This window comes from Zea mays, chromosome 2, assembly GCF_902167145.1.
Source record: "Zea mays cultivar B73 chromosome 2, Zm-B73-REFERENCE-NAM-5.0, whole genome shotgun sequence".
Taxonomy (NCBI): Eukaryota; Viridiplantae; Streptophyta; class Magnoliopsida; order Poales; family Poaceae; genus Zea; species Zea mays.
Window position 1 is genome coordinate 10,572,273 of NC_050097.1, and position 71,679 is coordinate 10,643,951.

The following is a 71,679-nucleotide window of genomic DNA, read 5'->3' on the forward strand; positions in this document are numbered from 1 at the left end:
GGGCCTTCGGGATTGCCTCTCGTAAAATTTTCCTCACTTGAAAATGCGCCGACCTTGGCGAAGCTAGCCTTTAGCTTCTTAACACATTCTATAGATTTGTTATAACATCTCTTTTTGGACGACCGAAGCTCTTCAACAGTTCCTTCTAGGTGATCTGCCCATTGGTCGCTGAGTTCTCGCTTTGTCTCTTCAAGTATGCGTTCTTCCTTTGCTCTGGCCAGTTGTTTCCGAAGATCTTCAATTTCGCGTTTCTGAGCTTCAGCTTGACCTTTAAAAGCAGCTTCGTCTGCCTTTATTTTATTTATCAATGAGTGTAATATTTTATCTTTCTCGAGACCTTCGTTCCTCAGTTCAATAACCTCGGAACGAAGGTTGCTCAGGGCTATAGAACACCCTTCGTCTTCAGCATCTTTCTGTGCCCTGAGGGCATTGCTAAGTATCAGGCCCTGCAAAGAGAAATATGTGTGTGTCAATAGGTTTAAACAAACAAAAGATTTTGGACTCAACAAAAATACAAGGATTTCATTTGTCGCACCTTTAAGCTATTGTAAGCCAGGCTGTCGGCCAGATCGTTCTTCGACAGCACCGAGAGCCCGTCTTCTAAAGTTGGGAATCCGAAGCTCTTGCTCATCTCCCGACAGACAGAAATCTCCTTGCTGTCGGGGAGACAATACAAGAAGTCTTCTTCTCCACTGCCATTGAATATTAACGCCCCTTTTGGATATTTCAGTTTTTGGGCGTAGTGCTGGGCCTCTTGCTCTTCTTTTTCTGATAGTTTTTTCCCCGAAGCATGACGAACAATATAATCACGAACTTTGAGGGATGCTCCGGGGGCAATAACACCGGTTTCTTCAACCAAAGTTGGCTTTGTAATTTTTTCTGCCTCACTTTCCGAGGATTTTATCTTTGCGGGCTCTAAGGGCCCAGCTTCGGCTTCAGTCTCTTGCTCTGGAGCTTTAGAACCAGAAATTTCAGTTGTTGTTTCAGGAATGACAGCAGCCTTCTTCGGGGGTGTGCTTGAAGATTTGATCGTTTCCAGTACATCTAGCACATTAGCCATTCTCTTTCTTTTTGGAGTCACTGCTGGCACTTTTTGATTTTTTACTGTCTCAATGTTTGCTGCAGGACTCAAAACTTCTGATGTTTTGGATCCCTCAGTTGCTTCTTTTACCTCTTCCATTTTTTCTGAGGACGGCGCTTCGGCCTTCTCTTTCGTTTCTGATAACAAAATCTTTGATTGTTCCAATTCTATCTTTGTTGGCACTTCGGCCGTTTCTGTGGCTTCTGGCAGCAAGGATGGCTCGATTGGTTTTTTAGCTTCGGTGGCCGAAGAAGTTTCTCCGGTAAACTCAGGCACCGAAGCTGGTTCAATATAGCGCGGCCGATGTGTGAGGACCTTTATCTTTTTTCTTTTCGGTTCTGGCTCGCTAGGAGCCATTGCAGCTTCTTCTTTTGCAAAGGTTGTGTTTTTTCTCTTCTGCCTTCGAATGGGATAGCAATAGTCAGGGTAGACAAACCCGATTGCATCAAATACCCGATTCAGCCTCTTCTTTTTTCGGCCTCCGAAGGCTGCTGACATTGCAGTGTCTTCGGCTTTCGAGTAAGCCCCAAGCAGTTCATCACTTAAATTTTCAATGCTTTTTAGCCAGTCATCATCTGGCTCAACGAATTTATCTCCAAATTTAAAAGTGTACTTCAACCTGATAAGTCCACCTTCGTCGGCCTCTTTTACGGTTTCTTGTGGCATTTCCCATTTCTCCGCGAGCGGCCATACCCTGAAGGCAATATGCTCTTGTACTAAGTCTCTCGTTCCAATAAAAGAGCAGACTGCGCCGAAGGCTCTCTGGCATTCTTCGGCAGCTTCATTCATTTCAACCTTCGGCCTCCGAAGGCCGAAGCTTTGCCAGATAGGGCGCATAATTGTACCTTTGATATCTTCTCGTATTGTCAGATCATTCTTCACATAAAACCATTCTGTCATCCAATCGCCGGGCCATCTCTTTCGAAAGGTTGGTACGGGGCAGCTTGACCCAGATCGAGAAACAAAACTGTAGCAACCAAAATTATTGTGATACTGTTCCTTACCCCAAGGTTTTGTCTCATATGATAATTCGTGTATATTACAGAAACTTTTTGCATCAGGCTTCAGACCTTGGCTTCTCACGGCCCACACGAAGATATTCAGCTTTATAATTGCCTCGGGGGTAAGTTGATGGAGATAGATTTCGAATATTTTCAGCACCTCCACAACGAAGCTGCTCAAGGGAAATCGCAGTCCAGCTTTCAAAAAGCTTCGGTACACTACAACTTCATTCTCTTCGGGATGTGGGCAAGTTTTTTCCCCTTCGTCCGCCCTCACAATGGACAAATCCCGGAAATACCTTCCTCTCATATTAACAAGATGATTTTCTTTGATAGTTGATTTACCATAAACTGAATGGCTTGGTCGCCAGGGACGATCTTCGGAGTCTTCCCCACCACTGTCCACATCATAGCTGTCACTGTCACCAGTATCCTCAGACAAACCTTCCAGAATCTCCTTGGTGATCTTTTCTGTGTTGGTCTTTGACATCGCTATAAGAAACCCCAAATTTTTCTCTTCGTCGAGGCTCAGTTTCGTCTCAGCAGCAGTCTTCTTATCTTCGGACATCTTCGGAGACACTAAAAAACTATTTTCAAAGCCGAAGCTTCAAAACTAAAAGCTTAGCAAATCGTAGTGCACAAGAGCTAAAATTTGAGTGAGCGGAAGCAGTTGGCCAGAGAGCGTGTCAAATGCGTTTGCGGTATGGCCGTATTTATACGCCAAGTGCGTTGAAAATTGAAAGACCCCGCTTGTCAGTGAATGTTGCTATTCTAGCAAAGGGAAGGTGTTTTTTCGGACCTTCGGCGTAAAGCCTTCGTCCAGATCGCAATCTAAATTTATTATTTTGAACAAATTAATATTGCGAGGGGCTACTGTTGGGGACCTTCGGCATCCGAAGGTCCTCAAAAACAGGATTTAATAGTGTTTCTGGAGTATAATGTGTGAACAGGTATCTTCGGACTCAAGTCAGGCATCACAGTGGACCAGAATAATACGAAGGTTGGTGAAGCGCCGAAGGTGTAAGCAGGAAAGCTTCGGCGAGACAGCAGCAGTTGAAACCGACTTAAAGATGAAAAGGCTATTTAGACCTCGACAGATTACTATAGGATTATTATCAAGTGTAAAGGGCATTAATGTAATTTCGTACGGGCTGCGTCCCGTGCCTATAAATAGGTGAACAGTACTCCCGTACTGTTCATGCTGACTTGGCATTCGCTTTTTGCGTCACACTTGTACTTTCATCTCATTTCGATTAAAGGTACACTTGTAATTCAACGATATTTCTGTTTATACCTAATAATAATATGTAATTGTCCATGTTGTCTTTTATATTCTTTTTATTTCATTCTTCGTCATTGACTGATGAATCTAAGAAGGTACGTCCTTCATAACCTTCGTCTGTAAACCATTATATCCTAAGCGAAATAATGCTTCGGAGAACGAAGGACCTTAACGATTAACATTTTCTATGTTGCCTTGTTCTTAACTCATAGCACTTGAGAACAAGTCCCCAACATGGGGGTAAGGAGGAGCTCGTTGTAACTGGTTACACCGATGCTAGCTTCCAAACTGACCCAGACGAGTTAAAATCGCAATCAGGTTTTGTGTTCGCAATAAATGGTGGTGCTGTTAGTTGGAAGAGTTCCAAACAGGAGACTGTGACTGATTCTACAACAGAAGCCGAGTACATTGCAGCTTCTGAATCTGCGAAGGAAGGTGTTTGGATAAGGAAGTTCCTCATCGAGCTTGGTGTGTTTCCTAATGCATCTAGCCCATTGAACCTCTACTGTGACAACAATGGGGCTATTGCGCAAGCTAAGGAGCCAAGGAACCACCAGAAAAACAAACACGTACTGCGGAAGTTTCACCTCATACGGGAATTCATTAGGCGGGGTGAGATAAAGATATGCAAAATACATACGGATTTGAATGTTGCTGATCCTTTGACAAAACCTCTTCCACAACCTAAGCATGAGGCACACGTGAGATCTATGGGTATTAGATATCTTCTAGATTAACTCTAGTGCAAGTGGGAGACTGTTAGAAATATGCCCTAGAGATAATCATAGAGATGAGCATATTTCTTTGTATCCATGATATATATATTGCTTAATTGAATATCCATGGAAGGCACCTTGTATTGATTAGCAATTATGTGAATTGTTTGTGAGATTCTTTACTTATATGGTTATTCTAAATGATGTCCCTAGTCAGAGTCGATGACTAGCACATGTATTAGTTGATGACTACATTTCACAAGTCATGAACATGGAGATGTTAAACTAATAATGTGGGCGCATGTATGACATGAGGCTGGACCGACCCAACGTGAGATATTGTAATATAGTTCTCTTCTTGCAACATGAATACTGTATCCTTAGACCTGAGATTGTCGCATGTTCTCAAGATGTGAATTGACTTACTTAGGGACTATCAAACGCTATCCCGTAACTGGGTAGTTATAAAGGTAGTTTTGGGTTTGTCAGGAAGCATGCTGTGAGGCATGGTCAGTCAAGATGGAATTTGTCCCTCTCTTTGTGAGAGAGATATCTCTGGGCCCCTCGAGTGATTGGATCAAGAAATGCATGGCCATGCTAGGGTTAAGAGTTAACCATTGAAAGGATTCCAATTCACAGTATCGAGAAAGAGAGGTCAGCTTAGAGCCAGACCAAATATCGTGAGACAAAGGGAACAGCATGTACGTAATGTCGCAATGGTTCGTCTGATATGATCTTTACGTACACATAGGAGTTGACATGTCTTGCTAGAGGCCGCTGTCAATTATTGGGCCAAGTAAGAGTACTCGGGCTATGTCTATTTGTACGTGAACCTATAGGGTCACACACTTAAGGGGAAGGAAGCCTAATTCGGATTAGATCCGAAATTAGACTGGGCTTTAGGGTTAATGATGGGCCTCGGCGTCAGAAGCCCACCATAACGCCTATATAATGAGGGGCGGGGGCGCGGTTAAGAGATAACCTAATTCGCCACCTGCGAACTAACAGCCGCCGCCCACCTCTCGCCCTCGCCAAGCCGCCGTCGCGAACCTAGCAGTTCGGTACGCGGCGCTTCCTCCCTGTACGTGTGGATACCTCGGAGGTGCTGCATCTGGAGCACTTGGACGAACCGTGCGAGGACGTGAAGGACGCCGGCGACTGCACGGCACTGCTCGACGCGTTCGTCTACATCGAGACGTCTTCCGCTGCTCTGCGCGTCTAGTGGTAATTCCATGACCTATAACCGCAGTAGTTCTTGGTATTATGGGGTTGAAAATTTTGTTTTGCGCTAGTGTAGCCTCCCCGTAATCCTACAGTGAGCTCTCGTTGCGATTTGTGTGCGTGGTGTTGCTGTGATTTCTTGTCTTGAGTGCGTTGCTAATCCCTCCCTTGCTCTGTGCTTCTTTGTGAACTTCCAGTGTAAGGGCGAGAGGCTCCAAGTTGTGGAGATTCCTTGCAAACGGGATTGAGAAAAATCAAGCAAAACACCGTGGTATTCAAGTGGGTCTTTGGACCGCTTGAGAGGGGTTGATTGCAACCCTCGTCCGTTGGGACGCCACAACGTGGAGTAGGCAAGCGTTGGTCTTGGCCGAACCACGGGATAACCACCGTGCCATCTCTGTGATTGATTTCTTGTGGTTATTGTGTTTTGACTCCTCTCTAGCCACTTGGCAATTATTGTGCTAACACTTAACCAAGTTTTTGTGGCTTAAGTTTTAGGTTTTACAGGATCACCTATTCACCCCCCCTCTAGGTGCTCTCACCAATAGGGCGAACCGGCCGGCTGACAACCCGATGGATGATGGCTCGGGAGGCTCTTCAGCGACACGCACACATCGCTCAAGAAAAAGCCACTCAGTAAAGCCTCGTCACTCGATAGAGCGAGAGGCTTATAGGACTTTAATCATGCCACATGGAGATCGGTGAGTGTAATATATTAACTTATCTCATATAACTATTATGTGTATTGTTAATGTTTTTGTGTAATGCAGAAATTAAGAGGACATGTCCTTTGACGGCAAGGGACACCACACTCAGGTTAACCTTACGTTGGGTTCTCTCTCCCGCCTTCACTACCCTGGTATAGTGAAGGTGTCAAACAGTGATACCGAGGATGAGGTGCTCGTCAGTACCTGGGATGAGTATAAGTTTAAAAAGGAACGAAACCACATTGACAGACAGGGACTTGTGCGTAATGACTTTTGGGTATGAATTCTTTATTCTTTTTGTTATGTTTCTTAATATTGTAAATCTATGACTTATACCATTGTATTTGTATTCTTTATGTTGTAGCTTCGATATCGGTTGCCTGACGGAGAGGATTACATGGGGCACGCTGAACGTGTCTTCCAAAACAATGCAAAGAAGCTGGTGAAGGATGCCATATACTATGCGAGAATTCAGGCTACAAACCTGTATTTTCAAAAGCATCCGGAAGAAGCAGGCCCCTTGAATAAAAAGGAAGGTCCTCAAAGATATATTTGACTGAGGATCAATATCGTGAGGTTAGTATTCAATTTGTTTTACCCTTTATATTGATTGTTGTGATTGATATAATATGTAACATTGTGTGTGCAGGTGATGGTTCCATGGATGGCGCCCGTGCCTGATGCGTACTATGCTTGGTGTCGATATTGGGCTTCCGAAGGCTTCCAGAAAGCATCAGCGCATCACAGACAATGTCGTGGAACCAATCCTAACCACAAGTTTGGCGGTGACGACATGATACGAAAAGCTAAAAGAATGGTAAGTTTGATCTATCTATGTTGATTAGCAAATAATATGATTGCTTATGAATGTTTTTTGTTTATACAGGAAGCTACGAGTGGCCAAAAGCCTAGTGACATTGAGGTCTACCAGGAGGGCCACAAAGGACCAGACCCGAACAACCCTGACCAGCTCTACAGCCAGACAGCCACAGATCGGCTGGTGAGTTTTGGCCAAAAAGTACAAACGTTCAAAGTATAGAAATTTCTGCATTTGTAAGGTTGTGAATGATGTATAGGCGGCATATGGGGAGGAGATGGTTCGTCGCCATGGCCCTGACTTCGACTGGCGCCATAAACCGGTGGATCCCTCGGTGGTGTACGCAAGTGGTGGTGGCAAAGCGCATGGACGGTAAGCTCTAACTTATGAAATTATATGGTTGACACTAAATTGATTATGCAATAATCACATTTTTTGAATCACTTATAGATACGCACTATTCGATGGATTCATTGACTCGTCGTCGGTGAGATCTCAGAGGACGGGTTCATCTTCCCGTAGCTCATGCTCTCGTCGACCGAACGAGCAGGAGTTGGAGATTATGAGGATGCGTGAAGAGATGAGACAACAACGCGAATTTATGGAGGCTTGCAATGCACATAACCAAGCGATGTATCAAGTGAGTACACATAATCCGAACTCTAAATTATTATATTTCAATACAACATCTTCAATATTAACACATATGTTTAACAGTTAATGCAGCAACAGGGCATGACAACAAATTTTCTACCGCCACCACAATGGAGCCAGTTTGCAAACACACTAGCTCCGCCACCATAGTTCAACACCCCCTCCGACACATATACCTGCACCTGGAGATAGGGTACGTTTGATAACTGTCGATTAATTTATACACTTGTATACTTTTTGATATTTGCATTTAACGTGTTGATATTTGCTAACTTGCATAGGTTACGCCCGAAGCGGGTGGTAGTGGGTCTGATCCCGCAGCAGGGACTGGATTTGTTGATTCGCTCTTCGCGTTCCCTCCTCCTGGTGGTGGTGGCAGCAGCGGTCAAAGCTCTAACCACCCAAGTGGTGGTTATCTCTAAACACTTGAACTCATGCTCGTTATGTTTTTTTAACTCGTGGACGTTATGTTTGTGTAAACACTTGATCGTAACTCGTATCTGAAATGTTTGTGATGTGTGAATTATATCAATGCGTTTGTGATGTGTGAATCATATCAATGCGTTTGTGATTTGTATGTTCATGTGATATGTTTTGTCATATGTTTGTGATGTGTATGTTATGTGTATGTTATGTGTGCAATTGTGGAGAAATATCTAATTTGGTGTTGCTGTTGCAGAATTATAGGTTAACTCCCGTCGGCCCAGTTAATTCCCGTCGGTTTGACCATAACCGACGGGAATTAACTATTAACTCCCGTCGGCCCAGTTAATTCCTGTCGGCTAACCTGGCCGACGGGAATTAGCCGTAATTCCCGTCGGCTAGTTATTGACCGTCGGGGATTAATTATTCCCGTCAGCGGCCGACGGGAATAACCTTATCTCCAACACCTGACGCCTGTCGGCTGATAACCGACGGGAATAAGCCCTAAACCGACGGGAATTACTTATTCCCGTCGGTTTAATGCTTATTCCTGTCGGTTCCTGGCCGACGGGAATTAAGTGTTTTCCTATAGTGTATCGTAAGTCTGTATCTATTATCATGATATAGTTTGCAAACTTTAACATTAGTCTACGGTTAACTAATCACAACATCAATTTATTTATAGACTCATATTTAAAATAAAACAAGGTGATTTACTTAGAAAAATTGCAAAGCTCCTAAAACCTACAGAAATTAAACAAAGTAAATAAAATGTGAAAAATACAAGGTTTATAAAAAAACTACTCATCGTCATAATCCTTTCTTCTTCCTTTTTTTGTCTTCTATTCTTAATTATTCGGACATTGTTATGGCCAACATGTGAATCTGTTTCATACCCTCATTCACGTGGTCAGTGTTTTGATGTAGCAACTTAGTGAAGTGCTTATATAATTTGGTATAATTGATCGTCTCACTGGTCTTGCAAAGCCGCTACACTAAGGAGCCAAGGATCTCGTTGTTGCTCGTTGCTAGTCCTTGCCCTACCATGACCAATAAGATAGTTTGGTCCTTGCCCTACCATGACCAATAAGGTAGTTTGGTGGTACGCTGGCATTGAGGCTCGGTGATGGAGTTGTACGTGACTGCTATATAACCCTAAATGCCAATCATTTTCGTTCAATGGAGTGTATTAACCACGTGTGTACCTATAAATGTACAAACTCACAAAAATGTTCTCTACTTACAAAAAAGTATGTAATTCGTAAAGATATATGTGTACTCACAAACCTTTCATCTTCTGTCTTAGTCTAGTCCCATCGTCGTTAGAACTACGATGCATCGGAGTACATGGACTGGTTGGAGACCACATCGATGTGACTGCTCGTGCATGAGGAGGCTGTGAAGGAGCAAGACCACTATATATAAGAGGAGCATCATAAGGGGAGGAAACACAGGAGGAGCACTATAAAGAGGTGCATATGAATGAGGAGCACCATACAAACCCACAACGTGTGGATATTAATGTAGATATGGAGGAGAATACTTATAAGCGAAAGGTTGTAGAGAACGAGCATCGGGCGGACGGACGGTGGAGGGTGTTTCGTTAGTGTTAGAAGGAGTGTCATTTGTTGGAGGCTCATTGGCATAAGGAGGAGTATCGACACTTGGTCGTTATCAATATGAAGAGGAGCATACGAATAAGAAAATAGAGTTTGAGGAGTTAGTCCACGGGGACGAGCTCGAACTTTCTCTTGCCTTGATGGTGGACAGGAGAAAGATAATCGAAAAAGACTTGCCCAACATTGGCAGGGTTCTCGGAGCATTGTGAAGATCGCTTATTGAGCAAATGCGTGAACGTTTCACAATTGAGACTCCAGCTTATATCAAATCAGAGATGAAAGTGTGTACATGAAAGTGGTCTTGAGATATGGTGATGAAACTGTGTAAACGAGCGCAATCAGCCTCCTCTATTTATAAGGTGGATCAAGTTTTTCCATATTTTAGAGTTTTTTTTTCAAATTCAAACGGATATAATAACGCTGGTCAATCAGAATGTGACATGTTGGCTACTGACTGTTATTACTGAAAACGCTCAAGCAATAATCGGTAACGACGAGACTTGTCCCAATGTTGCGCTCGTCCTAATTGGTACTGATCGTCGTGAAAAAACCACACCTTCGGCACCGACACTGTCGTTGGCAAACGGTGCGCCTCCATCCACATCGTTCCGGTCCTTGTGCTTTCGGCTCGCTAGCTCGCTGCAGTGCTGCACTGCAGGCATCGAGGAGGCAGTCAGGCAGCGGATGAACAGCCGGCCGGCCTGCTGCATGCATGCAGTACGTGTACGTTGCTGGCATGGCATGATGGGCAAGCAAGGTGGCCTATACCTTGTACTGGTCTCCGTACGTTCTTCCTGGAGCTCATGAGTCATGAGTACTACGAGTACGAGTACCTATCTTGCGGAAGATCAGAATCAGAGGAAAACACGATTACACGAAGGACTTGGAGGAGGCAGGCGACCTGGAGCCGTCGCTGCTTGTTGGCTCACTTTGGTCCGTGGAAGGAAGCGTACGCCAGGTTTTCCAGTCGACATCGCTGGAGATTGGAGAAAGACACGCCGGGTCCGGGTGGCAACTCGATCGGATAAGACGGGAGAAAGAGGCTGCTGCTGCTGGTGGTGGTGGTTTTGGATAAGTTTGTTTACGCTCGCGGTCAGGGAAAATATCTGGTCGTGCAGTGATTCGTCTTCTCACCTGTGCATGGCGAGCGAGATGGACGTCGCCGGCGGCAACGGTACGGTACCTTCTTGTGTGCTCGACGCTGGTGGAGTCCAGCATGCACTAGCAATACTAGGATCTATCAATATCTAGCCTGTTCCGTCATTGATATTACACGTGGATTGAATTGAATTGGATAAGATTAGAATAGATTTTAACTTGTTATTGATTTAAACCGATTTAGTATCATCCAATTCAGACTGACCCTTAACATGTACATGTCTCGTTTTGTTGCATAGTCCTCTTGGCTCACCTGAAATGGTAGCACAGGCGCACAGCACTGCAGGAGGCACCAAAGCCCACAAGGGCCAAACGGAGATGGATGGCGTTGTTTGTTTGTGCCCTCAAGGGAGGTTTGGACGTAGAGAGCTAAATTTTAGCTCCGTCACATCAGATTTGTGAATAATAGGACAAGTCAATTATTTGATCATACGATGGTACAGTACACATTTGCTAATCATGCATTAATTACATCTAGTAAATTTGTCCCGTCGTTTAGACTTTATCTATGTAATAAGTTTTATAATTATACTAGCAATTGACATTCAATCATCCAACAGGACATGGATTAAACTTTAGTAATGGGAGCCAAATACCGCCTTAGACTAGTTCTAATGCTTAGAGACAGACGACACGACCAAGCGGGTGGTCTCGACCGTGCCGGGGTCTAGTGATGCTCACTCACCATTTCGCTCGTCTTCAATCATATTGTATCGTCTCTATTTCAATATGGATCCTAGGTGGAGTCAAACTTTTAAACATTCACCGACTTGATCAACAACCAATCTACGCTGAGGGATGCCTTATTCGATGGTCTTTATCCTATACATTGTTTTCTAGAGCGTGTTTCTACTCGTCCTTGTCTCCTCACTCCACATCCTTTGTTTCCATACACATATCCTCCTTCGTCATATCATCATCGACCTTCCATAGATGCACCTCTCCTTCTAATGATAATCCTACCATCGATGTTTCTCCGCCTCTACCATTCACTTATCCATATCATTCTCCATACTCGTATGGATATCCATATATGGTGTTCCTCCATATGGGTCATATGGTGCTCATCTTCCATTCCCTCCACTTTTTGATGCCTCTGACCCATCTGATGCTCCTCCTTCATGTGGTGCTCGCCCTCCATTTCGTCCTATTGTGACCATAACAGTGCCCCAAGCATTGAAAGTAATATTGTTGGTGTTTGGCATCGATGGCGCACTACGGGGCGTACCACGCAGTGCTTTTGGGAGGACGACGACGTCGATCGTAGCTCAATGGTTGTTTGTGTAGGGCACGATGGAACACAACAATTTATACAGGTTCGGGCCACCACGAGGCGTAGTGCCCTACATCCTGTGGGGTTCTGGAGATTGTATTGCTCTGAGTTCAAGGGTTTACAGGTGATTGCCAGAGGTGGGAGATGAAGGTCCCTTTGTGATCTAGCGTGGTCTAACCGTTTTGTAGGGATACCTCCTCATCCTTATATATCCATCTAAGTAGATATCCCTATACATATCAGAGCACTTGCATGAGTCTATCCACTACCTGCTACAATTGCGCCAAGTCTTTCGACATTAAGTTGACCTCTTCCACAACGCCCGTGCCCATCTGCATGCGTGGACTGAGTCTTGCGGCATTTAGTTGGCCTCCCCGAATCGGCGTGTGAGAGCTTAAGTCAGCTACGGTTACCTTCTGTCGAGGCCCACGATTTAACCCTTGAATGACTTATCGAGAGTCCTTTAGGCAGCCCATGAAGCGAGTCCATGTCTTGATGACCTGGGGGATATCCATCTCCCACAAATACTGCTTTGAACTGATCTCCTCGCATTGGAGCTCCACAATTCCACCAACAAATGGACTGAACGAAGATGGAGGAAGACAAAGGTTAAAAGGGTGATAAGTGCACATATGTGTTTCAAGGCCACACTTTTTTAGGTCACATCAGTTTTAAAATTTATGTTTTTATGTTCACATGTGGGGCACTACACTTGGTAGACACTATTGATGGCAATAGTAAGAAGGGATCAAAGTTTGGGGGGATATCAACACCTACGACTCCATCACATAAGCTCCTCGCCATTACTTTGGGCTCCTTTGGATAGACGGATTTTTATAGGAAAAGTGAAGGATTCCAATTCATATAGGAAAACAATCCCTATTCATGCCTTTGGAATGCAGTAACGAAGCAAGGGAAAAGTGAAGGAAAATTTCCTATCCTGCGGATTTCATAGGAAAAACATTAGCTTGGATCTCCTTTTGGAATTCCCCATCCTGTAGGATCTGAGGCAAATCATTACTTCGTTGCTGCTAAGCTTTCCTACGGTTCATCAAAAACTACTGCTGTTTGTGTGGCCGTTAACCTAATGCAAGAAGAATCATGCATTCCTATTCCTGCAAGTTTCGTACGCTTCATCCAAAGACTTGCTCTCTCAATTTTCATGCGTTCTTCGATCCCCTGTTTTCCGTATACATTCCTACATAATCCCTACGTTTTTTTTGGTATACCTATGTTCTCACAATCCTGCGTTTTAAAGGGAGCTCTTAGACGACGACCCTAGTTCCATCGTCATAGGAAAGTGTGGACACGTACCCTTGTGTTTTTGGAACATTTACATGGGACCTTTGAGCACAGCCTAAAAGAGAGATTGACTAGTGAGGGTATTGTTATTTTTTTCCCCTAGTACGTGTGCTTGACCCTACGACTACGATCGAATTTTTGCATGGGACTAGGGAGCCCGCGTAGGACTAAGAGAGATTGAGATTGAGTCGGGAGGGTATTGTTAATTCGTGTTTAAAGACGCAACGAGCATTTGGCCGGCGGAAGCCCGCCAATGCTGCAACGCAAAGGCGTTCACTGCGACGCCTGCAATGCATTTTGCATTACCATGGGTGTGACCGTGTGAGCCTTTTGAGGCTGCGGCTGCTGAGTGTTCTGCTATCTGGGGGAAATTATTGAAGGCTGCTGATACTGGTATAGTACTTGAGTACTATACCCCCCGTACTACTACGCTGGAACTGATTTCTTCGTGGTTGTGGGGGCGGTCATATCATATGCGGCCACCGGTTGCAGGCAGCCAACAGTGCCCCACTCTGGCCTTGTGGTTGTGGTCGTGGTTGCTCCACGCGACCGGCAGCTGTTTGCTCAGATCTCACTCTGACGGCTGTGTGCGACACACCTGATTCAGCTACTGTTTGGAATTGGATTGCCGATTTATTTATTCTCCAATCCAAAGCTTTGTATGAGATTCTTTGTACAGATGATCTGGGACCCTACACTTTTAAACGGTTCAAGCGAAGGAAAGCTATTGCCATTTCTCTTCTTGAGAGGTCATACTATTTACATGGGGGGGGGGGGGGGGGGGGGGGGGGGGGCTGAGGACGGGAGCATACGCGACAGATGCAATCGTGCAAAGAAGAAAAGCCGAACCGGGACCATGTCCATGCAGACGACAGAGGCAGGGCCGGATGGGCTTTGGCCGCGTGTGCTTTTGCTAGCCCGATAGGGTTTCAGGCGCGGCCCCGGCACCGGCACCGGCACGGCTGGACTCTGCAGTGCGGACTGGGGATGGGGGCGAGACGTCGGGTCGTCGTCGGCCACCGCCAGCGCCCAGCGGTGGCCCGTGGTCGCTTTGCCAGGAGGCCTCAGCTCAGACAGTCACCCACACGGTCACCATTGACCGCACTGACGAGCCCGGCCATCATCGCGTTGGCACTCCACTGCCGCACTGGCACTAGCAAGAGGCAGCAGGGGCACGCCCCGCCCCCGCCCGGCGCCCGCGGTGGTGATTGGCGTCATGTCGGAGAGCATCCTCAACAGTGTGCCACGTCGCCTCCCATTGGCCACCAGCTGACCGGCCTCTGCTCTGACGACACTGGGAGGTAACAAAGCGTTGAGTAGTGCTCAGCAGGACATCGGGACCCGCAGTAGATTTTTTTCCCCATGAACAGTACCCCCGCGGGCCCTTTTCCCCGACGCGCTTCGAGGGCCCTTCTCCGCCGCCGGAGAACGTCCCCGGTAGGTAACACACAATGTCTTTCTACATGCGTTCTTCATTTTGCTATTGAGGCTCTAATTTTTACTAGATCAATTATTTTACGAAGAAGAATGTCAACCAAATTAGAATTGTAGGCTCACTGTTAGAATTTTTTTGTTCCTGTTCTTACTGTTCTTATGAAATCCCTATTAGATTCCTATAAAAATTCCTAGTCTCACCGTTCTCTAGAATTGTAGGCTCGCATTCTGTAACCCTGAGTTTGTAAAGGAGTGGAGTGAAATCTAACAGTTTGCAAATATCGTTTTTTCAAGAGATTTTAATTTTTCTAAGAGAAAATTTCATTGCGAAAATTAGGTTTCCAAACTAGTCCTTTTTCTTTTTGACAACGCACATTATGTATCGCAACGAACGCATCGGTAATCGGGACGGACCGCCGTCAGTCAGTCGCAGATCAGGTAGCAGCTACTAGGGAGCAGGGCCGGTCCTGACATTTCAGGGGCCCCAAGCAAAAATTTATATGGAGGCCCTATACGAAAGTTTGAGTCTGCTATTTTTTTTTAACTTTTAAATAATATCTGAAAAATAAAAGAAGTTAATGATTTACACAATTTTATTCAAAATGATATGACTGACACACTGTTACATTATTTTATGAGTCGTAAAATTATACGAATTATGTAATATAACTCTGCATTTGTTTTGACTTTTGAGAGAGTATTTTTACTTTTAATTTGTCAAACTAGCATAAACCTTAAAATACACAGTAAACCAAATCTAAATAAATCAGAGCAAATTTTCTGAAAACAAAGTTCAACAAACTAAACTAGGATTAAGCAATGTATGTTATTAGGGTCGGCCCTCCGGTAGGCTAGAATTAAGCTAAGCAACAGGCACAGATGTACAATACCTTCCGTCCTTTCCACGTCAATTTTAGTATTTGTCATCAAGCAGACTGTTGCGCGACTTTGAAAGATATGATTACCAGAAAATCAAAGAGACACAACAAAAAAATGAGAATAAAGATTTATTTGTAACGTATATGTATTTGATATAAGATGGATAAACGGGGCCCTAGACCTTGAAAGCTTTGAGCGGTGGCGCTGAAGAATGCGATCCCTCCCATGCCGCCTTTCCCTTTTTCTCTCATTAAAAAAAACAAAATCGCTTTTCTCTCCACCACCAGGCCACCTTTCACTTTTACTGCTACCCTTTTTCGCCTATCCGGGGATCTAGTGGAGTTGAAGTATTTGTTTACGTGTTGTGCTCACTCATCGTCTAGTGGAAAGTTCTTCCTAGAAACACTGGGACTCCGGACTCGGATCATGGGTCTATGGATTGGGTAAGGCGTCTTTAGACTAGACTTAAGGATTTTCTTTTTATGCGTTCTAGGATTTTTTTCCCTGTGAAAATAGTTCTCCTACTGTAAAATTCTTGCAACATTTTTTGAAGGGGCCTAAATTCGTTGCAGGACACTCTTCGGTACTGATATTTGTTGTTAGACGCTGTTCAATGCTGTATTTGCTACGAGACACTTTTTTTTCATTTTTAGACAGTAGAGCATCTCCAACAACAGCTTCCAATTAAGGGCATGTACAGCGGTGTTTAATGTGGGGGTTCTTAAGGTGTTTTAGGGGGTTATTTGCAAAAAAATCTTAGAGTCGTCTCTCCGTGAAGAGACGCCCCTGGCTCGTAAACCAAGTAACAACAGACGGCTCACTTCCCACTGTACGAATTTGTCGTCTGTTCTATCGATCTGATGCTATACAAATACATTTAATTCTGTATTTATTAATAGACTATGTTTATAGACACTCCATTGTACAATAAAGTCTCTTAATTGTCTCCTGTGCTTGGAGAACCGTTTTGGTGTCTCTCCACTGTACATGCCCTAATACTACTAAACTTTACTTTAGAAGAATATCATTAAAAAACCATGTCCGACAAGTATTCCCCATTTTTTTTGGATGCTCCCAAGTCCCAACGGCGTAAATCGTCCCTCGCGCTCGGTCGCTCCTATCGCGGTGATTGGCGCATGCGGCTGGACGAGTGGAACAACAGATGTTGCATGCCGTTGACCGAGTCGACTGCAGATGTTGCATGCAGCATGCAAGGCAGCCGACAAAGTTTGACATTTTGTGGGACATCTTTAAGAAGCTTTTGGATAATGACATTTTTTTAAACCTAAAATATTGTTAGGGAGGTCACAATCTAAAGATATTGGAAGCTAATAAATTAACAGAGAGAAAGAGAGAGAGAGAGAGATTTAAATTAACAAAAAATGCCCCTTTTATCACCAACAAAGTTATAGATCATACTGTGAACGGTCACTTTTTGTATATTCCATGTAAACACTCAAAATCACTCGACAATTTGATTTTTTGAATTTTAAAATCTAAGGATTTAAAGAGAACTTTTGATAATCTAAATGGTCTAAAATAAAAATTTTATCAGCTATAAAGTTGTAGATGCCATTGAATTGTATAGTTTGATATAAAGTTCTCTGAAAACGATACTTTTTCTTAAAAGAACAGGCAGAGTATATAGATCAAATATTTGTGACGTTTTTTTAAGGGAATATGGTGACGTTTCTTGCTTACCAGAATCTCACAAGTGCGCGTCAAAGCACTGAAAACGACTGTATGGGTCTCTGGGAGCGTCCTTCACGTAGGGATGAAAACGGTCGAAAACGATCGAAAAAACACTGATATTGGTTTTGGTTTTGTTTTATAACAACGGTACGAAAACGAAAACGAAAATGTTAAGGTCGGTATACGGTATCGAAATTACCGGTCATTCGAAAACGAAAAATTCGAAACGAAGATATGTCGAAAACGATCGATATATGATAAACTTGAGTCGATAATTAACAAAAACAAATAGCTGCCAGGGATAATCGACATTTGGTTTATCCAAAAGTGAAACATATACCTATCACTCTCCAAGTCTCCAGTGAGCAGCAGTGACCATAAATCCAAAAGACCAGACAAACCTCTCTCTAAGTCTCTAGTGAGCAGTGGCTACAAACCTAAAAGGTGATTAACAGAGTGCACTGCAGCAGTGGTGCTTCGGCTTGCCTGGCTGCCTGCTATACTACTTGGGCACTTGCCTGCTAGCTATAGATGGCCAAAAAGCATGAGGCCCGTGAGCCCGGCACGAAGCCCGCTTTTTGGGCCCGGTCCGAACCCGGCACGGTAGAATAAGCGGGCGGGCTTGGACAGGAAACTAGGCACGGCGGGCTAGCCCGGCACGGCCCGTTTACCTCTAAGCCCGTTAAGCCCGGTTTTTTTACACTAAAACGTGCTTACCGACCCGTTTAGCCTGCTTTTTGGCACGTTTTTTCGTGCTCGGCCCGTTTAGGCCCGCTGCGGGCCGGATTTGGACAGAAAATTAAGCCCGCTGGCACAGCAGGCCCGGCCCGGTTTTTGGTCGGGCTTCACCGGGCCCGGGCCGGGCCGGGCCGGGCGGCCCGTTTGGCCATCTCTACTGCTAGCTGCTTGCAACTTGCAAGCCAGGAGCCAGCCGCTGCCCGCCGAGGCGCCGACCAGGAAGGCCCACCGAACAGACATTCAGTTTTATGTGCGTTCAGGCCTTCCGCCTCCGTATATTGGTAATTGGGCTGTGCCTGATATTGGGCCGCTGGATGCAGGATGCTGCAGGAACTAAAAGGCCTAAAACCGAATAGCCTAAACGGTATGAAAAACGGGATTTTTCCGAACCAAAACGGTAACCGCAAAAACGAACGGTCTACCCGTTTTTGATACCGTTACCGAAGACAATCTATCCATTTTCGTCCCGAAACCGAAAAGTAACCGAAGTATACGAAAACGATCCGAAAAACCGGTAATCGGAACGGGACGGTACGAGATTTTTCCGTACCGTTTTCATCCCTACCTTCACGGGTGGGCTCCGCGAACCGGGCGTGGATGCTTGAGCAGGCCCTGTCGCTTACGGCCCAGACGGGCCAGAGGGGCAACATAAAATTACGAAGAAGTAGGCCCAGGCTTCTCGCATTGTCGGCGCAAGTTGGAGCGCGGCAAGCGGGTCTGTCATTGTCGGCGCCGCCGTCAGCAGCCCGGCGGCGGCGGGCGATACCGCGCTCGCCGAAGGCTTCCGGCTGGGCCACGGCGGCGTGTGAGGTAGAGGCGCTAGCGGCTGGCCTTCTTCCACGCGGTTGCAGCAGGCTCTGTGGCGTTCTGCTGCTGGTTCACGGACTTGACCTGACCGGCGGCCAGCCCGATCGAGGCGTTCCATCGGCACTGCAGTGTCGCGACACGGCGAGCGCATCGCGCACAGAAGCAGGGCAGGGGATGCAGCACCAATCTGGGAGAAATCAATTAGACCCTGTTTTTTTTATGCGCATAGTAGATTTCATTCGAATGCCATTATGGAAATTGCAAGTACTACCACTTCTTTAGATGGACGCTGTAGCGAATCCACCAAGAATCTCGTTTAATTTCAGGCCTGCCTGTAGATTAATTGTCCTCTATCATGCTAACATCTCCATCAGATCTTATCTAAGGACGGCGTCCTATTAGCATGTTAGCGTCCTAATTATTTTTACACTAAATATGTTGCTATGGTTAGATTGATGTTTAGGTTACTTCTGAAACTAGCTCGTCTTTGTAGGTTGATGATGGGGTCAACTGCCTATGCATACAGTGCAGCACCGACCTCTGGGAGTCTGGGTAGGCGTTGCAGTTTGCAAACAACAAATGCCTGCTGCAAAAGTAAAGAATCTGAATCATCAAAAGCACTGGATTGGTGGAATCTGTACAAGGTAGCAAAACTTGCACTCTCTCCATACGAGCATATAGACAGACATATAGTAGCAAATGCTTCATGTTTCGTCGCTGGACTTGTGATCTTTACGGACAAGAAATGTATACGGAAACTTGCTGTAGGCAAAACCAGTCGCATGCAGTTGGCCATTTGCATGAAAGGGTAGGAATGATCAAAAATCAAATTCCTTGGCCCCCCTACCCTTACCCGAAAAGTGAAAATTACGGCAAAAAGAAACACGCCGATGAGCCCTTCTCCCAGGAAGTCGTCGAACCATTACCATCAAGGCCACCAATCCTTTCAAACTTGCCGCTGGCTGAGCCCTTTCAGCACGACCTGAGCGCTAGTACCGCTTCCCAAGAAACACGCCGATTAGGACAGACAGCAGGGCAACTCCCAGGATGAACTTGAAGGCCATGATGCCGGAAGGTTCTTGCACTCCTTGCAGGGTTGGGTTTGGTGAGACAGCCTGAGTTTTGTCTTGCTGCTTGCCTGAACTCGTTGATGAATCCAGGCTGAATTCACGGGATCTCGACTCCACAGTATCCACTGCCTGCAAATAGATCATGTGATTAGTTGCTGTTAACAACAGGTCAGAGGTAACCGAAGATATTCCGTAGCCATGTGCCGTGTCTATGCTTGCCTGTTCGTCAGACTTGGAATAAGCTAGCTGCAGCTTCTGCTCAAGGTCCTGCACCTTCCTCTCCAATTCAACACTCTCGCTTACTTTTTGTTTCAACTCGCTCAACTCTTTGGTGACCTCGGCAAGTTTGTCCCTCTCTTCTGTCACCTGGAGAACTCGGAGAAATTCAACACGAGAAAAAACAGCTGGGAAAACTAGCAAATGCATCATGCGGTTTTAATCAAGTTGGAAATTCCAATAACACAAGGACGGCCTGTATTAGCAAGAACATACTATGACAACTGCAGGATTGCAAAACTCCACCATGTTATTTTTATTATTTGCTGATCATCTATATGATGGTGTGTGTGTTTTTCACTTCTAAAAATATTGCTGCAAGGGTAATGTTTACCTTCTGCTTGTAGTGTGCATCAGCTGATGTTAACTTCTGTGTCAGATCTTCGATTTGTTTCTCCAAGTCCGTGGCATACTGACGCTGAGCGTTAAGCTCATCCAGGGAATGATTTTGATCCGCTTCCCATTGAACCTCCCTTAGAGAAACTTGTTCTTCCTGTCAAAAGAAGAAACATCCACTTTAAAAATTCCATTGATACAAGAAATACTAAAGTGTACAAGTAAAACATCATGTGTAATAGAGTTTAGTATGCCATCTAGTTGCCGCAAGAAAATGTCCGTTTTCCTCAGAACCTATAGGCATATCTAAATGATCTTGGGTACACAACCACAATCTCTATTAGATCCAACAGGAAACAGGTGAATTAGCACAGAGCCCAAAAATGGAAACCTCAGAGAAAAAAACACCTTTTGCTTATAATGGATCTCAGCTTCTTGGAGCTGTTGTTTAAGAGCTGCTACTTGTAGTTCCAGCTCCTCAGCACGCTGCTGCTCAGCTTCCAGACGATCCTCCGAGTACTTCCTAAAAGCGTCCCACTTTATCTCCCTCACAGAAGCCTGTTCTTCCTGAAAAAAAGATAAAAATAATGTCAAGACTGGCTCCAACAAATTTTGAAGAGAGAAATATTAGAACGATTTGATTCCCCTGGTTCCTGAGTCAGACAATGTTAGGACTATGGAGCACAAGACAATACAGAAAGTGCCCCTTCATTTTGATTATTATAACAAATTGAGACAAGTTAACGTATATTGTTGCTCAATAATTGAAATAGAAGGTTATATAAGGAAAACCAAGACACATAAACTTCATCTCTAAACAATAGGAGGTTATATTTACCCCTAATCTAAAAGGAAGGAAACTATATTTGACGATCCTTTATTTGCTCACAAATAACAATAAGGCTTGAAAATAGAGCAATACAATATCGGCAATATATTTAATGATACCAGTTACCTGATTTGCTATGGTGTGGTAGGCACCATCCAGTTCCTTCCTCACTTCCAGCAACTGTTGTTCCAACTCATCTTTCTCATGCTGTAGGTCTGTGTGTTCCTGCATCTTGGCTGTTAGTGCTTCATTCTTTTCAGTTGTCTCCACTTGCATGGTCTTTATCTGAAAATAGTACATATGTTATACAGATATCATTCCCAGGTCAAATCCCAAATAGTTTGGAGAGAGATGAACAGGGGACACTTACCTCCTCCATGTACTTTATCTCAGATAATGTAATCTGTCGCTCCAGTTTTGAGATGTGAGACTCTTTTTCTGACTTGTCTACATTCATTTCCTCCTCCAACTTGGCTATTGCATCCTCGAGCTCTTTCTTTGTGGTTTCATATTTATCACTCAACGTCTGTTTCTCTTCCATTGTATTTTGGTACTTGCTCTTCAGTTCTTCGTGCTCTTGTATAGTAGAAGATACCTGAAAATTGTTCTACTTAGTTAAACAAACAACAGGATTTCTTTCTACTGCTATGTATATGAGAACATATATTGAAGCTACAATTAAGCAGAAAATTTGACAAGCATGTAACTACCTGTATTTCTAATTCTGCTTTGTGCTCGATCATTCCATCGAGCGTTTTATGAAGCGAATGAATCTCTTCAGATGCCTCCTCCTTTTCTGCTACTGCAGCAGCAAGTGCAAGTTGTAAATCGTTCAACTTGTTCTGATGTAATTCCAACTCCTCATTCAAAGTACTATTTGTTTGAGTCAAGCTTTCCTTCTCTATAAGGAAATGCTCCAACTTGCTCTGTGTCTCTGCAAGTTGTTCCTCCAAGATTTTTATCTTCTGTGAAGCTTCATCAAATTTAACCTTATGATTCTCTTCAGCAGCAGCAGCTTCAGTTGCCTGCTCCTCATAATATCCCAACTCAATTTCAAGGGCATCCAGCTTCTTACACAATTCTTTAGCTTCACCTTCTTTCTGTGCTATTGTCTCAAGAGCCTCACGGAGCTGAGCTTCAATTTCTCCGTTCTTTGATTCAGCTACAGAATGGAGCTCCAAGGTTCTTGTGTGTTCCTCTGTCAGGTGTGAGATTGTCCTCTCATGAACAGCTAGCTTCTCTGCAACTTCTTCCTTCTCAGCATGAGTAGAGCTAAACCGTTCCTGAAGCTCATCAAACATGGCCAGCTTAGCATCCACTTCGTCTTTTAATGTCTCGTTCACACCAGTCAACTTTTCATTCTCAGCTTCGAGCAAAGCCAGCTTCTCTGTCAAGCCTGTAACTTCAGCTTCTTTTTGGGCTACCTTTTCAAGAACTTCACGCAGTTGACTCTCAATTTCTTCATTCCTAGATTCAACTACAGATCGGAGCTCCAAACCTCTTGAGTGTTCTTCTGTCAAATGCTCTAACTTTCTCTCATGAATAGACAGCTTCTCAGCAACTTCTTCTTTCTCAGAATTTATAGAACTGCACTTCTCCTGCAGCTCATCAACCATTACCAGCTTAGCATCGATTTCCTGTTTCAAGGCTTGATTTACATCTGTCAAACTTTCAATCTCGGACTCGAGTGCAACCAGCTTTTCATTCAAGTTCCTCAACTCAGCCTCTTTCTGTCCTGCTGCCTCAAGTGCTTCTCGCAATTGAGCTTCAATTTCTGCATTCCTTGATTCAGCTGCAGATTGGAGTTCTATACCTCTACTGTGCACCTCAGTTAAATGCTCTACTGTTCTTTCATGCTCAGCTAGTTTGGCAGCAACTTCTTCCTTCTCCACATGAGTAGAATTAAGCTGTTCCTGAACTTCATGAAGCATTGCTAGCTTAGCGTCAAGTTCCTCTTTCAGAGTCTCATTTGTTCCAGTGAGCATTGCAAGCTCAGCTAATGCCTGCTGCGCCTTTGACTCAGAATCAGAGACTTTGATCTTGAGTTCTTCAATGGTGGCCTCATGAGTAGAAATTTCTGATTCAAAGGCTTCGAGCTCCACTTTCATAGCCTCCACCTCTTCTGTTGCTGCAGTTGCTCTTGATTGATAAGATGCTGCTTCTTCCTCGGCCAACTTCAGCTTTTCAGACAGTTGCTGGCACTCTGTCTCCTTCTGCGTCAAGCTGTCTGCGGACTGTTGAAGCTTCGTCTCTGTATCTTCAAGTAAAGACTGATACAGAGCTTCCAAGTCTAATGTCTTGGAAGTGGCATGTTCCAGCGCTCTGCCTTTGTGCTCCAACTGCTCTTCTGCAGATTTAAGCTTATCAAGCACTGAGCTTTCTCTAATACCCAGAGACTGCAAATCATTTTCCACCTCTTGCATTTTGCCACGGACAGATTCCAATTCATCCTGCAAAATTTGGACCTGTTTCTCTGCTTCCAAATGCCTTATGGTTGTTTTCTTTGACAGTTCTTCAAACTTCTCCTTTTCTTCATTAACTTGAGCCAACTTTTCTGACAACTCAGCCTCCAATTCCTTTGCTTCTGCTAATGAAGTCTCGAGACTAGTTGATTTATGCTTGTATGCTTCAAGCTCCTCAGAAAGTTCATCAATCTTCACATGACAACTACTACACTCTCCTGTAGCAGCTTTGAGCTCTTGCTCAAGGTCTATGCTCGTTTTCTCAGCAGATGTTAATTTAGACTCTAACTCGCTAAGCTGCAGCTTCAGACTCTGTTCTGAAGCAGTTAATTCCTGAATATGAGTTTCAAACTCTGAAATTTTCTGCATTGAGGACTCAGCAGCTGTTTTGGATGCAGTGTGCAGATCATTAAGGGATCTCAGATTTAGCTCAAGTTCTTCTTTGTGTGATTGTGTTTCAAAGAGAAGTGCTCTTGTTTTGCTATGATCATCATTGATCTCCTTTAGCTGGGTCTCCAGTTGACTGTGCATGTCATTATTAGTGGAGAGCTGAAGGTTCAGATCAGCAATGTTGTTTTGATGGTGTTCGTTTTCTTCTCTTAATTTCACCAGCTCTTGTTGCAGACTCTCTTCAAGAGATTGCTTTTCCTTCAAGTTCTCTTCAAGAGATTGCTTTTCCTTCAAGCTCTCTTCAAGTTTAGCTTCATATTCTGCAGTCAGTTCTTCAATTTTCTTCTTTTCTTCAGTTATTTGGCTCAATGACTCCATAAGCTCCTTCTCTTTCTCGCTTGCTGCTTCCACCACAGCTTCAAGACTAGCTGCTTTTGTCTGATAAGCTTCTAGATCATCAGAGAGCTGCGAAGCCTTGCTTCTGTACTGCTCAAGTTCTTCTTCAACCCCCTTGAGCTTTTCATATGTGCTGTTCAGCTCCTGCTCCAGTTCCTGTGTCCGAGAGTATGCACCTTCAGCATGAGTCTTTGATGTGTGAAGCAGATCTTCCAGCTCCAGACTTCTTTGCTGAACTGAATGTGCTTGTTCTTGATGCTCTGAACATTTATCAGTCAGCTCCTTGACTTCTTGTTCAAGTAGCTGGTTTTTAGACATCGAGGAATCTAGGGAGGATTGTAGCTCGTTAATTTTTTCTTTGTATCCCTCTGCACTGGTCATTGTTTCTTCAAGCTGCATTCCTCTTTCTGCTGATACAGCAGCTTCTTGTTGAATACGCTCTTTCAGCAACTCTATTTCTTCACTTGATGCAACTAATTTGCTCTCAATCTCACTGAGTTGTTGCTCAAGGTCTGAGCCTTTCTTCTCAGCAGCTTTTACACTTGCCTCAGCTTCTTTTAGCTCTAGGTTGAGTGCCTCTTCAGCTGCACGCATTGCCTGTATTTGTGCTTCAAGCTCAATAATCTTCTGACTTGCATTTTCTCCAAAAGCTTTGGATTCACCATGCTGCTCACTGAGAGAGTTCAGATTCACCTCCAACTCTTCTTTTTGTGACAGTGCTTCTGAGAGTACCAATTGTGCTTTAGCAAGCTCATCTTCTGCCTGATGCAACATGAAATCTTTCTCAGAAAGTTTTGAATTAAGATCAGCAAGTGACCCTTGGAGACTTTCATTTTCATCCTTCAAGTTGTCAAGCCCAGCCTGTAAGATGAGTAGCTGTTCATTTTGCTTCTCTAGTGCAGCCTCACTTGTTTGTCTGTCTTTTGACTGCTCATCAAGTTTTGTCTCCATTTCCTGCAAACTCAAAAGCTTTAATTGTAGTTCCTCAAGCGCAGTAGTAAGTTCAGTCTGTAGTTTAAGATTATTCTCTTTAAGGGATTCTTCAGACGAACAATGGAGATTCAACTCTTCAGTTAGTTTACTGATATCAGCATCCTGGGAGGCAAGCTTCTGTTCCAAATCTGCCACTTGTGACTTTGACAGCTCCAGTGCCTCTTGTACCACCTTGAGTTCTGAGATTGTGTTTCTCAGCGATTCTTCTATTTGCTGATGGTCAGTGGCCTTATCTTGATGACCCTTTACCTCCTCTTGAAGACTGCTAATATGTTTTTCCATTTCTTTCATGTTTGACTGTGCCAGTTCCAGCATCTTATCAAGTTCTGAAGCCCTCTTCGCCTCCTGTGCAGCATGCAAGCTTCTTTCATCCTTCAGCTCTTCAAGTTTACGAAGCTTATCTGCTGATGAATCCAATTCAGCTTCAATTTCTTGAACCCTCTTTTTTGAGGTTTCAAGCTCAGAACCCAGCTCCTTCAGCGACTCTGTTGCTTCAGCCAGCTCCTTATCTTTCATAGAAAGAGAGCTTTGAGCTTCTTGTAGAGAACTGTAGTGCATGCTCTGTTTGTTTTCTGCTTCTGTCAAGTCCTTTACTAGTTTATCTTTTTCAGATTCAAGCTCCTCAATACGCCTTGTCAGCTTTTCCAACTGTTCTGTTTGTTGGTTCAACATTGAGGACTCTACATGTCTTGTGTTTGCTGCAACTGATTGTTCTTCAGGTGCTGTTATTTTTTCTTCTTGTGTTTCACTTTGTTCTGTAACAGGAGATGTATCAACCGTAGTACTTCTTGAAGCAGCGATTTCTTCCCCCACTTTTGCTGAGTCAAAGTTTTCCTTCACATCTATCAGTTCAAACCCATCAGATCCAGTTCCATCGTCTTCATCATTGTGTGTTTCCTTGACTTGCAAATTTGTATTACCATTGGGTACTTTTTCTTTATCATCATCGTGTGCCTGCAGAAATGGCATTGTAAAAATTCAGTGATCTCTTTGGAACATCAATTTTCAAAAGAAAAAAATAATAGCAAACTTTGATAATAACAGTGTGGGAATTATACTAATCTTTGCCCAAAAGCTTTAGCTCTGCTGGTATTTTTTTTGTAATCTCTACCCTTTTCTATAACCTTGTTAATGCGATGGATGCAAATATTTATGACCTGAAACTGAAAACTGCATTCGACCTTTTATTTTAACCCAACAAACCAATCCTGAAACCTGCATTGCAGTGTTCACAGCGCAGCACATTAATTTTCATATTATGCATATATAAAATGTAACCAGGATACCAGAGAGATGAAGATCAACACAAGGTACTTGGAGCATAGCAGCTAGCAAGTTATTTTATCAATCCAAACAGGCTTAGCATGACAAACACCCCATATACATATGATTCGGCTAGATATTTTTTGGTGCCTCATCGATTTGTGTGCATGACAGGTATTGGAAGCTAAATGTTTTCAGTTATTGGAAATGTGTGTCTCTCAGGGCCTTAGCAAAGCTATAGCAAGGGGCTTCGGTCAAACATAGTAAGTAGGAAACCCATAACAATACTCAAGTTGCTAAGTGGGCATTAGTAAGGGATAGCATGTTTTCTTACCGGCGTCTTAGCAGGCACGTTAAGATCAGCCGTCTCTGGAGCGCTTACTTCGGCGGCCTGCTCGACTTCCATATTCCACAGCTACTTTAGCTGTCCGTCCCTGCAAATGGTAGCAAGAATCACCAGCATCAATTCCTGAATCGAATCATACATAAAACAAGTAACAGTAGAATCCAAGGCAGAAACTCAGTCCAGTCCAACGGCATTAAAAAACGGGCTTTCTTTTACAGCCTGGACGATGAAGGATACAGAGATAAAGTTCACGGCTAGAATCCAATGTGTCCACAGTGTAAAGTAAAATCATTCTGGTGCTCGGAAAGGATTAGGTGGTTCCTACTCATGCCAAGACTTACCAACAACTCGAAATTGGATCGGAAAATCGAGTGAATCTGAACCGTGCAAAGGCGCTCAGCTCACAGAACAGACTGAAAAGACCGCACACATCGATGAACACGCTGTGCGCACGACCAGATAAGATTTTTTAAAGAAAACGTTAGATTATTTGATCTGAGCTAGCTCACTGACCCTTGAAGCACAAGATTGCAGGCACCAAACACAAGGATCGACAGCAAGGCATAGCAACCAAACAAGGACAAAAAAAAAAAGCAAAGCCAAGAGACAAAGACGACAGCCCGGACTCACCAACCTCCCCACGACCGTCTCGTCCCCTCCACTGCCTACCCTGAGCGGGGACATGGCATCTGCAGCGCCCGCGAAGTCAAAGAGGAGCGAGAGCGATCCGATCGGGGCGAGACACCGGAAAAGGAAACTGAAGGTGGCTGATCGATCGAAACACCGGAAAAGGAAACGGAAGCAAGCAGGGAAGCACGAGGCAAACGAAGAGAGGCGCAGCACTCCTCCTGGCAGCTTCCGGCTGCACCAGCACGCTGCACGCATCGGAGAAGCCGAGAACCAAACGCCAACGAGGTGGCACGGCGACTCCAGACAGAGGGCTCCAGTGTCCAGACGGGCAAAGCGAAGCGAAGCGAAGCGAAGCGAAGCGAGGACCTCCGAACCAAAACAGACGGGGAATCGCCGGTGGATAATCGCTAACCCCGAGCGCAATCGGACTCATCAAGAATCAAAATGGAAGAAAAAAGAAGAAAAAACTGGCCGTTTTCAATACAAAAGAACCTCTCCATCCAATCCAGTCAGAAGAAACATAAGTCACCTTGGATTTGGATCAGGAAGAGGTGTCCCGGCGGACGGCGGTCCAATCCTTCTTGCTTCCTGTCCCTTGGCGGTTGCAGGCGAGCGAGCAGCCAGAAGGAGAACCAAGCCAGCCAACCCCGGCCAGAAATCAACAGAGAGAAGCGGGTGGAGAGAAGAAAAAGAAAAGGAGAGAGAATCTTTTTATTTCGTCGGGGGTTTCTTCCGTCGTGGGAGGGTTTATATGTAACCTGCTGGCGGTGCTGCGGTATGCCGTATGCGTATGCGTGCTGTTGGCTGAGCTGCCGCGTCCGGCGGGTGGGACCCGCATGCAGTGCCGGAGGGGTTGCTGGGCTCACCGGCCTGTGAGCTCACCTCCTCAGCATTCCAGTACTGAGCTGACGTGGATTCGACACAGATTTGGAAGTGCACGAAACATTTCTCGCGAGTAGCCAGCATGCAGGAAAAATAAATGTGTGGGTGGGGACTGGGGTGGGTTCGCTCCGTAGGAAGAACAGGCTTGGGGCTCTTTGCAATGTGGGAATATTTCTCATTTCCAGTGTTTTTCTTATAAAAATAAATTGATTTCTGTGAAATTCTTGTATAATTCATCTAAAAAATCTGCATTCCAAATGGGCTCTTATGGTATTTTGAACGGGTCTACTCCTTAAAAAGTAAATGTGCACCTAAAATTAATGAAGCAGTTCTAGTACTATAAAATCTAATTACTTTAGTTTAAATAGAATATTTTATTTTAGGTTGTCGTCCATCGTGTATATAGTCGTGAATACACAATTTTGTATTGTAGATTGCACCATGTCACATAGTGAAATTTCAAGTATGGGGTATGTAAGGCTATGGTAGATAGCCTTGTAGGCCTCACTTTATCAATGTTAGGGTTTCTTTATTCCTACTCTTAAAAACATGACTTCTTTTAGGACTTGGTCAGGCGCGATCATGATAGTTGATAGTTAATGCACAATATAGTTTGGTGCGCCTAGGTCGAGGGAGAGCACAACCAGATTGGAGGGAGGGAGAGAAATAGGCACGACCGACCATGCCTAGAGGCGAGCACAAGCACGACTGCCCAGAGTGTGGGGGTATGCATGACTGGTTAGAGTGGGCATGGGATGGGTTGGATAGAGTGAGGGGGCATGGGAAGAGTGATAAGGCAAGGGCTTGCGTGGGCTGGATTGAGGGATGGGAGGGAGAGAGACAACAAGGTTGGTGTTGTCGCTGCTTACCACAGTAAGGAGAGTGAAAAGATAGAGGGGGGAAAGGTGTGGTCAACCAGGGTTGGAGCGGACACGAGCGTGGCTGCACGAAGTGAGGGATAGGAAGAGAGACACAGGGTGGAGTGGGGGTAGAGGGAGGGAGATGGAGGGAAAGATGTACAAGCGATTAGAGTGAGAGGGAGGGAGGGAGAGAGAGCCTCAATCGAGGTTAAGTGCGATCAGGCATCATAGCGAGCTGATGCGACTAGGGCATGACTACTCGCACCTTTCCAAGTTACATGGGTGCTAGGCGAGGAGCACATGGTCAGTGGCGTCTAGGGCGAGGATTCGATCAGTGTAGAGCCTTTGTCGCCTAAGCATGGATTTTTTCCACGGACGAGAGAGAAAGGTGCGGATGAAGGAAGGGAAAGAGAAAAAAGAATAAAGGGGTATGTTGTGTAACTAGTGATAACGGTGGTTAATTTTTTTTATCAAGTTCGCAAATTTTGAGATTCGCTAGTTTAGTGAATCTGGATTTGGTGGACGTGGAATGTTTGGCAAACATTTCATGGAATGAAGTTGTTTTTTTTTTTTTTGCAATTTAAGCGGTCACCATAGAGGGAACTTATAGACTATTCGGATTTGGATTAACAAACATTAGTTAACCCGAGCTTGTAATAGATTAATGTGTGGCAATAACATGTAAATAAACTATATATGGTCCACTACCTACCATAAGATCATAATATGAACCGATTTTGTAGCTCGGGGTTACAAGGACCCTCTAAGATTTCCATGGTAAAAGTCAACCGAAAGTCATACGGCCACCTACACATGACTACTACAGTAGAACATAGGGTAGAGCGACGAACGATTCAGCGAAAAAGCGACCAAACTCTTTCTTCCTCATCCTTCTCTCTCTCTTTCATTTTGCATATGGTATGCTCTCTATCTAGTCATGCTTGTGGGTCCAACAAATTAGATTGGTTTAATATTGAAATACGTATCAACTTTCGCGGCCCACAAAAAATGGCAAGAATAATCTGAGTTCCCACGGACCAGGTCATTTTCACAGATCCCACACTTAATTAAAGCCTTCCGCTTTTGGATTGCCTGTGCGGGAAAATAATGTGTCGATCGATAATGCATCGCTCCAAAAGGCGTTTCCATCGTGTGCGCACGTCTTTAGGGTCTGGATTACCTTGCAAGCCGGCCTATCGCTCAGTTCATCAGCAAACAAGAAACTCCAGCCACATTCAGGCGTGCGGGGTGTGGTCACGCAGCTTGCATGTAATTTGCGGTGACCTTCCGAGTATTCGCATATATTGCTAGGATGATGGATGGCACATGGCAGATCGGCGGCAGGCACGGCTGGCCACCGCAAATAAAAGAGAGGCTTGCATTGCAACCTGGCACTGGCATGGCATGGAAGAACAGAAAAATGCTGGCCTGTGTGGTCAGGTCAGGTACTACCACTATATACTGGGCATAAATGGCGCAGGCCATTGCAGCTCAGCCACAAACTCCATGAAAAAAAACAATATATTGTAGTATATAGAAATGGAGAAAAAGAGAGGATCAGAGGAGCGGCCCCATGCCACTGGCCTCTGTGTCTCCGCGGGTTGGTCTCGTGGGGCCCACGCCGCAGCGGACGGCGGGCGATAATCCGCCGGCCCAGGCCACACCGACCGCGGCGGCGGATACTACCCGTTCGTCATGCATGCTGGCTGACGCTGACGCTGTCGCTGTACTGTGCACGGCCGCATGTATACTTGTCTGTAGCTCACCCCAAGCTTGGTTCATGTGCCCAAAAGGCTTCTGTATTTTAGATTCTTTATACAAGACGTATTCGTTGGTTGCCCAGTTTCTAAAACCTTTTTTTGTTTCTATCTCTCTCTCTCTCGGTCAGTGGACGACATAATTCCAGTTCCAGATCCCACAATCTCCTTTTTCTTTTAGCCTAGCATCGTCAGACTAACTATCTATCTATTTCACCCACTATTTCAAATTTCACTCCATAATTTGTATCACCTACATTACAAAACCGTGTTTCCGCACGTCCGTTTGCACGGCCTACTAGAGTTGTCCACACTATCAAACCTTGCACCAATTCCGTTGCCATTATAGCTGAAAGTTGGGATGGATCGAGCCAATCGTGTTTCGGATCAATTTTTTCGAACCGACATGGCATATTGAATAATTTTGGGCTGGGCCGAGCCGTGCCTAAATACCAAAACTTAGGCACGGCACGACACAAACCAAAAGCTACAGCGGGGCGATGGTTGGGTCGTGCCGGCCCAAGCACGATACGAAGAAAATATTGGTTTATATATTAAAAAATACATCTTCAAATTATTCATAACTTTGTTTTGAATAACTGCTCAACACACCATTGTGAACTAACCGTGTTGATATGAGCATGAGCACAGGGTTCGTTCACAATATAATTCTTTCTAGCTATAAAAATACATCTTGGTAGACATACATTCAAATAACTCCTTATAACTCAATCCCTAAAGTTTAGTACTCTCTCCGTCCCAATATATAGTTTTTTCTAGCTTACTTTTTTTTCGTCCACATTCATTCAAATGATAATAAACATAGACATACATTGAAACCACATTCATATGTTGCTTAATGAATATGTAATTGGTCTAAAACCATAAACCCACTTAGTACTGAAAAAATAAATGATACAGTATTTTTGTACCAAGTTTTTTTTAAAAAAAAAATCTCATGAGCGGAGGCATTTCCGAGGGATTACCCAGGTAAAGACCCAGCAGGCATTTCCTATGGCTTTTGCTCTGGCCATGTAGCAGCAGGTGCGCCTTGAACAACGACGCTCCGCAAGGATACAAAAGTGTCGTCTGCGAAACAATAGCCTGTTCGCTGCCGACAAAGGGCGCCAGTGTTTACCGTAGCTCCATCCATGCGTGCGATCTGCGATCTGAATCACCACATCTGAAGAAAAAGAAGAAGAAGAAAGAATCATGGAGCATGAGCACCACGTGCTCCGCTTCCATTTGCTTGCCTAGCACTAGCATCGGCCAGCGGCGGCATGAGACCGGGACCGGGAGGACGCCGGCACTGTTGCAGCCCCGACCGAATCGTTCAGCCCAATCAGCAGAACGGAAATGGTTTGAATAACGCGCGGATTTGGCAAGTTCCTCGTCCTGATGAAGGGGCAGGCATGTGCGTAAAGCTGCGGCTGCAGGTGACTCGGTCGGTCGACACATCAGTCCATTCCGATCCGGCGCTGATTACTCACTTTCTCACTGCCTTAAGCCAGCTTGCTTTTGTTTTTAATACAAAGAAAAAAAGAACCAGGAGTATTGTTATTGTTAGACCGTGGGACAGTAGCTCTGAAAGCTGCAGCGTTCAGGCTGACTGTTGCCGGTCTGCTCTGAAACTCTGAACCTTTTCTTCGCTTCTCTCTCTCTCTCTCTCTCTCTCTCTCTCTCTCTCTCTCTCTCTCTCTCTCTCTCTCCATGTCCGTTCACGAATTCCACTCAAATCAACGTGGAAGGGGCCGGCTGGCCGGCCGCTCGCTGAATAGGTCCGTCGCCGCCGGTCCCGCCAGGACGTCACGGTGTGCAAACACATTTCTTCCTTCCTTTATTTCTTCAGCTACTACTTACTGGTCTAGGTTTTCCACCGAAAGCTCTCCAGCCGCCCCTGGGCTTTTCTTCTTCGCCCTGTCAACATCTCTATTCTCTAGTCTACAACCTCCTCAATTTTTTTTTACCTGAAACTTTGATGCTTGCTCTGCCGAGTTTCCGATCAGGAAAACCCAACAGTTTCGTCATGAAATTCCTCGAGCATTTGACCCCGTCCTCACTGACTTTCTGATGAACAGTCGCCGGTTCCCTGTTCCTTTCAGCTTTCCGGCACGGCGGCGGCGGCGGCGGCCGGGGGGCGGCTGGCGGTCACCGCAGGCAGGCACCGAAAGCGCGAAAGGGGTAGCCACGTCTTCTGTAGCCGTCAAACGAATAGGGATCACCCGATCAGGGAGGAGAGAGGACGATTCGGGGATTCCCTTTCCAACGCTGACGTGGACGCCACTGCCTTTTCCGGGCCCACGCCCACCGCCCACCGGGCTTTCCAGCTGTGGCAGGGCCCCGCCATGTGTACTTGCCTGGCCCAGCTGGGCACGGGCTTTGCGACCAAACGTCCAAACGGGAGTGATGCCTGGGCCCGTATCGCCAGCGGAAGTGCGGAACAGTGCGCGCCGCGCCACCGAACTGAACTATTCTCCGCGCCCGCGCCAGGCCTAGTGATCGCTGACGTCATAGGTGAGTGCTCTTCACGATCGCTGACGTCACAGGCTCGCGGATACGTCCGCGTGCTGCTACGGACTTCTTCATGAGCCCGTGCGTTCACTTACCAGTATATATATGCTTGCAGACTCGAAACTGCAGTTCCTTCACTTTATTATTGCTTTGCCTTTACAAAGCTATGTATCCGAACACTACTAATACTCACGATATACACGAAACCCATTATCTTCAGGAACTACAGGGCAGCAAACATTTGAGATGTATTGCCATTCCTTAAGGGAAAGGAAGGGAAGAAAAAAACATCTATGACATGTTTAAAAAGTTGAGCCACCATTTGCTTGGCGACAGAGCAAGAACATAGACCGGCGCGCTATTGCCATCTCGCAGCCACGAACTTGGCTGTTTATTCACCTGTACATCAAATATGGTCCGTCGTCGCCCGGCGTTTATCGTTATCGTCGTCGCCGCCCTTTTGGCTAGTTCTTCTTGGACTGCAGGGCTGCCACCCTCTCCTCCGTGGCCTTGAGGGCTTCCCCGTAGATGCGCACCAACTGAAAAAAGACAAGGCCATTGATGTTTTGTTACCGGGTTGCTACCGAGGCGAGGCGAGGCGAGGCTTGACGACAGTGGCGAGTTGGCGGGCACTGTGAACCGCTGATGGCAAACCTCGTCGACTTCGCCGGGCGTCATGATCAGCGTCGGCGACATCATGATGGCGTCGCCAGCGACCCTCACCAGCATGCCGCGCTTCTGGCACTCTTCGCCGAAGATGGCACCGACCCCTGACAAGAAGCATCATCCCACATCATACACACAGACCATTCGGCGGGGCAGGGGAACACGCCATGGCCTCATGGCCATGCCATTTTGTGTACTGGCTGTAGCTGCTACATTGACTCACCCCATTCGGCAGGGAACAGATCAGTCGGTGACTTGTTGTTTGTGAATTCGGTCCCCATAATCATCCCCAAGCCACGTATCTGGAGTACAGGAACATTGCAGTTATGTATTCGAACCAACAACCCCTTGGGTTGGTTCAGAGATTCATACGCGTACCTCCCCGATAATCGGACTGTCTGCCAGCGCCCTAATCCCGTCCTGGAACTTTGGGGCGATTTGCTTGACATGGCCGGGAATGTCCCTTTCGCTGACGCCATTTATTTTTTTTTATTTTTTTTTGCAAACCATTCGTCAGGAACAAACAGATAAATAACACTCGAATACGTGTTCTGGAAAGCGCGGCGCGGCATACATACCGATAAAGTTTCAGAGCTTCAATGGCCACAGCACAGGCAACCGGATGGCCGGAGTACGTGAATCCATGAGCAAATGAACCTGTAGCACGTGACATCGTCAGCAGACGAAATGTTCCAGGAAAACACTACAGCTGACGCTGATCGCACAGAAACCGTAGAAACTAGAAACCTACCAAGCTTATTGCTCTGGGAATGGATCACATCTGATATCTCTGGGCTAACAAGAGTTGCCCCGATGGGTACGTAGGCGTTTGAAAGAGCCTGTCACGGTAAAAAACTGGCATGAATCTCTGTATATATCAGGATGTCATACAGGCACTGTTCACGTGTCCAGTGAGGACTCAAAATTTCACCTTGGCCAGTGAAACTAGATCTGGCTTGATGTTATAGTAATCGCATCCAAACATAGTTCCCAGCCTTCCAAATGCAGTGATAACCTAGAATGAATCATCAGTCAACAATATCTGCACAAAAGCTACATATATTTTTTCCCCTTTGTATGATCTTCCGCAATTTTTTTGACTTAATAGAAAGTGACAAATACCTCATCTGCTATGAAAAGAATGTCATACTTCTTCACGATTGCTTGAACCTGTTGATAGGAAACAGAATGAGACACAATAAGCATTTAGAGCAAGAATTCAAGTCCTTGATGTAGGCCTCAACTCTATTTAGCAGTTCATGAACAACAATGGTTTTTTGTTGTTGAACCGCCACGACGAGACGAAGGAAGGTAAAGACATAGGGATAGGTGAATGAAGCAACTATACTTCCAGACAAGTTCAGTCTGTTCATAGAAGAGATCGGTTATTGGAACCCGTAGTATATAACCTTGTCAAAATAGGTCTTTGGAGGAGGGATGACACCACCAGCACCCATCACAGGTTCAGCAATGAAAGCAGCAATCTGATAGATCAAAGATAGCACGTAAGGGAGGCATCAAGCTTTGATACTATTGACAGCATACAAGCTTTGGCGATAAGAACTCTACTGTTTCTGGTCCTTCTTTGAGAATGAGGTTCTCTAAATTGGTGGCAAGTCTAGTCGCAAAATCTTCTTCTGTCTCGCCTGTTTCGCACCAAATAGATTCTATTAGCAAAATTTGCGGGTCAACTATACAGAAGTTTTTTCTTTTCTTTTTGGAATTCATCTAGCAAAGTTTAAAATCGTATTACCAGGAAGATGATATCGCCAGTAGTGAGGGCAGTCAGTGTGCAGAACAAAAGGTGCTGGTAGATCAAACTTCTGGTGTAGGGCAGGAAGACTGCGATAGAGTTGCAATCAGAAAAGTATTGGAGATCTATTTATGAGTGTCGATGGACATGCTTTAAAGATGTATATGTTGGCGGCAAACCAGCTTTTCTAGTATGACAGTACTCACCCAGTTAGGCTCGCTGAAATCAATGTAGATCCATGGTATCTGCAACATGTGTAACAAGCAGTAAGAATGGAATTTCGAAAGTTTCCAGATTTGAGGTTTCTAAAAATTGTTAACTGAAGAAGCATAAAAAGACCTTTCTTGTTTCAAGGACAATATTTGGTTACGGAACAAAACTTACGCTTTTGATCGCGCAATAAATTTCTTCTTGTTTGGCCTCCCCAATGCATTGTTATAATACCATACTAGTTTGACCTGTAAAATATAAGCATCAGCAATGGATCTATGAGAAACAAAACCATGTCTATATCAAAGAGAAATAAAACAACGTTTTAAAATGCTAGAATAGAAAGCTTCAAGGTCTACCAATTAGCTAGGTATATTTCAAAGAGAAATTGGGGCTACGATGGATACATGAATACCATGGTTGATGAACCAACAACCATTTTACCAGTAATGAGAGAGCACAGACATATTTCTTTAGCGAGGTGTAAAGACTATGTAACTTCACTTTTAGTTTTTGTGTTTAAGTTCTTTAAAGATGAGCTGCTGATGCAAAAACCAGTATTTAAACACTTTCAGTTATCTGCAGTAAAAGCAAAGAACATCGACAGCACCACCATTGATGGTATTCTTCTTGATATAATGTTACTCAACTCTCCTACGTGTCCGACAAAAAAAAACACCATTGATGGTACTGAGGGCGCGAACTGTAAAATAGTGACACCTGAGAGTCATTTGCTTCTGAACCACTGTTTGTGAAGAAAACTTTCCCCATTTCCCTTGCAGTGAACATGCTAAGGATCTCCTGTGCAAGATCCTGAAAGCAGCAGCAAAATTCCAATAATCAGTTCTGGAAATTTGGCAAGTGAACATTTTGAGAAAAGAAACCAGGGTAGAGACAGGGGTTTCAAATTTGAAGAAGCCAACAATCGACGCGTGGCTCAAGAAAACTTACCAACGAAGGTTTTGTTGTACGGTTCCAGAAGGAATGGTAGAAGGGTAGTTTGTTTAATTGCTCAGTTGCTGCTTTGACTAAGCGAGGCTCGCTACCACCTAAAGACATAACGAACACAGATGATGCAGAAGTAACAGGTGCAAAGACATTGCTAAAGCCACAGAAACAAACACAAAAGTCGCGTGCACATACCTAAAGCTGTGCACCATAATCCTGCAAGAGAGTCCAGATACTTGTTCCCATTAATGTCATAGACATAGGAACCCTGCATAATCAAAATGGTGATAAGCTAGACTGTGAAATATATTCTGTAAATGTAAAGATTAAAATCTACTTCTCCACAACTGAACACTGCATTTGAAGAGATGTAACAGAAACTATGGTAAAGTTCAGATTCAGAGTGACAACCTCAGATCTCTCAATGATCAGAGGGTGCAAATCATTGCTCTGCCAGCCAGCTGTAAAAGGCGCCAGCATGCCGTGGCCCTTGAACCTGGAAGAATCACCTTGTAGATCAGAAATAGGCAGTGGTGACATGGCCCTTGAGCCCAATTATTCCGGTTCCAAGCAAGAGGAAAGGACTGTGTACCCATTTTCTTCAGGCTGGGCAGACGGTGCTGAGCCAAAATGTCTGACTGTACCATCCAACAAGCTATCCGCATTGCCTTGCAAACTTGCGGTGCCAGTTACATGCTTCAATAAGCTGGTTGCCTGTGGTCAGGAGGGAAAAAAGGATCACACATGAGCTGTGACGAACGCAAACCGCGAAACGTTGGCAAGTGGACGTGGTGATGCCTGGACGACACGATTAGGTCAAAAAGAATATGCGATGCTTTTGGTTCAGTGCTGCACATTAGTACTGCCTTGAGGTGCTTTGACGTGAACACATATCCCGAATAAAGGAACCCTACCTTTGCATCTCAAAAGTACTACTACTACTGTCTGTGCTAAAGTAGGAATTGAATATACAAAACAGTGTAATCGCACGTACTCGTAAGCGCGATTTTTAAGATCAGGGATTCCTACAGTGTAATCTGATACCTCGACTGCTAAAGTAAGTACCTGGCTGGCTCCAAGCAGAAACAGAAACCGTATAATCTATTTATCGTACTATTTTGCAACCAAAGATCGAAGCATGCATATTATCCATCCAATACCAGCCACACGAAGTCCCCACTTCCCCTGAAGCGGCGAACGCCGAGAATTCCTATAAAAAACGCGGTTTTTTTTCCTTCCCATCCAGGGCGATGAGAAAGGCGGCTCCGTAGGACAGGAGGAAGGTTCATGGATGATCACCTGGGCGGGGGCATTATTGGATCGGAGCAGGCGTCGCGCGATCATCATCGCTCCCGGAGGCGGGGGCGGACGGCGCCCTCCCGGGTTGTTGGAGCCTGGAGGCAGGCGGAGGCAAGAGAGGAAGAGCGCGAGAAGCGAGGCCCGAGGGAGGCACGGGGAGGGGAGGGGGGAGACTTGTAGGCAGGCAGGCGAGGAGGACGCGAGGTTCGCGGAGAAGAAGACGTGCCCAATTTTGTCCACGGTATTATCTCTCTCCCCGAGTCCCCGTGCTCCGCTCTGATAACGGCAGATCGGACGACAGAGGAAGCACGCCACCACCCTGGGGTGATTGATTGGTGTGGTTAGCTAGTTAGTTCATGTAACATTAAATATTTAAATATTAATTATAATTTTAATTAGTTTGATAAATTTGCATCGTCTTTTACTTCTATACATAATTATTTTTATAATTAGAATAAGTCTCTTATTCATAATTATTATTTAAATATTCAACTAAACTTTAGTGTTTATTTAAGGACTTTCTCTCAAAAAATATTTAGATCCCCTTTAGAATACGGGATTTTTTTTTCAGTCGAACGGATGAGTGGAGAGGCAACAAGATCGAGCTCGCTTGCCATGAACTGGTTGCAAGTTGCAACCTAGGAGCCGTGAAATGAAAAGAGAAAGGGATGGGACGATGAGTGGCGCCGTAGTAAAAGCCAAAGGTGATGACAGCCCAATCGATTGGCAGCTTGCCAGAGACACTCGGATCAGATGGCGCCATTTTCCATCATGGATGAGATGGCTGATGAGTCACGGGGTGACCAAGCTGGCGAGCAGTAGCAGTAGATTACGATGCGGACAAATCGCAGGAGATGGCTTCTTGTTTCTCAATTAATTTTCTCCTCGTCAGTCGTCAGACCATATATATACATCGAACAGCAGTTCGACTCCAGTACGAAAGAAAAGGGGCAGATGCTGTTAATTGAACTACGTGTTTGGAGCAAATTGAAACATAAATAATTCCTTATAACTACTCGTTTGGGAAAAGTTTACGGCGGCTACCTCCTCCAGCATATCTCCAAATGACGCATGTAGGTAAACTCCGCGCTAACAAGCGACTGAAGCCGTAAAAAAATGTGTTGGCCTCCTCATGCCCTCAGATCGACGCATGTTCTCTCTCCCTCGTCTCTATTTATGTGTTTATATGTGCGCTCGCATTAATTTTGTATGCTTCTCTTATCTGCATGGGGATGAGATGGTTGATGAAGATAGCTTTAACAATTTCTCCCTATACTTATTGGCACGTAAAAATGGAAGCAAGAAATAACAGTATTGTTCGATCTAGAACCGCTCCATCTGGCTATTTAACTAGCGGTCGGATTAGCGAAAAACGGCTAAGACTGTTGGCAATGCCTCCTACGTAGTATCGTACCCCTCCCCTTGTACAGAGGCAACATGAGCCCCTTAAATGGTGCAACGGTGCCATTCATACTTCCTCTATCATAGGGGATCTTCGCTCTCCCTTCACTTCTAGGGGCGCGCTACTTCCCGTTCGTATGGTCACAGTGAAGCGTGTCACGCCCACCCGTCGCTTTTTTCTGCACCGTCGGCCACCATCTGGCCCCACCGAAACCGATTCGAGCGCCCTCATACATGATCCTTACGAGATCTCACTTTAGCTTCCGTGGCGGATGTGAGTAGCCAAGGCAAGAAGCGAAAGCCAGAGGCATGCATCCCCGTTGGATACATCAACGATGGGGCGAGTGAAGTGAGGTCAAGCGCAATAATCGTTGATGCCACCTCTGAGGTCGTCTTCCATATGTCATCGACGCCCACCGTCTAGCCCCACCGGAGCCGATCTAGCGCCCCTAACATGGAACTCTTTCGAGGTCTCGCTTCAGTTTCCGTGGAGAATATGAGTAGTCGAAGCAAGTAGCGAAGCCATAGGCGTCCATCCCAATTGGATCCATCAATGACATGCGAGTGAAGTGAGGTCAAGCGCGATAATCGTTGATAGCTCTAAGGTCGTCTTCTATGTCGTTGGCGGCCACCGGAGCCGATCTAGTGCCCTCGACATGGAATCCTTATGATATGGCATGCATCCCACCTGGACCCATCATCGACGGGCAAGTGAAGTGAGGTCAAGTGAAAGGGAATTAGGCTTACACCTAGTTCCTAAATAATTTTGGTGGTTGAATTGCCCAACACAAATAAATTGGACTAACTAGTTTGCTCTAGTGTATAAGTTATACAGGTGCCAAAGGTTCACACTTAGCCAATAAAAAGACCAAATATTGGGTTCAACAAAGGAGCAAAGGGCCAACCGAAGGCACCCTGGTCTGGTGCACCGGGAAGACCGACTTCAAACTCTTCACCTTCGGGAATTCCCAGAGCGGGCGCGCTATAATTCACCGGACTGTCCGGTGTACACCGGACAGTGTCCGGTGCTCCAAGAGGACGCGGCTCTGGAACTTGGCAGCCTCGGGAATTTGCAACGGCTGCTCCGCTATAATTCACCGGACATGTCCGGTGTACATCGGACTGTCCGGTGTAACTGCGGGGCAACGGCTACTTCGGCGCCAACGGTCACCTGCAGGCGCATTAAATGCGCGCCAGAGCGCGCAGAAGTCAGGCCCGCGCGTCATGGCGCACCGGACACTCTACAGTGCATGTCCGGTGCGCCACCGGACATCTAGGCGGGCCCAGCAGTCAGAACTCCAACGGTCAGAACCCTAACGGTCTGATGACGTGGCTGTGGCACCGGACATGTCCGGTGTGCACCGGACTGTCCGGTGCACCAGACGACAGACAGCCTTCACCAACGGCTAGATTTTGGTTGGTGGCTATAAATACCACCCCAACCGGCCACTTCATGGTGTGGGAGCCCAAACAACATTCCAAGTCATCTAGTTGACATACTCAAGCCCTCCCAACCACATATAATCATTGATCCATCCTATACACAAGATTTAGACCACTACAACCAACACAAGTGCCACAAAAGAGAGAGCAAGCAAAAGAGAGCTACTCATTTGAGTTTAGCACTAGTGCCTTGTGAGATTCATCGAGAGATAGTGTGTGCTTCATCTTTGTGTTCATTTGCGCGTGGAGTTTTGACTCCCATTGAACTTCCTCCAAAGTTTTGGAGGCTTGTAAAAGCTAGCAAGAGACACCAAAGATTGTGGCGGTCCTTGTGGGATCGAGAGTGATCCTTGAGAAGAAGAAGAGCTCACCGATCCTTGTGTGATCGGGGGAGAGAGGGAAAGGGTTGAAAAAGACCCGTCCTTAAGTGGACTCCTCAACGGGGACTAGGCCTTCGAGGGCCGAACCTCGGTAAAACAAATCACCCGTGTCCATTGTGTTTATTGCTTGTGATTTGTTTGTGTTCCCTTGCTCTAAGTTTTCTTGCACCTTTATTTGCTAATATCATTTGGTGTTGCTTCAAGTTAAATTCCCATTTAATGAAGCAACACGTTGCAAGGAAGAACTTGTCCTAGTGCTCTTCTCATCTAAGGCTTCTTGCTTTGTTATTCTATAACTTACTAGTTGTATTGATTTATCACTTCTGCATTATTTAGCAATACTCTTTTCAAGCAAGAACCTAGTTTTTATTCTCCGATATTTGCATATCTTGTTCTAACCACTAATCAAGGGATCTAGTTGGGGGATAAAGTTTTAATTTTCAGGTTCCGCCTATTCACCCCCCCCCTCTAGGCGACTTTCAATTGGTATCAGAGCTAGGCACTTCATCTTGAGTCTAACAACTCGAAGTGATGGCTCGTAGAAGATCCCAAAAGAACAAGAAGACCCAGGAGAACAAGGAGGTAACTCTTGAGATATTACTTTCCGATTGTTCTAATTATGTTTCTTGGTCTACTAGAGTAATAAATGCTTTTAGAACCATAGATCCACAATTAGAACAAATTATAGACAAGAGTAATTTTCCCTCTAATTTCAATGGAAAAATTAATTCCGAGGAGGATCAAAGATGTTATCGCTTAAACTATCTAGCTTTTGACATCTTAACTAATTCTCTTAGCAAAGAAGATTATCATGCCTTCATATCAAACTATGACGAATCCGTCCATGATGCGCATGATATTTGGACTAGAATTAGAAGCAAATTTGATGAGTCCAAACATGATAGTTCATTTTGTGTCTCTACTTCCTTTGGTATTTGTGATACTGAAAGGGAAATGTGCCCTTGGGCCATTTCTAAGTATTTTGGTGATTGAGTGCAAACACAAGGGCCTAAATGTGAAAATATGCTCAGGGATGAACAAAGTGTAAATCACAAGTAAAGGTATGTTTCTAAGCCTTAGTACATTAGTTTTGTGTACTAATATATTTGTCTAAGTGTTAGAAACAGATAGAAGAAGAGAAGAGAAGACTTGGCTGTGTACAGCCAAGGGGCTGCTTCGGTCTGGGGCACCGGACTGTCCGGTGGTGCACCGGACAGTGTCCGGTGGTGCACCGGACAGTGTCCGGTGCGCCAGGCTGCCTCGGCCGAAGAGGCCGCTCTCGGGTTTTTCTCCGGCGACTTCGGCTAAAATTCACCGGACTGTCCGGTGTGCACCGGACTGTCCGGTGAGCCAACGGTCGGCCGGGCCAACGGTCGGCCGCGCGATCGGCGCGCGACACGTGGCCGAGCCAACGGTCGGAAGGAAGCACCGGACTGTCCGGTGTGCACCGGACTGTCCGGTGCGCCAGATCTGCAACGGTCGGCAACGGTCGGCTTCGCCATTTAAGGAAACAAATCGGGCACCGGACAGTGTCCGGTGTGCACCGGACTGTCCGGTGCGCCACGAGACAGAAGGCAAAGATGGCTTTCCAGATTTGTTCCCAACGGCTCCTACCTGCCTTGGGGCTATAAAAGGGACCCCTAGGCGCATGGAGGAGCACACCAAGCATTCCTACAACTCTTCTAAGCACCAAGACATCAATCTCACGCATTCGTTTCATTGTGATAGCATATAGAGCTCTTGTGGAGTTGTGAACTCTTTGTGTTGCGTTGCGAGCTCTTGTTGCGACTTGTGTGCGTGTTGTTGCTCTGATTTTCGAGTCTTGTGTGCGTTGCTCATTCCCACCTTACTCCGTATTTCTTTGTGAACTCAATTGTAAGGGCGAGAGACTCCAAGTTGTGGAGATTCCTCGCAAACGGGAAAAGATCAAAGGAAAGAAAAACACCGTGGTATTCAAGTTTATCATTGGATCACTTGAGAGGAGTTGAGTGCAACTCTCGTCCGTTGGGACGCCACAACGTGGAGTAGGCAAGTTTTGTACTTGGCCGAACCACGGGATAACCACCGTGTCAACTCTGTGATTGCTTTCTTGTGGTTATCTTGTTTTGAGTTCTCTCTAGCCACTTGGTCATACTTGTGCTAACCCTTAACAAGTTTTTGTGGCCTAAGTTTTGAACTTTTACAGGATCACCTATTCACCCCCCCCCTCTAGGTGCTCTCAATTGGTATCGGAGCCGTTCTCTTCAAGAAAGGGACTAACCGCCCGAAGAGATGGATCCTAAGGGGAAGGGAATTGTGATCAACGACAAGGAGAAGGAGTCCTTCGTCAACGAGCCAAGGGATGACAAGTCCAATGACTCGGGCTCGGGCCACAAGCGAAGAGATGGGAAGAAGAAGAAGACAAGACGTATCAAGGAGATCGTCTACTACGACAGCGATGAGTCCTCTTCTTCCCAAAAGGACGACGACCACGACAGACAAAGGAAACCGGTTAATTCTAACTTTTCTTTTGACTACTCTCGTATTCCGCAAAGTTCAAATTCACATTTGCTTTCTATTCCACTCGGCAAGCCCCCACACTTTGATGGGGAGGACTACGGATTTTGGAGCCACAAAATGCGTAGTCACCTATTCTCTCTCCATCCTAGCATATGGGAGATTGTAGATAGTGGAATGCACTTTAATAGTTCGGATAGTCCTATATTCATTAATGAGCAAATCCATAAGAATGCACAAGCTACTACTGTTCTTCTAGCCTCATTGTGCAGGGATGAATATAATAAAGTGAGTGGCTTGGATAACGCCAAGCAAATCTGGGATACCCTCAAGATCTCTCATGAGGGAAATGACGCTACCTTGCTCACCAAAATGGAGTTGGTGGAGGGCGAGCTTGGACGGTTCGCGATGATAAGGGGCGAGGAGCCAACTCAAACATACAACCGGCTCAAGACCCTTGTCAACAAGATAAGGAGCTATGGAAGCACGCGATGGACGGACCACGACGTCGTCCGCCTAATGCTAAGGTCCTTTACTGTTCTTGATCCTCATTTGGTGAATAATATTCGTGAGAATCCCAGGTACACCAAAATGTCGCCCGAAGAAATTCTTGGAAAATTTGTAAGCGGGCGGATGATGATCAAGGAGGCAAGGTACGTCGATGACGCGTTGAACGGTCCAATCCACGAGCCTCAACCCATTGCTCTCAAGGCATCGAGGAGCAAGGAGGCACTACCAAGCAAGGTGGTGCAAATTGAGGCGGCCGGGCTTAATGATGAAGAAATGGCTCTCATCATTAAGCGCTTCAAGACGGTGCTAAAGGGTCGCAATGGACAGCCAAGCAAGACTAAGACCAAGGGGAAGCGATCATGCTTCAAATGCGGTAAGCTTGGTCATTTTATTGCTAACTGTCCTGATAATGAAAGTGACCAGGAAAAGGGAAACAAGAGGGAAAAGAAGAAGCATTATAAGAAGGCAAAGGGCGAGGCGCATCTAGGCAAAGAGTGGGACTCGGATTGCTCCTCGTCCGACTCCGACAATGAGGGACTCGCCGCCACCGCCTTCAACAAATCAACCCTCTTCCCCAACGAGCGTCACACATGCCTTATGGCAAGGGAGAAGAAGGTATGTACTCGCAACTCTACCTATGCTTCTTCAAGTGAGGAAGAATCTAGTAATGAGGATGAAGTAGATTATTCATGTTTGTTCAAGGGCTTAGATAGATCTAAGATAGACAAAATTAATGAGTTAATTGATGCCTTGAATGAAAAGAATATACTTTTAGAAAAGCAAGAGGATTTGTTGTATGAAGAGCATGATAAATTTGTTGAGGCACAAAAATCCTATGCTTTAGAAGTTAAAAGAAATGAAATGCTTTCTTTTGAACTATCTACTTGTCATGAAACCATTTCTACTTTGAAAGGTGTCAACAATGATTTAAATGCTAAATTAGAAGTAGCAAATAAATCCAATTCTTGTGTAGAACATGTTGAAATTTGTACTAGGTGTAAAGATTTTGACATTAATGCTTGTAGTGAACACCTAGTTTCAATTTCCAAGCTTAATGATGAACTGGCTAGTCTTAATGCTCAACTTAAGACTAGCAAGAATGATTTCGATAAGCTAAAATTTGCAAGGGATGCCTATACAATTGGTAGACACCCCTCAATTAAGGATGGACTTGGCTTCAAGAGAGAAGCTAAGGACTTAACAAGCCATAAGGCTCCCATTCCCGCCAAGGAGAAAGGGAAGGCCCCTATGGCTAGTAATGTGCAAAAGAACCATGCTTTTATGTATTATGATAGGAGACAAACTAGAAATGCTTATAGGAGTTATAATGCTTTTGATGATTTTGACTCTCATGCCATGTTTGCTCCTAGTTCCTCTTATGTGTATGATAGAAATGTTACTAGGAGAAATGTTGTTCCTAAGAGAAATACTATTCATCATGTGTCTAGAAAGAATGCTATTCATGCTCCTAGGAAAGTAGTGAATGAACCTTCCAAAATTTATTATGCTTTAAATGCTTCCTTTGCTATTTGTAGAAAGGATAAGAAAATTGTTGCTAGGAAGTTAGGGGCAAAATGCAAGGGAGACAAAACTTGCATTTGGGTCCCTAAGGATATTTGCACTAACCTTGTAGGACCCAACATGAGTTGGGTACCTAAGACCCAAGCCTAAATTTGCCTTGCAGGTTTATGCATCCGGGGGTTCAAGCTGGATTATTGATAGCGGATGCACAAACCATATGACGGGGGAGAAGAAGATGTTCACCTCCTACGTCAAGAATAAGGATTCCCAAGATTCAATCATATTCGGTGATGGGAATCAAGGCAAGGTAAAAGGGTTAGGTAAAATTGCAATTTCTAATGAGCACTCTATCTCTAATGTGTTTTTAGTAGAGTCACTAGGATATAATTTACTATCTGTTAGTCAATTGTGCAATATGGGATATAACTGTCTGTTTACAAATATAGATGTGTCTGTCTTTAGAAGAAGTGATGGTTCACTAGCTTTTAAGGGTGTATTAGACGACAAACTTTATTTAGTTGATTTTGCAAAAGAAGAGGCCGGTCTAGATGCATGCTTAATGGCTAAGACTTGCATGGGCTGGCTGTGGCATCGCCGCTTAGCACATGTGGGGATGAAGAACCTTCACAAGCTTCTAAAGGGAGGACACGTGATAGGTCTAACCAATGTTCAATTCGAAAAAGATAGACCTTGTGCAGCTTGTCAAGCAGGGAAACAGGTGGGAGGAGCGCATCACAGCAAGAATGTGATGACCACTTCAAGACCCCTGGAGCTGCTGCATATGGACCTCTTCGGACCCATCGCCTATCTAAGCATAGGGGGAAGTAAGTATGGTCTAGTTATTGTTGATGACTTTTCCCGCTTCACTTGGGTGTTCTTTTTGCAGGATAAGTCTGAAACCCAAGGGACCCTCAAGCGCTTCCTCAGGAGGGCTCAAAATGAGTTTGAGCTCAAAGTGAAGAAGATAAGGAGCGACAACGGGTCCGAATTCAAGAACCTTCAAGTGGAGGAGTTCCTTGAAGAAGAAGGGATCAAGCACGAGTTCTCCGCTCCCTACACACCACAGCAAAATGGTGTGGTAGAGAGGAAGAACAGGACGCTCATTGACATGGCGAGGACGATGCTAGGAGAATTCAAGACCCCCGAGTGCTTTTGAACGGAAGCCGTGAACACTGCTTGCCATGCCATCAACAGGGTCTACCTTCATCGCCTCCTCAAGAAGACGTCGTATGAGCTTCTAACCGGTAACAAACCCAATGTATCTTACTTTCGTGTATTTGGGAGCAAGTGCTACATTCTAGTGAAGAAAGGTAGAAATTCTAAGTTTGCTCCCAAAGCTGTAGAAGGGTTTTTGTTAGGTTATGACTCAAATACAAAGGCGTATAGAGTCTTCAACAAATCATCGGGTTTGGTTGAAGTCTCTAGCGACGTTGTATTTGATGAGACTAATGGCTCTCCAAGAGAGCAAGTTGTTGATTGTGATGATGTAGATGAAGAAGATGTTCCGACGGCCGCTATACGGACCATGGCGATTGGAGAAGTACGACCACAGGAACAAGATGAACGAGATCAACCTTCTTCCTCAACTATGGTGCATCCCCCAACCAAAGATGACGAACAGGTACCTCAAGTGGAGGCGCTTGATCAAGGGGGAGCACAAGATAATCAAGTGATGGAGGAAGAAGTGCAACCGGCACCTCCAACCCAAGTTCGAGCGATGATTCAAAGGGATCATCCCGTCGACCAAATTCTGGGTGACATTAGCAAGGGAGTAACTACTCGATCTCGATTAGTTAATTTTTGTGAGCATTACTCCTTTGTCTCTTCTATTGAGCCTTTCAGGGTAGAAGAGGCCTTGCTAGATCCGGACTGGGTGTTGGCCATGCAAGAGGAGTTAAACAATTTCAAGCGCAATGAAGTTTGGACACTGGTGCCTCGTCCGAAGCAAAATGTTGTGGGAACCAAGTGGGTGTTCCGCAACAAACAGGACGAGCACGGGGTGGTGACGAGAAACAAGGCTCGACTTGTGGCAAAAGGTTATGCCCAAGTCGCAGGTTTGGATTTTGAGGAGACTTTTGCTCCTGTGGCTAGGCTAGAGTCAATTCGAATCTTGCTAGCATATGCCGCTCACCATTCTTTCAGGTTGTTCCAAATGGATGTGAAGAGCGCTTTCCTCAACGGGCCAATCAAGGAGGAGGTGTACGTGGAGCAACCCCCTGGCTTCGAGGATGAACGGTACCCCGACCATGTGTGTAAGCTCTCTAAGGCGCTCTATGGACTTAAGCAAGCCCCAAGAGCATGGTATGAATGCCTTAGAGACTTTTTACTTGCTAATGCTTTCAAGGTTGGGAAGGCCGATCCAACTCTTTTCACTAAGACATGTGATGGTGATTTGTTTGTGTGCCAAATTTATGTTGATGACATAATATTTGGTTCTACTAACCAAAAGTCTTGTGAAGAGTTTAGCAGGGTGATGACGCAGAAATTCGAGATGTCGATGATGGGCGAGTTGAACTACTTCCTTGGGTTCCAAGTGAAGCAACTCAAGGACGGCACCTTCATCTCCCAAACGAAGTACACGAAAGATCTGCTAAAGCGGTTTGGGATGAAGGACGCCAAGCCCGCAAAGACTCCGATGGGGACCGACGGACACACCGACCTCAACAAAGGAGGTAAGTCCGTTGATCAAAAAGCATACCGGTCAATGATAGGTTCTTTGCTTTATTTATGTGCTAGTAGACCGGATATTATGCTTAGCGTATGCATGTGTGCTAGATTTCAATCCGATCCTAAGGAGTGTCACTTAGTGGCGGTGAAGCGAATTCTTAGATATTTGGTTGCTACGCCTTGCTTCGGGCTCTGGTATCCAAAGGGGTCTACCTTTGACTTAGTTGGATACTCTGACTCCGACTATGCTGGATGTAAGGTCGATAGGAAGAGTACATCGGGGACGTGCCAATTCTTAGGAAGGTCCCTGGTGTCATGGAATTCTAAGAAACAAACATCCGTTGCCCTATCCACCGCTGAGGCCGAGTACGTTGCCGCAGGTCAGTGTTGCGCGCAACTACTTTGGATGAGGCAAACCCTCCGGGACTTTGGCTACAATCTGAGCAAAGTCCCACTCCTATGTGACAATGAGAGTGCTATCCGCATGGCGGAGAATCCTGTTGAGCACAGCCGCACAAAGCACATAGACATCCGGCATCACTTTTTGAGAGACCACCAGCAAAAGGGGGATATCGAAGTGTTTCATGTTAGCACCGAGAACCAGCTAGCCGATATCTTTACAAAGCCTCTAGATGAGAAGACCTTTTGCAGGCTGCGTAGTGAGCTAAATATCTTAGATTCGCGGAACTTGGATTGAATTGTAGCATACATGTGTTTATGCCTTTGATCATGTTCATTCTGCATTTTGTTGCTTATTATGGTGCTCAAGTTGTACAAACACTCCCTGGACCTCACAAGTCCGTTGCAAAGTGATGCACATGTTTAGGGGGAGATGTGTTACAACTTGACCCTTTGAGACTAACCATTTGCTTGAGTTTGCTTGATTGAGTCTCGAAGGAGGATTGAAAGGGAAAAGGTGGACTTGGATCATGAAAGACTTCCACTGCACTCCGATGAGAGGGTAACGAATTCCAAGTTCATCTCATGAAATCTTATTGCCATTTGCTCTTAATTGACGACTTTGGTGAGGCAATGGGGTTAAGAGGCCAAGATTGATCCCGTTTTGGTGCTTGATGCCAAAGGGGGAGAAAATAAAGGCCAAAGTGATAAATGGATCAGCTACCACTTGAGAGATTTTGAAAATAGTAGAATAGAGTTTTTGTTTTGTCAAAAGCTTTTATTGTCTCTTATTGTCTCTATTTTCAAAAGTTGGCTTCTTGTGGGGAGAAGTGTTGATTATGGGAAAAAGGGGGAGTTTTTGAAATTCGTGGTCAAATTCTTTTGAAATGACTCTCTTTATGCTTCAATATGTGTGTTTGACTTATAGATAGAGATTTGAGTTTGATTTGCAAAAACAAACCAAGTGGTGGCAAAGGATGATCCATATATGCCAAAATTGAATCAAAACCAATTTGAGTTTTTATTTGAAGTGATTTTGCACTTGTTCCACTTGCTTTATGTTGTGTTGGCATAAATCACCAAAAAGGGGGAGATTGAAAGGGAAATGTGCCCTTGGGCCATTTCTAAGTATTTTGGTGATTGAGTGCAAACACAAGGGCCTAAATGTGAAAATATGCTCATGGATGAACAAAGTGTAAATCACAAGTAAAGGTATGTTTCTAAGCCTTAGTACATTAGTTTTGTGTACTAATATATTTGTCTAAGTGTTAGAAACAGATAGAAGAAGAGAAGAGAAGACTTGGCTGTGTACAGCCAAGGGGCTGCTTCGGTCTGGGGCACCGGACTGTCCGGTGGTGCACCGGACAGTGTCCGGTGGTGCACCGGACAGTGTCCGGTGCGCCAGGCTGCCTCGGCCGAAGAGGCCGCTCTCGGGTTTTTCTCCGGCGACTTCGGCTAAAATTCACCGGACTGTCCGGTGTGCACCGGACTGTCCGGTGAGCCAACGGTCGGCCGGGCCAACGGTCGGCCGCGTGATCGGCGCGCGACACGTGGCCGAGCCAACGGTCGGAAGGAAGCACCGGACTGTCCGGTGTGCACCGGACTGTCCGGTGCGCCAGATCTGCAACGGTCGGCAACGGTCGGCTTCGCCATTTAAGGAAACAAATCGGGCACCGGACAGTGTCCGGTGTGCACCGGACTGTCCGGTGCGCCACGAGACAGAAGGCAAAGATGGCTTTCCAGATTTGTTCCCAACGGCTCCTACCTGCCTTGGGGCTATAAAAGGGACCCCTAGGCGCATGGAGGAGCACACCAAGCATTCCTACAACTCTTCTAAGCACCAAGACATCAATCTCACGCATTCGTTTCATTGTGATAGCATATAGAGCTCTTGTGGAGTTGTGAACTCTTTGTGTTGCGTTGCGAGCTCTTGTTGCGACTTGTGTGCGTGTTGTTGCTCTGATTTTCGAGTCTTGTGTGCGTTGCTCATTCCCACCTTACTCCGTATTTCTTTGTGAACTCAATTGTAAGGGCGAGAGACTCCAAGTTGTGGAGATTCCTCGCAAACGGGAAAAGATCAAAGGAAAGAAAAACACCGTGGTATTCAAGTTGATCATTGGATCACTTGAGAGGAGTTGAGTGCAACTCTCGTCCGTTGGGACGCCACAACGTGGAGTAGGCAAGTTTTGTACTTGGCCGAACCACGGGATAACCACCGTGTCAACTCTGTGATTGCTTTCTTGTGGTTATCTTGTTTTGAGTTCTCTCTAGCCACTTGGTCATACTTGTGCTAACCCTTAACAAGTTTTTGTGGCCTAAGTTTTGAACTTTTACAGGATCACCTATTCACCCCCCCCCTCTAGGTGCTCTCAGATACTAACCCTTGTAAGGAAGAAGAAGAGAATGAACGATGGATGCCAAACGATGAATCCACCTCTCCAAAAGGTTTGTCTTCCCATTTCGATTCCCACATGTGTTGTGTGGCTAATGCAAATGATAGCGGAAGCACAAATGAGGATGAGGAGGAAGAAAGAAGCCTTGTGCAACTGTACGCTCGCCTAAGCCAAGAAGATAAGGCGGTCATGCTCAAGCTTCTAGAAAGAGCAAGAGAGCAAGGCGAAGCTCGTCAAAGGCTAGAAAGTATTCTCTCAATGAAGATGCAATGCTTTGACGAGTTGACTAAAGAACATGAGGAGCTAAAATGCTCTCATGTTGATTTGGTCCAAAGGTATGAAACTATTTCAATTGAGCAAGATAACGCTTTACATTGTATCGCTCAATTAGTAAATAGAAATACCTTGCTTAAGGACCAAGTAGAAAAAGCTAAAGGTTGAAAATCTAGCTTTTCAAGAAAAATATGATATGCTCCTATGCTCTCATGAAAATCTTAGAGATGATCATATCATATTAGACATTGCTCATGAGGTTGTGATAGAAAACTTAAAATCCCAACAACCTCACTCATGCACATGTATTCAAATTGATACTATATTACCATGTGCTAATGCTTGTTGTCCGTCAACAAGCATATCTTCTTTTGAGCTAGAACTTGCAGGAACAAAAAATGATACATATCAAAAGCTCAAAGAAGAGAATGAGAGGCTAAAGATGAGCTTGACACAACTAAAAGGAAAATGCATTGCCCAACCTTCTCAAGATAACCGTGATCACATGGTGAAGAAGCTTGAGACGGGAACAACCGTGGCATGCACTACATCCCTTGAAGAAAATGTCAAGGATTTGAGGATTGCCAAGAGGAAGAAACAAAAGATGAAATTCAACACCTCCTCCAAAAGCCTCAACCACGCCTCCACAAAAGGTAACATCCAAGGTAATGATCAAGCCACACTTCACATTAAGAGGTGTAGTGAATGCTTTGAAGAGGGACACTTGATTAGGTCATGTCCCTACATTAAAAATGGCTTGATTATTAACAAGGATGATATACTTTGTTTTAAATGCTCCAAGAAGGGACACTTGCTTAGATCTTGTCCCCATTTAAAACAAAAAGGCATAGGGTTAGAAAAGAAAGTTTTTACTAACCATGTAGCAAGCAACAAACAAGGAAAGAAGAAAACTTCAAAACTTGAAAAAACGCCTTTGCTACACATGCCGTAAGAAGGGACATCAATGCAGGGATTGTCCCATTGGTAACAATCCTACTCCTAGCTTGTCAATTAATTCTCATGTAACTAGGCAACCCAAAGTTGCAACTTGTGCTAGAAAGGTAATGAGTTTACCTAGTGCTAACACAAAGGACATTTGGGCTCCTAGATCTTTGTTGACTAACCATGATGGACCCATCAAGCGATGGGTACCAAAGTATCCTTGACAAGCTTTGTAGGAAAAGGAGATGGTATGAAGCCTTGGGGTGCTTGAGAAAATTAATTCAATTTAACTCAAGCTATCAAATCTTCAATGACCTTTATTCGTGATTGACCCAAGGTTATTCTTCAAACTACTACATCTTAAACTCATATCATCTCGAGGAAGTTATTGATGTTGTAGGAAATAGAGAATTATCTTATGCGGAAAAATCAAGGCCTACAACATGGAGGAAAGTCGAAGGATGGTAACCTCTATGCTTTTAAAGTGCAAGTATTTTATTATGTGTCTTGTGTAGTCACATAAGAAATGTGTAGCGCTTCAAATGTCTTTAAATTGATATTGCCATTCTTTGAAGAATCTCTTCTCATATGGTAGATTGCACATTCATCATTTCCATACTATGGCAATCTACATGCTTTAATTTATTGCTAGTATGTCATGGCATATTCTTCCTCTAATTATCTTGTTATTGCCATGATTCTAGATATAGAGAGATATTTCATGTTCTTAAAGGAATAAGGTGTCATGTAAGGAATTCAAATCCTTAGAACATGTCACACCCGGATTTTAGGGGTCCAAAACTCGGACGCGAACATAATCACCAGGTGTGCTGGGACCAAGTCTCACACATATGATGAATCATGGCACAGGATCGAATGTCACATCTTTACTATATAATAGGAGTTCTATACAAAATAAATAAGTAATTACATTATAAGGAGACAACGGTCCAGCAACCCAAAGTTGACTGGGAGACGACGACCTAGACCACTCACGAACACATCGCAGCATCCTCCAAGCGCTTCATCCTGCGGTACCTGTTCTTGACCTGTGGGGGGTGTGAGACAGCAAGAGTGAGCTCACATACGTTCATCACTCAACAAGTTGTGGGGAATAATGTGTATGAACTCGCCAAAGGTGGGAGCTCATGTGAAGTGTAAGGCTTACCAAAGAGGATGGCTGAAGCTGAGCATTGCTTTTAAAGTTGGTCAAAATTTTATTAGCCATTACTAAGTATAAGTAAATACCAACCCAATTAAATAGTAGAACAGAAGTAACAACATCACCTGCGATGCAATGCATATGACAAATTGAATTTAAGTTCCATAGATTAATCATGTGAGGGTCCGAGCTGCTCATGACCGTGAGCACGGCTAGTATACCAGTTTTACACTCTGCAGAGGTTGCGCATCTTTACCCACAAGTCATGTTACCCATCTGCCAAGGGATCGCGACTTCCCATACACCTCTACCGAGGAGGCGAGGCAGGGTAACACTACGAGGCCTTTACAAAGTTCCACTAGCTTCAGAAAACCCGCTACAGTTTATAGGAAGCTCCAATGCAGGAATCCCTTGCAGGACCGCCATCGCAGCAAAATCCTCCCGAGGGCCTCCCTACACTGACCACTCCCCTACTGCCCTTGCCCCTTTCGGGTAAGGTAGTCTTCCACTAGCTTTCCTAATTAATCAGCCAAGGGCGTCCCATTAAACCCTTGTGGTAGCACTGTTTTCCCGGGTGGTCGCTCCATGTTCCAATTAACATAATGATCTTATCATGAACAGAAATAATAAACTGATAATAAAAGTGTAATCATGAATAATGTATCTTCATACCCAAAACCACATAAAGCACTAGCAAGTACTACCCAAAAAGTTCAGTGGTAAACAAGGTATAAAGATAGACAAACTAGGGTAACCTATTGGGTCCCATCAAAATTAACCTATGCAGATCATTATGATTAATTAGAACATGAGTGGGTAAAAGAAGTGATCAAGGGCACAACTTGCCTGGGACTTGAGATTCCAGGTACCAACTTGCTCTTCAGGTGACACGTGTCCTCACGCTAGTCGTAGCAATACGAACAAACATGGTATAGGCAAAATTAACATCACACCAAACATAAGAATGGACTGCGTAATAATAAGCTACGCGTCGCTACGAGATAGTGGGTCCGAGAATCGCTAAATTCGGAGCTACGGTTATGAAGTTATGGTTTTTCGAAGATCCACGTGGTTAAATATAGAATAGACTAAGTGCAACATTTTAACCTATATTTCATGACAAAACAAAGTTATCAGATGATAATAAATATTATTGTGAGACTAATGCAACTAGAATGAATTAAAACGAAGTTACGGTTATCGAGTTATAAATTTCTGGAGTTATTTAGCACCTAGAACAGATTAATTCAAAGGAACAATTTTAATTCAAGTTGCATGGCTAAACAGTATTACTAGTTGCTAGATAATATTAAAACAAAATTATTGCAACTGGAATGACTCAATTTGAAGTTAAAATGAGAAAGTTATGAATTTCTAATGATTTTATGTGCTTTGTACAAGATTAAATAGAATATAAATTTTAATGTGACTTTCATGTCAAAACAGATGCACTATGTGATAAACAATAATATTATAGAATTATAGAAATTAGAATGAACTAATTTGGATTTAATATGAATTTCTTATAGATTAAACAAGATTCCGGAATTGTTTTTATATAAGAAATTCGATTCATAAATCACTTTCCCTGATTTCCCATTTCCCTGGACTGCGCGCATAATTCCCGAGAAAGACAGGGGCAAACCTATAAAATTTCAACAGACTCAGACCACGCATGCCTAGGACCGCGGGTTGATTTATCAATACTGGAAGGGCTCTTTTGCTAATACGTCCTGCGAAGGGATATCGACCAACACGGGCCACCCGATCGAGTCTGGACGGACGAGATTAGATCCCCATCGAATCAAACGGGTACGCAACGCTGATCCTCGGATCTAGATCCGATGGTCACCGTTTTAAATAGCGCGGATCGAACGAAGCCCATTTGATCCAGATCCAACGAATCATATCAATCATGTGAAGGGGTATCTCCAAGTTCTAATCACAGCCGTTCGCATCAGATCGGACGGCGCCGACACCTTCTTCTTCCTTGAGCCCGCGCGACGGTCGAGCCTTGGTCAGGCCTGACGAGCGGCAATCGGCGGAGCACTAATCTACCGTTTGGAGCGCGACCCGAATCTACGCAGCATAGGAATGACGGCGAATTCTAAGGCCATAACCTTACCGCCGCAAGAAGCGCAGGCCGAGTCGTCCACGGATGACCAGCGCGACGGAGGAGTCCGACCACGAGGAAGTACGACGCGGTGGTGAAGCACTCCCTCCGGCGAGCAATTGGCGGATTTCCCCGGCCCAAATCGCAACCCGCCGAAGACCCGAGCCGCAGCATCATCTGAGTTCATGGCGGCGGCGGCGTTCATCAGTGCTCTAGTGATGGATTCCCCGACGGCCACATTCCCTTTACCACCGCACGGAGCCTATGCCATGGAGGGCGAGGGTCACGTTGATTTATAGGGACAGGGCGAGCGCCTAGCACGTGCGAGCTCGGCCGGTGAACTAACCCCGGTAGCTACGGACAGAGCCAGAGATCGCGCGCGGAGTTTGTTATGCCAGAGGGGAAGGAGCTGACATAGGCGGCCCCACCTGGCAGCGGCACTAGGAGAGAGCGGTCTGGCCAGGGTGCCGTAGTCGCAAGAGCGCAGAGGAAGCGAGTTGGGCCGGCGGGGGTGCTTTTGGGCCGCGCGGTGCAGAGGGATCCCTGGGCCGAGGGAAACAGAAAGGGCCCAAGACGAGGTTCTCCCTCTCTCTTTTTTTTTCTTTTCAAATTTCCTTTTCCTTTTTAAATTATTTTGAATTCAAATATGGGTTTGATTAGCAAACTCAAATATAAGTGCAACAAACAAAGAACCAACATGGGATGCAAGTCATGTTTATTATTATTATATATATTTTTATATGTTAATTATTTACTTAGGAAATGCTTAAATTATGGGATACACACATTTTTGTTAGGAAATACTATTTCGAATGTATAATCAAATTAAATGCTTATCCACAAATTACTATTTATATAGTCTTTACCATGAATCATCTTAGTTCAAATATTCTTAAAGAGTGCTTTAATTATATAATAATGAAGGGAATAATAAATAGAATGAAAGTCTTTCTTTTAATTATTGTTTCAAATTTTTAGTTTTAAGTTTTGGGTCTGGGTTTTGAATACCAACTCTAAATATTATTTTAGAGAGATATACTTTATAATGAAAAAGGAATCTATTAAAAGACATTTTTACTCAAACCCTTCTGGCAAAATGCTTATAAATCCCAAAATAGGATTTTGGGTGTTACAAATCCTACCCCCCTTAAAAATAATCTCGCCCTCGAGATTACTAAGAAAAGGGATGTATAAAGTTTTGGTTGGTAGGTTGGTGCATAGTTTTCAATTGGTTCTAAAAGTTGTTTTCTTTAACATTGATTAGCAGGCGATTAGGAATGCATGAGTATCTTCTATGTCTAGCCACCTATTAGGCAAGATGAGAGACGGTTAAAGCAAGGATAAGCCTGGGTAATAACAATTAGGAGAAGGAAAGTTTTCATCCTAGATGGTGGATCTTGATTCCTTTGAAGATCTGGCTTGAATCTTATCCTTCCTTGATTTGATGAGGTCGATCATCTTCAATCTTCGTTCTTGAAGTTGTTATCCGAATTTGGGACATGTAGTGAAGGAAGATTCTTAGGTAACCAAAATAGATTAATAGGTAGTTATGAGTTAAATAAGTTTAAGCAGAGTCTGTCTTGTTGTTTTGCTTCTAGATTGGTTGGATAAGTTATGTAACATGTTATATCGGTCAAGTTTGGTGTTATCATCAAGGATAAAGGGGTATTGGTGTTACCATAACTAGGGACATAGTTGAGATAGGTGTGGGTACATGTGGTAGGTAGATTGAACAGAGTTTTACTTTGCTTGTAAGATAATTGGGTTGGGCAACCTATAACATAAGTGAGGTCGTGGTTTCTCGGACGAGTTGTCTTAAGACACCAGTTTAGGTTTAGAATCCATCCGTATGAAGATGGTTTAGTTAATACTTGAGGTAGATCAGAATTTTCTGTTTAAATTAAAATAGAGGAGTTATGTAACCCTCGGATGGTTAAGGTAGTTGCATAAGGCCTAGTTGGTCAGTTACTCTTAATTTAGTGCCGAGTGAATTACGTTTGAACGGGTGGATAGGGTCTAATCCATGTTACATGTATTAACTAACCTGTTTGAGTGGGTCACATTGGGTTAGTTCAGATTAGATAGAAACTAGATTAGTTTAGCATAACTAGATTTGACTAAATAAGACCTAATTAATTTTGGATCAGATTAGGTCGAAAGGGGGGTCTAGGTATGACCAGATTAATCTAGATAAGATCTAGTATATATTGATATGACTATCTTAAACTAGATAAGATCTAAATAAATTTTGGATCAGCTCATAGTTGTTATTCTAGAGTGGAATAAATATACTAATTCGGGCAAGATGAATCCATATGGATAAGGTAGAATCTTTTGAGGTAAATTAGATCTATTAGGACGACAAAATCTTTTCAAGATAAGATGAATTTATTAAGGCAAGAGAGTATCTTTTAAGATAAGAGGGACTTCTATGAAATAGATACCTTTTAGTTGAGGATTTGTTTAGTTATCTTATGAATTCTATTTATGCTTATACGTATATGCAGATGTAATTGTGGACATTACTCCACAACTAATCACACTCAATCAAAGATCCAAATCAAACAAGTATCATAAGAACAAACACTCAAGCGTATAGATACCTATAAAAATAGTTTTTTTTGTTCCTAAGAGTAGGTCTCCTATTCCTAAAGGTCACTTTAGGCACAGGATTTCAAAGTGTGAAATCCACATTTGTCTTTAGAAGGAAAAGGTAAGAATAATCAGAGTAAAGCGGAAATAGATGAGAAAAGATTAAGAAAAGTTTAGAAAAGAATCAGAGTAGCAAAGGTAAGTAGACAATGGTTGTCCAGTTCTATCTAGGTTTCGTCCTACAGTCAACAATTCCTCTGATACCACTTCTGTCACACCCGGATTTTAGGGGTCCAAAACTCGGGCGCGAACATAATCACCAGGTGTGCTGGGACCAAGTCTCACACATATGATGAATCATGGCACATGATCGAATGTCACATCTTTACTATATAATAGGAGTTCTATACAAAATAAATAAGTAATTACATTATAATGAGACAACGGTCCAGCAACCCAAAGTTGACTGGGAGACGACGACCTAGACCACTCACGAACACATCGCAGCATCCTCCAAGCGCTTCATCCTGCGGTACCTGTTCTTGACCTGTGGGGGGGTGTGAGACAGCAAGAGTGAGCTCACATACGTTCATCGCTCAACAAGTTGTGGGGAATAATGTGTATGAACTCGCCAAAGGTGGGAGCTCATGTGAAGTGTAAGGCTTACCAAAGAGGATGGCTGAAGCTGAGCATTGCTTTTAAAGTTGGTCAAAATTTTATTAGCTATTACTAAGTATAAGTAAATACCAACCCAATTAAATAGTAGAACAAAAGTAACAACATCACCTGCGATGCAATGCATATGACAAATTGAATTTAAGTTCCATAGATTAATCATGTGAGGGTCCGAGCTGCTCATGACCGTGAGCACGGCTAGTATACCAGTTTTACACTTTGCAGAGGTTGCGCATCTTTACCCACAAGTCATGTTACCCATCTGCCAAGGGATCACGACTTCCCATACACCTCTACCGAGGAGGCGAGGCAGGGTAACACTACGAGGCCTTTACAAAGTTCCACTAGCTTCAGAAAACCCGCTACAGTTTATAGGAAGCTCCAATGCAGGAATCCCTTGCAGGACCGCCATCGCAGCAAAATCCTCCCGAGGGCCTCCCTACACTGACCACTCCCCTACTGCCCTTGCCCCTTTGGGGTAAGGTAGTCTTCCACTAGCTTTCCTAATTAATCAGCCAAGGGCGTCCCATTAAACCCTTGTGGTAGCACTGTTTTCTCGGGTGGTCGCTCCATGTTCCAATTAACATAATGATCTTATCATGAACAGAAATAATAAACTGATAATAAAAGTGTAATCATGAATAATGTATCTTCATACCCAAAACCACATAAAGCACTAGCAAGTACTACCCAAAAAGTTCAGTGGTAAACAAGGTATAAAGATAGACAAACTAGGGTAACCTATTGGGTCCCATCAAAATTAACCTATGCAGATCATTATGATTAATTAGAACATGAGTGGGTAAAAGAAGTGATCAAGGGCACAACTTGCCTGGGACTTGAGATTCCAGGTACCAACTTGCTCTTCAGGTGACACGTGTCCTCACGCTAGTCGTAGCAATACGAACAAACATGGTATAGGCAAAATTAACATCACACCAAACATAAGAATGGACTGCGTAATAATAAGCTACGCGTCGCTACGAGATAGTGGGTCCGAGAATCGCTAAATTCGGAGCTACGGTTATGAAGTTATGGTTTTTCGAAGATCCACGTGGTTAAATATAGAATAGACTAAGTGCAACAATTTAACCTATATTTCATGACAAAACAAAGTTATCAGATGATAATAAATATTATTGTGAGACTAATGCAACTAGAATGAATTAAAACGAAGTTACGGTTATCGAGTTATAAATTTCTGGAGTTATTTAGCACCTAGAACAGATTAATTCAAAGGAACAATTTTAATTCAAGTTGCATGGCTAAACAGTATTACTAGTTGCTAGATAATATTAAAACAAAATTATTGCAACTGGAATGACTCAATTTGAAGTTAAAATGAGAAAGTTATGAATTTCTAATGATTTTATGTGCTTTGTACAAGATTAAATAGAATATAAATTTTAATGTGACTTTCATGTCAAAACAGATGCACTATGTGATAAACAATAATATTATAGAATTATAGAAATTAGAATGAACTAATTTGGATTTAATATGAATTTCTTATAGATTAAACAAGATTCCGGAATTGTTTTTATATAAGAAATTCGATTCATAAATCACTTTCCCTGATTTCCCATTTCCCTGGACTGCGCGCATAATTCCCGAGAAAGACAGGGGCAAACCTATAAAATTTCAACAGACTCAGACCGCGCATGCCTAGGACCGCGGGTTGATTTATCAATACTGGAAGGGCTCTTTTGCTAATACGTCCTGCGAAGGGATATCGACCAACACGGGCCACCCGATCGAGTCTGGACGGACGAGATTAGATCCCCATCGAATCAAACGGGTACGCAACGCTGATCCTCGGATCTAGATCCGATGGCCACCGTTTTAAATAGCGCGGATCGAACGAAGCCCATTCGATCCAGATCCAACGAATCATATCAATCATGTGAAGGGGTATCTCCAAGTTCTAATCACAGCCGTTCGCATCAGATCGGACGGCGCCGACACCTTCTTCTTCCCTGAGCCCGCGCGACGGTCGAGCCTTGGTCAGGCCCGACGAGCGGCAATCGGCGGAGCACTAATCTACCGTTTGGAGCGCGACCCGAATCTACGCAGCATAGGAATGACGGCGAATTCTAAGGCCATAACCTTACCGCCGCAAGAAGCGCAGGCCGAGTCGTCCACGGATGACCAGCGCGACGGAGGAGTCCGACCACGAGGAAGTACGACGCGGTGGTGAAGCACTCCCTCCGGCGAGCAATTGGCGGATTTCCCCGGCCCAAATCGCAACCCGCCGAAGACCCGAGCCGCAGCATCATCTGAGTTCATGGCGGCGGCGGCGTTCATCAGTGCTCTAGTGATGGATTCCCCGACGGCCACATTCCCTTTACCACCGCACGGAGCCTATGCCATGGAGGGCGAGGGTCGCGTTGATTTATAGGGACAGGGCGAGCGCCTAGCACGTGCGAGCTCGGCCGGTGAACTAACCCCGGTAGCTACGGACAGAGCCAGAGATCGCGCGCGGAGTTTGTTATTCCAGAGGGGAAGGAGCTGACATAGGCGGCCCCACCTGGCAGCGGCACTAGGAGAGAGCGGTCTGGCCAGGGTGCCGTAGTCGCAAGAGCGCAGAGGAAGCGAGTTGGGCCGGCGGGGGTGCTTTTGGGCCGCGCGGTGCAGAGGGATCCCTGGGCCGAGGGAAACAGAAAGGGCCCAAGACGAGGTTCTCCCTCTCTCTTTTTTTTTCTTTTCAAATTTCCTTTTCCTTTTTAAATTATTTTGAATTCAAATATGGGTTTGATTAGCAAACTCAAATATAAGTGCAACAAACAAAGAACCAACATGGGATGCAAGTCATGTTTATTATTATTATATATATTTTTATATGTTAATTATTTACTTAGGAAATGCTTAAATTATGGGATACACACATTTTTGTTAGGAAATACTATTTCGAATGTATAATCAAATTAAATGCTTATCCACAAATTACTATTTATATAGTCTTTACCATGAATCATCTGTTGGGGCGAAGGCAAAGACGCCACCCTTCGCTCGAGGCCTTCGCCGATATCCGCTGGTCAGGCAGAGACAGAACAGGCAGGGACACCCTTCGCTCGATTCGGCACCAGACGAAGACCGGCGACGAGGTCATCCCGCCGCGCGGCGGCGCTCAGCCCCGAGGCCCACGTGTGATCTGGCCCATTGTAACGGGCCCTGCGTGGCCGCCTTTGTGTTACGGGCCTAATCTGTAAAAGCATGCTTGTAATTACAGCTTGTAACCCTGCTTTATGGGAATATTCTGGGGATAAACTAGGCGTCTGAGGGCACATGCGTCCTTAACACAAGGCGCTGGGCACTCAGATACCTATAAATACCCCCGCACAGTGCCCGTGAGAGGCTAGATTAACAGAGTTATTGCCCCCGAGCACGCAACCCTGTTGTCACCACTGTTCACTCTTGTTGGCTTTCTTGCTGCTGAGAGCGAGGACCAACATTTGGCGCCCACCGTTCGTGCTACGACCAAACCACCCGCGATGGCACCCAAGAGAGCTAACCCGAAGGCTGATGAGGCTGCGAAGGCAGCACTGCTCGCCGCAAAGAAGGGCAAGGCCCTCGCCCTCACCCAATCCACCCACCAAGAGCCCACCGAAGACAATATTCCCCGCACCTGCAAGGACGACACCTTCCGCGCCTGCGAGCCCGAAGGACAATCGCAGCCGCCCCCAGGCTTCGCCCCACTGGAGGGCGCGGATCTCACCGAGGACGGCGAGGTCCTCGGCGTCTCAACAGAAGAACAGCTACAGCTGCGCGCCCTGCGCCTCAAGAACCGCAATCTCCAGAGGCAGAAAGAGATACTGGAGGCCAAGCGCCAGCGTGTGTCCGCACTAGCCAAGGTGCGGCAAATGATACGCGACGAGGAGCAGAAGGCCCAAGACCTTGAGCGCGAAATCGCGCTGATGCAGCGCGAAGGCCACCTCGGTCTCCAGCAAGAGCCACCCCTCCAGCAGCGCGCGCAACCGGGAGACACGCGCGAAGGCCACCTCGGCCTGCAGCATGGATCACCCCTGTAACACCGGGCGCAGCCGGAGAACCCGCGTTTCCCGCAGCATGACTACGCTTTCCAGCACGGCGCGCCATTCCAAGGGGTCAACTACCTCGACGAGCGAAGTCCCCTGGCGCCACACCTGCAAGTGACGCCTTGGCCAGCTAACTTCCGGGCAGGAGCATATCCCAAGTACAACGACAGCACCGACCCAGCGCAATACATAATGAGTTACCAAGTCGCCGTTGCATCCGCCGGAGGGGACGACGCCACAATGGCGAAGTCTTTCATCATCGCCCTAGAGGGCCCAGCACTCACCTGGTTCACCAGATTGCCTCCACTGTCCATTGATTCGTGGAGAAGTCTCAGGGACAAGTTCCTTCTCAACTTCCAAGGGTACCGTCCAGACACCGACGCTTTGGCCGAGCTCTCGCTTTGCAAACAGCTGGAAAAGGAGACTCTGCGGGAGTATTACCGTAAATTCTTAACACTCAAGTCACAGCTGCCCTCCGTCGATGATCAGATCGCTATCCACTACGCCATCAATGGCCTTCGGGCCGGCGTCCTCTACAGCCACTGTATCAGAGATCCACCCAAGAACCTCCAGGAGCTATATCAGCTCTTTGAAAAATATGTCAAATCCGAAGAGCTCCACCAGCGCAAGGTTGAGTCATAGCGGAAGCCCAAAGATGCCCCGCAGTCCAGCCGCACGTGGACGAGGACTCCGCAACCAGACTCCGGCCGAGATGGCCGCAGTCAACTGCAAGTACACAACATCGCCAACCAGCAGCCTGCTGCTGACCCCCCTCGTCGCCAGGAATATCCCCCACAGGGCCGCGGAAACGGAACTCGTGGCAGGGGCCGAGGGCGCGCGCAGCCGCCGCGCCGGTTCTACTGCCTTTTCCACGGCGAAGACTGCGCCCACCAAACCAAAGACTGCCCCGAAACGAAGGCCACCAGAGACAGAATGGCGCGGGCGCAGCCAGCCGACAATCCCAGAATTGTCGCGCATAATTACCAGCCACCCCCTCCACCATATATCCACGCTCCCGCCCCGCATCCGCCGCACCACGCTTACCAACACCATTAGGAAGTACAAATCGTACCTCCTCCACCCCCACCACCACACCAGCAACACCAAAACATCCCCCATGCCCCAAAGCAGGAAGACTTCGCCGATCAACCATATCGCGGAGTCATTCACATGATAACAGGGGGTCCAGCACTGACTTCGACACCAAGCGATAGAAGCGGGACCACTACCGCAACATCAACCATGTCGCGGTCACCGGCCCAGTCGTGCAGACGAAGTGGTCCCACATACCGCTAACCTTCGACGCACGAGACGTCGACCTGCGCAGCGCCCCCCACGTCGACGCTATGGTCATCAATTGTAGCGTGGCAGGCTGGGATCTACACAAAGTCCTAGTCGACAACGGCAGTCAGGCGGACATCATCTTCCTCCACGCCTTCGACCGCATGGGTATAAGCCACAGCCTGCTCAAGCCTTCGGACAATCCGTTGTATGGCTTCGGCGGCAAAGGCACCTTTCCCGTTGGCAAAATAGAGCTTCCCCTCTCCTTCGGTGTAGCACCCAATGCCCGAAGTGAGCAAATAACCTTCGACATTGTCGACATGGTATATCCGTACAACGCCATCATGGGCCGGGGCTCCATCAATAAGTTCGAAGCCGCCATCCACGGACTGTACCTATGTATGAAGATACCAGGTCCACTAGGCGTTATCACGATCCACGGCAACCAGCAGACGGCGCGCAACATAGAGCGGGACTTCGTGCCTGGTCAGAGGAACGTACACTGCCTCACGACCCAGCGCGAGGTCCCCGCGCCCGCCAGCCCAACCGATAAGCAGCACGAGAAGGCACAGTTGCAGAGCCAAGACGGAACCAAGACTGTTCCCCTTGATCAGGCCACGCCCAAGCAGACAGTCACTATCAGCGAAGACCTCACGTCACATGAAGAAGAGAGGCTTCTCCGCTGCCTGGCCAAGAATAAAGATGTCTTCGCCTGGTCCGCCCTAGACCTGGTCGGAGTCAGCCGATCCATAATCGAGCACAGCTTGGGAATTGACCCTTCGGTGCGACCAAAAAAGCAAAAGCTCCGCAAAATGTCCGACGAAAAGACGGAGGCCGCCAAGGCGGAAGTGCACCGCCTCCTAGAGGCTAAATTCATCGAGCCAGTGGCTTACCCCACGTGGCTCTCCAATGTCGTAATGGTGCAGAAAAAAAGCGGGAAATGGCGAATGTGCATAGACTTCACCAGTCTCAATAAGGCCTGCCCGAAGGACAATTTCCCGTTGCCGCGGATCGACAAAATAGTCGATAGCGCGGCCGGATGCGAGGTCATGTCACTCCTCGACTGCTTTTCCGGCTATCACCAGATTTACATGAAGGAGGAAGACAAGGCTAGCACCAGCTTTATAACACCCTTCGGCACTTATTGCTTCATCAGGATGCCGGAGGGACTCAAGAATGCGGGGTCCACCTTCTCCAGACTCACCAAAACAGTACTCGAAGGGCAGGTCGGTAGAAACATATTTACATATGTGGACGACATCGTCGTCGCCAGCAAGAATAAGGAGGACCACCTCGCCGACCTCGCCGAGACATTCGCGAACATGCGAGACGCACGACTCCGCCTGAACCCGGAAAAGTGCGTCTTCGGTGTTCGCCAGGGCAAGATATTGGGTTACCTGGTGTCACACCGCGGCATCGAGGCCAACCCAACCAAGATCCAGGCCATCGTCGACATGTCGCCTCCGCAGTCCGTCAGGGACGTCTAGCGTCTGACAGGCAGATTGGCCGCTCTCAACAGATTCATCTCCAGGTCCGCCGAGCGAAGTCTCCCCTTCCTCAAAACACTTCGCGGTGCGAAAGACTTTGCTTGGGGGCCGGAGCAAGCAGCGGCCTTCGCCTCACTAAAACAGTACTTATCGGAGCTGGCCATCCTCACAAGCCCTGACCCCTCGCTCCCCCTATTGCTCAATGTCGCGGCTTCGCCGCACGCGGTCAGCGCGGCACTAGTGCAGGAGCAGACTGTTGAAGGCACAGTCAGACAGTGCCCTATTTACTATGTCTCCGAAGTCCTGACACCGTCCAAATGCAACATGACAGAGCTGGAGAAGATCGCCTACGCAGTTGTTATGTCCTCGCGCAAACTGCGCCATTATTTTGAAGCATTCAAGGTCCGAGTCACCTCGGACAGGGGGCTCGGCGAACTATTCAGAAACCCGGAGGCATCGGTCAGGATTGCTAAGTGGGCAGCCGAACTCTCCGGCTACCACATCAGCTTCGAGCCCAGGACAGCCATCAAGTCACAAGTCCTGGCAGACTTCGTCGTCGACTGGACTGGGCCAATAACACAGTCGGCCCCGTCCACAGAGAAGATTTGGACCATCCATTGCGACGGCGCATGGTGCCATGCGGGGGCAGGCGTCACTGCAATTATCACCTCACCAACCGGAGTCAAACACAGATATGCAGCACGCCTCAGCTTCGCTCTGGAGTCCGACAGATGCACAAACAACATCGCAGAGTATGAAGCGGTTATCCTCGGCCTCCGCAAGCTAAGGGCCCTCGGAGTCACCACATGTATCATCAAGACAGACTCCAAGATAGTTGCCGGCCAGGTCGAGAAAGACTATGCAGCAAAGGACCCCGCGCTCATGCAATACCTCGCGGCTATCCGAAGTCTCGAGAGACAGTTCAAGGGATTCACCCTGCAGCATGTGGATAGGGCCAAGAACGAGGAGGCCGACGCATTGGCCAAGGCTGCCGCCAGGGGCGAGCCCTTGCCCTCCGACGTGTTCTTTCACACCATCGGCACGCCCGCCGTCCGGAGCCCCGAAGGGCTCCAAATAACTAATGATAGCGAGGGCCACCGTATAGTCAACCTAATCATGACCGAAGACTGGCGGGCACCAATAACCCTGTTCCTACAGGGGTACTATCATCCAACTGACGTCAGTGAGGCAAAGCGCCTCAGACATCGAAGCAGGGACTTCGCACTGATTGAGGGCCAATTATACAAGAAAGGGGTCAGTCAGCCAATGCTGAAATGCGTCACCGAAACCGAAGGCATGCAGATCCTACGCGAAGTCCACAGTGGCACGTGCGGCTCGCACGCAGGGCCAAGGGCCCTGGCTGCCAAGGTGATCCGACAAGGGTTTTACTGGCCCGCAATGATCTACGCAGCAAATCGGGTCACGAGGTCCTGCGAAGCCTGCCAGAAGTTCTCTCCTCGGTCAGGCAACCCCTCGCAATACACAAAGCTGATTGCCCATACATGGCCTCTCCAGCGCTGGGGCCTGGACATCGTCGGGCCCCTGCCCACCGCTCAGGGGAACCTTAAGTTCGCCTTCGTAGCCGTCGAATACTTCACCAAATGGATTGAAGCGAGGGCTGTTTCCACAATCACATCAAAGACTGCCCAAAAATTCTTCTGGCAGAACATCGTTTGCCGCTTCGGAGTACCGTCCGAGCTAACAGTTGACAACGGCAAGCAGTTCGACAGCCAAGATTTCAAGGATTTTTGTTTCTCCATCGGCACCAAGCTTGCCTTCGCTTCAGTCTATCATCTGCAGTCCAACGGGGTCGTGGAGCGCGCCAATGGGAAAATATTCACAGCTGTCAAAAAGATGCTCCTCGATGAAAGAAAAGGCAGATGGACCGAATTATTACCGGAGGCAGTCTGGGCGCTAAACACAACTGAGTGCAGGGCGACCGGGTTCACTCCTTTCCGCCTTCTATACGGATCGGAGGCAATGACCCCGCAAGAAATAAAGCATGGGTCCCCGCGTACAGTTCCGTCAGCCGTCCCCGACGTGGATGAGCCAACTTCAAAAGATCTCATTGACGGAGACCGGGTCTTCGCCCTACAGGCCCTAAACAAATATCAAGCCCAAACCAAAGCATGGCGCGACCGCGCAGTCATCCCGAGGGAGTTCAGCGAGGGGGACCTCATACTCATCCGGACAGCTCGGACGGAGTCCAAGGGCAAGTTGGAGCCCAGGTGGGAGGGCCCCTTCATAGTCAAGTCAAAAGCTTCCCCTAGCGCTTACAGGCTCACAACGCCAAACGGCGAGGACCTGGAGCACTCCTGGAACATCGACAACCTTCGCAAATTTTTCGTTTGACCCATTTAGGGCTGACTTCGCCCTTGTAATTCGCCGCAAACAATCTTGTACCGGCCCGCACTCTTTTCCTCCCGGGGGGTGAGGTTTTTAACGAGGCGGAGCCATGTAATATATGTGAAAAAAAATCCCCCGCAAAAACATGTGTCGAAAAAAGACCGCGACAACGGTCTTCGGCATTCGACCAATTCGAAGTCACCGCGAGGCTAAGCGCTAGCCACCCTCGCGTGCGACAAGTCCGCGCAGAAGTCGCCTAAGGGTGCAGCCGGACTTAGCACAACAAGTGCGAAAAAATTCCGATGTCTATCGCGAAGACTATCCGCGCAGAAGTCGCCTAAGGGTGCAGCCGGACTTAGCACAACAAGTGCGAAAAAATTCCGATGTCTATCGCGAAGACTATCCGCGCAGAAGTCGCCTAAGGGTGCAGCCGGACTTAACACAACAAGTGCGAAAAATTCCGATGTCTATCGCGAAGACTATCCGCGCAGAAGTCGCCTAAGGGTGCAGCCGGTCTAAGCACATCAAGTGCGAAAAAAAATTCCAATGTCTATCGCGAAGACTATCCGCGCAGAAGCCGCCTAAGGGTGCAGCCGGACTAAACACATCAAGTGCGAAAAAATTCCGATGTCTCTCGCGAAGACTCCGCCCAGAAGCCGCCTAAGGGCGCAGTCAAACTAGTACAACAAAAGCAGGAGCGACAGCATCAAACCATCCGCGCTAAGACCGACTATAATCACACCAGCACAGCATAGCCAACCATGCCACACAAAGTACGCAGCGCCCTCGCAGGCACAGGCATGCGAGGGCACACAACTTCATCTTACAACCTTTTACACATATACAAGCGAGGGCACCACACTCTACATCGGCTCCACCTTAGGAATAATCCTCATCTCCCTATAATTAAATAACATTATCCTAAGCTCCTCACCCACAAAAAGACTTCGCAGTTCCCCCTCCCCTGTGCTCATGGCGGCCGGCAAAGACAACAGCTCCTGCCGACCACCTCTACTCACGCGAAGCCGAGCCCCTTCCTCCGCACTAACCCTCCGCTTTGCAACCGCCCTTCGCCGTCGGCGCCCGGTGCTAGGACCTGGCACGTCTGGCGCGCCCGCGGCGTGTGGCGAAGCCTCCGCCGCAACCACGTCCAGGGCCGCAAAATAATCCAAGTCCTCCTCCGACGACTCCTCAGTCCACTCAACTGAGCTCCCAGAGTCAGTAAAATCAAAAAACTCAGATACAGACCCACCATATTCATTTCCACCTTCCGCGGTCGAAGCCGCCAACAACTCAGTAGTAGCGGTTGCGTGCGCAGGCCCAAAATCTTGAACCTGCGCAACAACCAAAATTCAGCACAACATCCAAAAATTCCCTAACCCTAAACACCTACTGCGCCACCTGCGAAGGCCCTGACGCTGCGGAGGCCTCGTCTTTAATGAAGGGAATAATAAATAGAATGAAAGTCTTTCTTTTAATTATTGTTTCAAATTTTTAGTTTTAAGTTTTGGGTCTGGGTTTTGAATACCAACTCTAAATATTATTTTAGAGAGATATACTTTGTAACGAAAAAGGAATCTATTAAAAGACATTTTTACTCAAACCCTTCTGGCAAAATGCTTATAAATCCCAAAATAGGATTTTGGGTGTTACAGAACACTTGTAAAAGGAAAACTCTCTCTATAACTAGAATAGTGAGACTAATGATTTTATCTAAGTAACCCAAATAGTCTCACTTGTAGAGAATAAGTTTCTCTTTGGAAGCATGTAATCTAACATGAAAAGAAAAATCAATCCAAATGTTTTATGATGTATTTTTACTTGCTCAAATTGGATATTATTCTTTTACATTTATCGCTTTCCAAATCATGAATTAGATTTATTCCTATAATCTCAAAGGATTATTTATGCTTGTTTTATGAGTTAAAATTGAGCATAACATCATCGATGGATAATCTAGTTCATGCTATGGAGTTTCCATGTTTTGGTAATCTAGCTTCTCATTTCTTATCAAAATGATTACAAAAATGGAAACTAGTGCTTGTGTTGCTACTAACATTTCTCTTGAGTTCAATTATGAAAATCTACAAGAGAGAAAGTGCACAAGCCTCATGGGTTGATCTTCACCCAAAGAAAGAAAGGTAAAAGCAAAGGTATGGGAACTCATCTTCTTAAGTTTGGTTCCCATCTCAATGGGTATTTAATCTAAATTATCATATTCTACCCTTGTGAGGAATAGATTCTTTATTGGACCGAAATTAACTAAGTGTGCATTCAATATCATTTTCATAAATGCGCTTGTTCATTAGAATCTAATTCATGCCTTTGATATATCCATTCTCATATTGATGCGCTTCTAAGTCATGATAATAAATATGAAAAAGTAAAATTCCTTTGATTGATCAAAAATGATTAAAAAGGTGCTCATTCCTCTTTTCTGTTAATGTGCACTAACGTTAAGGAATTTACTTCATGTCTATGTGACTCATGGATGATGAATTATGCTTATTTCCTATCTAAAAGAAATCATCCATCATTATATACTCCCTTGTATTACTAACATTCTTCTTGAGTATTTTCAATAAGTTTGAAAGGAAAAAGAAGCCACTGCAAAGGGAGGACTCTCAAATGAAAGAGGAGAACATCAAGAACAACACCACCTACTTCTACGAAACAATCAATGGTGTGGTTGTGAGTATTCTAAACCCTTTCATATTGAGAATACTAGGCTCAAGTTGTTTATTACAAATTTAATGAGCCTTGATCAAGATGTATAATGCTTCTCTCTATTTGTCTTTAAAGTAAATGCATCCATTCAATTCATTCAAATACTTGATGCATATCTTTAGGGGAGCCTTTTTATCTTGATTATGTTGAGACTAT

At 45.6% G+C, this 71,679-nt stretch overlaps 2 protein-coding genes and 1 long non-coding RNA gene across 3 annotated transcripts; 1 reads left to right on the top strand and 2 right to left on the bottom strand.

Annotated features, from left to right (window-relative positions):
- The first annotated feature begins 18,675 nt into the window (after positions 1-18,675).
- Positions 18,676-20,547, top strand: LOC109943955 (uncharacterized). The gene is made up of 4 exons (XR_002267079.3): positions 18,676-18,807; positions 19,298-19,448; positions 20,043-20,138; positions 20,220-20,547. It is a non-coding gene; the product is annotated as an uncharacterized lncRNA (long non-coding RNA).
- LOC103645943 (myosin-11) lies at positions 19,404-28,670 on the bottom strand. Its single transcript, XM_020548133.2, has 9 exons — positions 28,325-28,670; positions 27,154-27,253; positions 22,026-26,510; positions 21,686-21,910; positions 21,442-21,600; positions 20,895-21,053; positions 20,485-20,643; positions 20,094-20,240; positions 19,404-20,003 (listed from the first exon to the last, which is right to left on the bottom strand). The coding sequence occupies exons 2-9, from the start codon at positions 27,223-27,225 to the stop codon at positions 19,794-19,796; spliced, it is 5,616 nt and encodes a 1,871-aa protein (XP_020403722.1). The 5' UTR covers positions 27,226-27,253; positions 28,325-28,670; the 3' UTR covers positions 19,404-19,793.
- A 5,239-nt stretch (positions 28,671-33,909) lies between these two features.
- LOC103645944 (gamma-aminobutyrate transaminase 1, mitochondrial) lies at positions 33,910-39,014 on the bottom strand. Its single transcript, XM_008670668.2, has 19 exons — positions 38,682-39,014; positions 37,975-38,096; positions 37,794-37,878; positions 37,578-37,650; positions 37,386-37,483; positions 37,155-37,247; positions 36,609-36,682; positions 36,431-36,469; positions 36,225-36,313; positions 36,041-36,117; positions 35,881-35,955; positions 35,594-35,641; positions 35,403-35,486; positions 35,223-35,310; positions 35,050-35,128; positions 34,850-34,940; positions 34,695-34,773; positions 34,460-34,575; positions 33,910-34,344 (listed from the first exon to the last, which is right to left on the bottom strand). The coding sequence occupies exons 1-19, from the start codon at positions 38,727-38,729 to the stop codon at positions 34,270-34,272; spliced, it is 1,533 nt and encodes a 510-aa protein (XP_008668890.1). The 5' UTR covers positions 38,730-39,014; the 3' UTR covers positions 33,910-34,269.
- Positions 39,015-71,679: the final 32,665 nt, after the last annotated feature.

Bases quoted from the DNA above. Each gene is read 5' to 3' on its own strand.
- LOC103645943 (XM_020548133.2), bottom strand. From the start codon at position 27,225: ATGGAAGTCGAGCAGGCCGCCGAAGTAAGCGCTCCAGAGACGGCTGAT. The intron at 26,511-27,153 runs GTAAGAAAACAT...CCATTTCTGCAG, and splicing joins ACGTGCCTGCTAAGACGCCG to GCACACGATGATGATAAAGA. The intron at 21,601-21,685 runs GTAAGTGTCCCC...TACTATTTTCAG, and splicing joins AGATAAAGTACATGGAGGAG to ATAAAGACCATGCAAGTGGA.
- LOC103645944 (XM_008670668.2), bottom strand. From the start codon at position 38,729: ATGATGATCGCGCGACGCCTGCTCCGATCCAATAATGCCCCCGCCCAG. The intron at 37,651-37,793 runs GTTGTCACTCTG...TTGATTATGCAG, and splicing joins TGATCATTGAGAGATCTGAG to GGTTCCTATGTCTATGACAT. The intron at 35,129-35,222 runs GTAGGTTTCTAG...CACGTGCTACAG, and splicing joins TTCCCAGAGCAATAAGCTTG to GTTCATTTGCTCATGGATTC.